A 62,454-nucleotide genomic window follows, 5' to 3' on the forward strand; every position below is an offset into this window, starting at 1 on the left:
CAAGCCCTCCAACAAAATCGGACAAAAAAAACACTATCTTTGCCCAAAATTTTGAATTTTCTCAGGAATTCTCGCCTATTTCTGAGATTTTTTTTTTGTGGGTTTTGGTTCTCCGATCCCGTATAGGCTTTGGTAGCAGATGAAGATCGATGATAGTGATCGGAGTTCGTCACATGACATTGTGGTAAGCTATCAGGTCTAATTGTCGATTGTTTTGTATGATTGTTTGTTATTGGTATTTGGGATGTTGGGGTTTTGGGATTAATTTGTTTGGTTTTTGTGTGGATGCAGCTTGGCAACGAACAGGTTAATTACATCGTGAGTTTTCCGACTGATTTATTCAATCTTATCGGTTCTGATTTTGTCCCTCCATAGCATCTGTAGCACTATCTGCCTTGCTCTCATCACAGCTTCGCTTACAGTTCCTCAGGTAAAGTTTCCACCTTTTTTCTTCAGGAAAATAATAAAGATTCCAAATTTATTGAATTATTTAGTGATTTTCTGTTGAGTTTTTTCTTAAATTTTTTTGAATTGGAATAGGGGGAATGGTGGATGTGAAAGTTTCTTTTACATCAGTTCAAAGGGAAGAGCTTGAAAGACAATGGACTCTTCCTCTATTCCTCCACAATCGCTTTTACCAATTTCCAAGAACACATTAAATTCCCTCAAAATATAAGCTGAGGTATGGAAAAGCTTCGAATTCCTTGGTTTCCTCCAATTAGTATGCAGAACTCTCAAAAAAATAAAGAAGTGAGGGTTGAATGTCTACCCTCATAGATACACAGAAAGATATGGAAAAGCTTAGGATGGTGAAGTGAGGGTTCAATGACTTATTACTCATTTTGGTCTATTTAAATAAAGTTCGCCGATTGCTTTGATTTGTGTTGTGTACATATACTTCTTGGGTATATTTCTGTTTTATGGACTTATTTGCTTCTATATCTGTTGCTGACAGAATAGATAGGGTGCCAAAAAGAAAGGTGGCATTAGGAATAATGGTTTTTTTGAGAGAATTAGTACTGGTTTGGTACTAAAGTGTTTTTATAAAAAGTGGGTATCGAAAAAAGCTAAGCTCAAAAGGTGTTTGGTAAACACTTAAAAACAGCTTATTTTAACAGTTTTTTGTGAAAAAAAAGCTGAAAACGTGAAGCAGCAAAAATGAGCTTATTCTCACAACACAGCAAAAGTAGTTTTTTTTCAAAGCACAACAATACCAAACTAGCCCTACAAGTTTGATCTCTTCATTTGGGTTGTGCATATTTCGTTTGATCTCTTACTTTGGGTTGTGCAGATTTCATTTGAATTAATTTGGGTTGTGAGGGAAGTGAATAATTATTTGAATTAATTAATTTCTCTTGGGTTGTGCATATTTCCTTTGAATTAATTTGGGTTGTGTTTGAGCATTGTAAATGCATGAACGTGGGTAAAGAGTATGAGGATAAAAAGAAGAGAAAATGTTGCGATCATCCACCTTAATCGATTTGTTGAGGTATTTTTTGTACCTTTTTTCTATTTAAAATTATATGTTTTTCATCTTTTAGGAGTATGTCATCGAGGATTTGTCACGAATTTCAGAGAATTTCATTTCATCCAAACAATGGGCGTTGAAATGTTAGTGCCTCTTGATTCAAAATTTTCTTTATTTGAATATTATGTGTTTAGAAGTGCAAATTTGTATAATTGAATCTTCGCTCCAATTTTATATTTCATTTTTTGTGACTTTATGCAGAACTTGGAATCAGCTTTTCACATAACATGGATGATGAATATAAGAAGCTCGTACACAAAATTACTCCACCAAGGTATATACAAATTAAAATCATAACTTGCGTCAATATAGAATAAATTATTTTTTAGCACATAACTTTGACATAATAATTTTTCTCATAATTTATAAAATATTGTACAGATTTATGCTACATGGCAATCAACAACTAATATTACTTCCAAGAAGGCAAGACCAACATATGGCATGTCACTGTGAACACGGAAAATTCCCGAAACGAAAGAGACAAGAACAAACGTGCACAAACAAATATTTGTATTTGATAGTTTTGGGTTACAATCTCTCTCTATTTTGATCCTCTGATTCAATCTCCGTAAGGTGTTGATTGGTGGATGTTTCGTTGATCCAAGGGCCGTCGAGGCTTGATCTTGGATGAACTGTTGGAAGTTTCTTCAAAGGGCCGTGGGCTTGATCTTTGAAGGTGGATTTGAGCGGATCTTCAAGGAGCCGTTGGGGCTTGATCTTGAGGATGAATGTTTCTTCAAGGGCCGTTTGAGGCTTGATCTTGAATAACGGTGATGAGCGGATCTTCAAGTGCGTTTGGGCTTGATCTTGAAGAACAGTGATGAACGGATCTTCAAGGGCTTTTGGGCTTGATCTTAAAGAACGGTTGGATGTGTGGATTTGTCGACGTTTGTTGATCCAAAGGGCCGTTGGGGCTTGATCTTGGATGAACGGATGATGAACGATGGTGCTTTCTTCAAGGGCCGTCGGGGCTTGATCTTGGAAGAACGATGAACGAAGAACGAAGAACACTTTCTTGATTCTTCGGGAACCTGGATGCTTGAGAGCCTTGGAGTTTCAGAGCTTCAGAGCTTCAGGGCTTCAAGGTGTAATGTCAATTGGTCCCCCAAATGAATGGAATGGGCTTGTATTTATAGAATTTTCCAAGGCCTAATTTTGAATATAATATTCCAGATGAAATAAGTCGTTTCTGCCAGGTGTTGACACATGTCCTATTTGATGACTTTTCCAACTCATTTCAATTTTCGTTGAGTCACACGCTACGTGTAAAATTTATGTAATACATGAGCGTTGACACTTTGATTTACCGGTCAACATTTATTTACCGAAATTTCGATGTCTACAGTCACAACAATATATTTTTCACAAACAGATGGTAAAATTGTACACATCACATTAGGAAAGTTTCAATCTTTTTTGCTTCCATTGTAACACATTTCTAATTAACATTTCGTACTAAATTTTGATTAAACTTTATTTAAATGTTTGATTTCAGAATTTCACAAGTTGAATTACCACCTCAATAATAAGAAAAAATACATTTGATCTTCGGTTATAAGGTGACTTCACCTCTCTCACTCTCCCTCTCCACTCTCTCCCAAAACTCAATTTTGAACTTTTTATGCATTTTTTTTAATCATTGGCTGTCTTTATTATCTTTTGCAGTTGTATTCACAACTGTCCAAGAGAGTACAACAAAAAGTCAATTTTTCCTTGGAAGCATCTCAAGCTAGGAACAAGTCTGGTATCCAATTACATTCATGGCATATATAACACTTGAAAAAGCTAATGATGTTTTTCAACATTGTTTAGCATGTAGCAAGCTTTGTTTGACTAATATACTCTCAATACTGCATTTGTAATTTTGCCATTGGTCCAACTTTTTGAATAAACAATTTCTCTTCTTTGCACTTTGAAAATATAGATTTTTAATTTTTCTTTTGGCATCTAAATTTGTTAAGTTTATGATAAAGTTTAGCAAAATATCTCATATGATTTTCAATTCCGCAGCATCGCGCAGGTGCAAATTTCTAGTGAAACTAACTAAACCACAACAAAATAGGAAAAAAAGAAGTAAGAATTGACACCAAATAATAGTACAAATTAAAGACTACTAGGGTGCGTTTGTTTGCACTCGCTAGCATTCACTAGACTGGATTGGATTAAGTGGGACTGCAGTGCCGTGTTTGTTCCACGCCGGGACAAGCTTTAATTAGACTCGCCCTGACTAACCAAGACTAACGGCTTCTCTAGAGGGTCTTCACGAGACCCCCTGAAATTGGCCGGATTGCTAAGACCAACTCCTTGCTTCGCCCCCCTCCTCTTCCTACTTGTTCCTTGCAAAATTCGAAACCCAGATCGCATTTACCAACTTTGCTCTGCTTCGCCCCTCATATACCATTTTCAAACCTAAATCCCTCAAAATTCGAAAACAAAAAAGGAAAAAAAAATTATACACTCTTTCCATTCTCAAAACCAGATCCAAACCCAAAATTCGATACACAAAAAAAAAAAAAACAAAACAAAACAAAATCGCTGTGCGTATGAAACGCACAGCAGTTGTCCATTCACACATGCACAAGAGCCGTTCTAATTACACATGCACTCCAGACTGCCTAATCGCAGACCATCGTCGTTGACGCCGGAGAAGCAGAACGACGAGTACCCATATGACTCAAACTCTGATATGGGTTTGATTTGCCAATTGCGTCTTAGAAAAATTAGAAAAAGAAACAAGGGAGATGAACGGAGAAAAATAGGAAGAAAAAGGTGGAGATGAAAGGGTAGAGGGACAAAGAAAAAGAGGGATTAGGACAGAGAAACAGAGGGAGTGGGGAGGAAAAAGAAGGGAGAGGATGGAGCAAAGAAATAGGAAATAGGAAAGCACTACAGGCGGAGCTTTCTAGAGAGGAAAAATATAGTCAAAAGTAGGAATAAAATAATAATAAATCTGAATTAATAATATAAAATAATAATTATTAATGAATTAAATAATATAATATTAGAATTTGTTATTGTTTTTAGTTCTTAGTCTGATACTACACCAAACGCTTCACTAAGTTAGTCTAATTTAGTCTAGTCTAAGTCAGTCCAGCTTAGTCCCCAAAGCTAATCCAGTCCGAGATAGTCTGACGCAACAAACGCACCCCTATTTAATAGGTGGACTAAACGTGTGGTCCTAGGACCCTATGCCTACGGTGTAGAAATATAACTAAGAATTGACACCAAATAATAATACAAAGGAGATTATATTCATACTCAAAATTACTTGTCTTACACCTTTTTAATTTTTTAATATTTTTTTATCAAATGTTAGTGATGTGTAGAAAATATTAAAAAATTAAAAAGATATAAGAAAAGTAATTTGAGATGTGTGAATATAATCTCACTGATACAAATTAAGTAGGTGGGCCTGAACCTGATTTTGGAAGTGTGAATATCCTTTCAACTGTTTGTGCTCCAGAAGCAAGCAATTCCAGTTTCATCATCTCTGCTAAATCCGAGGCCACACAAAAGCCAAGTCGGCCACTTCAACTTTCAACGGCGTCCACACTTTTGCCACCGATGCCACAAAATTTGTTAGAGCAGCCGCCTTTAGGGTGCGTTTGGTACGTGGGACGGGACGGGACGGAATGGGACGAGGCGTTCCGTCCCGCGTTTGGTGCGCCAAAAATGGGTGGAACGGGCTGTTCCACAGGACAGGTTTTGGGTGTTTTTGCGTTCCACCTCCCCCCCTGGAACGGGTTTGTTCCACGTCTGTGGAACACAATGTTTTACCATTTTAAGACAAATATACCCCATGTCTTTTTCAAACATTACACCTTCGTTCCGTCCCGTTCCGTCCCGTCCCGTTTCGTCCCGTTCCGTCCCGTCCCGTCCCGTCCCGTCTGCGTACCAAACGCACCCTTAAGTACGGCACGTTGGCACTACAATCTTACAAAAACTTCCATGCAGTTATGAAATGTGGAAGATAAATTCATATACCAGAGAATTAGGTTAGGGAAGAATTCTAAGCCTGTATTTCAAATTGTATATTTTGAGTTTGATTTCTGCATTTGATGAATCGCACGATGGTGGCCAGAGTAAGGTTGAAATGTCTCTGTAAATCTTCATAGTCTTCGAAATGATGGACTACCGAAACGAAACCACTAGTTGGTCTTTTGTTTTTTTGTTTTTTTAAGTCATATAGGAAAGAAAAGCCAAACTTTGCATGAGTTTATTTTATTTTATTTTTATTTATAAACGATATTTTACATTAACTTACACAAACTAGAGAGGAAGGAAAAGTGTTTGAACTTGGGACATAATGGGTTGAACATAAAGACTTTAACAACCAAAGCAGTTCACCACGATTTATAAAGAAAACTCGACTTTCTTCCTCAATATGTTTCGTTTAGTTAAATTTTTCGTAAAATTATTATTACAAAGTTTAAAAGAGAAAGAAAAAAATAAGTGTAATGTGACGAGAGCAACCAAAATGAGTATATAACGTGCATAGACGTGTTTTAGACTTTTAATGCAATAGGTAAATTTTTCTCTCGATATTATAATAATTATATTAATTGTCAATTGTCACGAACTAAGAGGAAAACATGTAACGATTTCATCTAATTACAATACTCATCACCATTCAAGTGAATCGGCTATGATACATCTCATTTACTGGTAACAAGAATATTGTTACATTGTAGGCAAGTGACAATTTGATTTGTTTATTAGAAATCAATCTTCTAATTAAGATTTTAATGGTAACCGGACATAGTAGACTATATTGATTTCCTTATTAAACACATACACTAGATCGACAAAATTGATAATCCAAGTACTAACTGGTGAACAAGTTGAGCCGATCCAGTCTATTTGTGCAAAACATTCGGGTTGGTCGATTTCAGTTTGGTTAATAATGCTTCCACCCAACTCAATTCATTTATTGAACGAGTAATCGGGTCTTTACCCGAAAATAAAATTTTAAATTTTACAACCCAACCCAAACCATTTCGGTTGGTTGGTTGGGTTTGTCGGTAAAACCACTAAAATGCCCACGCATACAAAATTCGACATTAATCGAAAGCATGCCAAACAAAACCTTGCTTAACTCGGCATGTCCGTTTGACTCCCTAAATATAACATATGAAGCTTTTGGGTTTTTCTAACAAAAAAAAAAAAAAACACCTTGCCACTTACTGTGTCTTCCGGACACAATCGTGGTTAGTATGTGCCTGTGGCGCCAATGGTGGTTTATAGATATGGCTAATATCTATAGATATACCATTGGAAACCACACGTTCTTGTGGGTTTGGTAAACTCACCAGGATGACGCCTTAGTAACCAACTAAGTGCCATTCTAGGATCTCACATGATGAAGTACCATGTGGATGAGTCTGTAGCGTCTTTCGTCTTGTACCATCGGATAACACGTTGTTATCTACAACAACGTAGGGCGTGGAGCAAACCTCATGACATGTAACACGAGATGAGTTTGGTAACTCTCTTACAGTGGGAACTTTGTAAACCAAAGAACGAGGTTTTCATTCTTGCATGTCTACAAAACTCTGCAAAGTAATCATTGTATCATGACATGGTTATTCGATGTTGTACTCCGACTTAAGCCACTACAGTGGCAGAAGATTTTAGAAGATCTTCGTAGCATCAAGGGGATTCTTTCTAAGGTCCAATTGATACTATTCGACGGTTATACTAAGGAGTACTGTATTACCACTCACCTATTCGCTCGAAGAGTACTAAGCTTAGTTAGACGTTCAGGATTTCTGTCCACTGCCTTATATTTAAAGCAGTGTTCATCTTCACTGTTGATCGCTCATGGTGGCGATTGTCGTGAACTTGAACTATCGTCTGTTCCAGTATCTCTTAATCGTCGAAGGTACCCTAGTATAATTCCCATGTTCCATTGTCGCGTGATCTACGGTGGTGGTCATCGGGCTGATGAATGCGTTCGATTTTATCTTTCTATATTTTCTTTGTATCGGCTTGTTATCCTTGCAAAGAAGATATCAAAGAATACTTTTGAACCGTTCATCACTCCGATTAAGGATATGGATCGTGTGCTTAGGTTCGTTTGTGACCTTAAACAGTCTCTTCCTTACCTAGTTGCACGATACATCCAAAAAAAAAAAAAAGTTCTTGTTTGATCTACCGCTGTTAAAACACCACAATATTCGTCCTTTTGAGGTTAATCCTCTCAATGGTGAATCGATCATTCGATATCCTTTTCTTATTTTTGGACGGAATGGAAGAAAAGTAATGAAACCCGCGATAGTTACTGAATAACCTTCTTTTACTTTCTCAATAATAAAGCCATTTACCTTTGTATTCGTTCGCCAAATCTTGTTCATTTTCATCCAAGCTCGGTTTTGTTTGAATCTTCGCGGAAGAAGAAGAAGCGGTTCACCAGCCACTACATCTGTGAATCCCACTAAATCATTAAACCTGGCAGTTGTTCGCTCTTTGATCAGTGATTCACCGACCACTACATCAATGAAGAATCTCTCCAAAATCTGCTTTTTGATCGGTGATTCACGGGCCACTACATTCAGAGATCCCACCTTATTCTCAAACCTGGCGGCTCGGTTGATTGGCACTCCAGTAGGCTAATCTTGCATACAAATTCTAGGGGTCCCAGGTTCTGCATCCACCAAGAATATTTCTTCCCATAAGCGGAAAACTTCAGATTGTAAGGCATTTCCACTACATAAGAAAAAACTTGAATTAGATCTTGGAAATGCTTGACTCAAATAGATGCTCATCATAAGCTTTTTATTAAGATTCACTTGTAGTTCCGCTTTTTCTTTTGCAATAACAGAAAGACTTGTGGAAATCTGGTTGGTCCAACCAAGAAAGGCACGGGAGTCTTTGGGCATCTCACAGTAATGCAACCATCAAATCTTATTAAGATGTTGACCCGTTTTTCTTTTCTTTGTTGATTCCTCTCAATGAAATTTGCCATGTTGCACTAAGTTACTTATGGAATCTCAAATCTCTCTGGACGCCAAGAATTTTTTATGTGTCTAGGTCGATTAGAGGTTCGGCTTGCTTCTCCCCTACCCTTTAGTGTTTTGGGCCCCTGAAAAAATAAAGAAACCTGAAAAGAAAAAAAAGAAAAAGAAAGAGAAATTGGGCCATGTTTTCTGGGAGAGGCCGCCTAGTCGCCTGCTCAATGACGGGCTTCCCAGTTTCTTGGGCTCTACTTGCTCGTCTACACTCCGACCCAGCAAGTAATAATTGAAAAATGATGTTTCCAGCCTGCATTAAGATTTAAAACTTGTCGCCACAAAAAGGCAATCAATCAGAATCAAGAAAGAAAAAAAGGAAATAGTGAATCAAGATCTAGATGGATCCCTATCTTTATCTCTACCCACGGAGATACCGGATAGAAATCTATCTATGAATCGATCTAGACTATCCTCTATCCGGATAGATATGCCCCTATGAGCGACTGCGCCGATCTTTATATGTTTTGGCCACGTCCGTTTCCGCTCCGAAGATGAAGGTTTAGATCTTTCAATCTTATGTTGTGAGGGATGTGACCTATGTTAGGTCCATAAGATACCACAGCTTTTAGTGTTCTATGATTCACCTCTGACTAATGAATAGGTAGTTCAATCCTTTTGATTCTTCTCTTCATAGTAAACTGATGGGGGGATGCGGAGCAATAGGTCGAATTTCTATATAAAGAAGAGTTGTAAACTATAGGACTTCTTGTTCGAGTAGGAAGATTTTGGTTTTTCTTATTCCTTATGTTCGATAAGAATAGGGATTTGAAATGATACAAATTTCTCTTCATTCTGTTGTGCTCAGCGAAGGAACTGCCTAAGCATACTTTTATCATAGTATAAATACATATTTTTATCAAAGAAAATCAAAGCTCGATGGCGGATTGAGTGCGATTTGGGCCAAGTTGCCAACTCGACCCATCGGGCTTGTAGATTTGGGGGTGAAGATACAAATATTGTCCATACCATGCGCATCATTTGGCTTGATCGAATCTCGGCCGTCCTGGTTTTCACATGAAAACGAGCGGCCGTGATGAAGTTTGAAGAAGAGAAGATAAGCAGTAGTCTAGTCCGCACCGAGTCCATCGAATAAATCAAATAAACCGTGCAGCGGCGCAGTCCAACTGTTGGACAAAATTCCCCAAAACAAAGCACCGCCATGGGCAGGAGAGGAGGAGGAGGAGGAGGAGCTCAAAGGGCGCCAAACATCTCATTCGCGTCTACCAATAACATATCACTGAGAGAAGAACTGACCGGGAAAAAGCAGACCAAGGGCGGCTTCTCCATCAATGCCAAGGCCGCGCTGAAGCTCGAGCACTTGCAGAGACTTGCTGTGTGGACTGGCGCGGAGACTTCTGTTCCTTCTTTGGGTGCATTCTTTGGGTGCACCTTGGCCGCTGCCCAAGAGGCCATCGGTGTGCCCCCTAAACCTTCTCTCTTCCCTTGCCAGAGGTATGCAAAAAATCTTTAGATTTTTTATTGAAAAACCCCAAAAGAAAAAGAGGGTTTATTGTATTTGAATTTGGTGTGGTTATAGGTGGATTTACTTGCCTTTTTAGTTTAATTTTGTGGGTTTTGCATGTTGTAGGATTGGTTGTCAAAAAATGGTGGAAGATTTGAATTTCTGTTAGGAAGTGATCATGAACTGCTCACTGTTAAGGTGGGATTGTAAACTATTGGTTTCATATGATCATTGTAATATTTTTGTGATTGAAAGTTTGTTGTCCCTGATACAAAATTAGCTCTTTGAATGTGGCATGACTTAGAGCTGTTGAGAAAAAGAAACAAGAAAACAGGCTACTCGCTTTAGTCCCATCCAAGTCATTTGGATTGGATTGCAATAGAAATTTATAAAACCAACGAGATAGATTCTTTCTACCAAAATGAACCAAACTAATCCAGCTATAACAGGCATTATTGACTTGCGTATCTTTATAAGGAGTCTTGAGTTTCATGGGATTGCGTATCTTCTGTAGGATTTCATAATATAACCTCATATTTAGCTTAACCATTCCCGCATTCCACAAAGATAATTGATTGTAATCATGATGCTTACTGAAGTTACATTCCACCTTGATTAAGCTTAGTACACCTTAAAGATGGAAATCTTATTGGTTTGGATAGGTTTGAAACTGTTTGGCATGGCTAAACGTGTTGAAGTTCTGGTTGCGTAGCTAAACGTGTTGGAGTTCTGAAATTCTTAATTGTTACATAGTTATATGGGAACAACATGCATCTAGGATTCACCATCGAAAGTCAAATATATAAACTAAGAAACATCTAATGGAATGTTAGGCTCGAAAGGTGGAGAGAGAATAGGATTCTGACTCGACTAACCTGAAAGTCAGATATATAAACTAAGAAACATCCAACGAAGCATTCTCATCTCCGCTACACCCATTTTATGTACGTGTTGATACATCACCACCCAACATTCCGTGCCATAATGCTATTGGTTAACCCATGAATAGATAAAATCCTAACAAAGTTCTCACAAACCGTAATTGTAGGGCTTTCTTTTCTGCTTAACTTGTTTTGCACTGTATACCGTATTGACATGAAACATGAATCTGACTGAGGCATGTATCGTTTTTTGCTTTACTGAGTACCTGATTTGGATTTTATGTCACCTTGAATTTATGTTTTCAAACAAACTGAAGTGCTTTTGAGATAAGCATAGAGCTTAAGTCCCATGACTTCGACTCTGAAATGTGTCAGCCATTACGTTACATGAAAAAAATTATTGGAATCAATTTGTCTTTGGATGCGTGTAATGTGTGTTGTAGCCTTGTAGGTTTTATAATTTTGGACAACATACATTTTGAAATGAATGATACTATAAAGTATATTAAAAGGCACGACCCGTAATCAATGTTTCACTATTTTGCAGATGTGAAACAGTTCTTCAGCCTGGCTTCAACTGCACTGTTCGAATTGAGAAAAATAGAGCAAAGGTACGACGACGAAGTAAGAAGATTACTAATTTCTCTCGAAACAATGTAGTGTATACATGCCACTTCTGTTCACACCGGAATGTGAAGAGAGGGACTCCAAATGGACATATGAAAATGATATGCCCCCCTAAGGCCAAAACAACTTCGAATCTAAAACTTAAGTCCATCTCCAAGAAGTTTATCAACTCAAAGGAGATCACAGCAGGTGATGAGGTTAGTAAAGCGGAGGAGATAGCTCCTTCCGCAGGCAGAGAGATTCCTGCAGTCAACACTCTTGCAGGCGAAGGTGAGGTTAGTAAGGCGAATGAAATAGCTCCTTCAGCAGGCACAGAGATTCCTGGCGTGGATACTCCTGCAACTCCAGCGGTGAAGACTGGAATTGCTTTGTTGTTGGGAGGGAAGAAGAGAAGGAGAAACAATTCGGCGACCAAGAAACCAGCTGAACGTGAGAGCAGTCCCACCTCAATAGCTGAAAACACAACTAGCACGTCAAACAAAAGGAGGAGAAAATCATGGACCAGTTTGAAGGAGATTGCTATACGCAGTGATCACAATAACATCCGAAAAATCAGTTTGATTTGACAATCCCTTTCGATGGCCCAGGAGTGCATAACAATTTTGTAGTTCGGTAGATCAAATTTCGAATGATATGAAATAGCATGTTGATTCCATGTTGATTCTTTGATTGAAGGAGAAGGGAGTTTGCCTGAAATGAAGCCTGCTGCACGATAAGAACCCACTGAATAATTCTACCAAGTTGTTCCGAGTCAACTAGGAGGAGACATAAAGCAAAGCAGGACGAAGAAAGCAGGTCGAAGATAGAAATTTAGGAGTCGTTTGATAATTATTTGTTTTTTATTTATTTTAGTTTTCAAAGTGAAAACGATTTGAAATAGTTTTTTATTTGCTTTTTGTGTAACCCTTATTTATTTATTTATTTATCTCGTCTGCCATTTTTCCTCTGCTCTTCTTCATTTCTTCCTTATGTTGGATATTTTTCCATTCACAAGCACAAAAATGTGAAAAAATAAAATTTAAAAACAAAATGGTTATCAAACAGAAAAACAACTGACTCATCGTATTACGGTATTAGTGTTAAATCATGTTAGTAATCTAACTATTGTTTATTAATTTTTTTACTCAAATTTTTGTTAACAAGTGGACGCTAGTAATAATGTGGTTTAAATTCACTATTGGCGAGACTCAAATTTAAAAACTTCTCGTTTACAAATGAAAATGAATATTGCTAAATTGTAGTACTAACAAAAGATATAGAAAATATTGTGCTAATGAATTGTACATCCAAGACGATAAGGGTATAATTGTGAGAGATTTTAAGCTTGATTCTTGCTAAATACGAATTTGAACTACATTATCGTTTGTTAAAAAAAAAATAGACGATAAGGGTACAATCGGTACAACCCTCAAGCAAGGAGAGCACTTTCTTCCTCTCGGTCTCAATCCCAACTAGACCTGTAAACACATTGGGTTTATTTGGTTTGAGTCGGGTTGAACCTAATCCGTTAAATTAACGGGTCATCCAGACCCAACCCGCTAAACTAACGGATCATTCAAATCCAACCCGTAAAGTTAACGGGTGATCTGTTTCACCGTTAACAATTTTTTTTTTTTTTTTTTTGCAAACCACCAACCGTCTCAGCTTTTCTTTCTTCACCAACAGCAGCAGCATCCACTAAATCATTTTTGCTCCCCTGCTCCTGCAAATTTCCTGTGTCTCTATTGCCTCCTCGAAAACCTCATATTCGGCGTCATCCTTGAGTCCATTAGACCCCTCTACAACCCTCTCCTCAACAACCTCAACTTCCACACTCCTGTAATGCCAGGTGTGATCCCAACGAACCCCCACGTATATTCTCCAATACACACGTAGTCGCTACAGTGGCAAATCCGATATTCCGTCAAAGTACGGGTCCGTTTTCGCATCCCAAACGGCGTCCGTATAAATACCGCAACGACCCAGGTCATCGTCCTTGGAGCTCCCTGTTCTGAGACACAGCAGAGAGAGCGAGCGAAGAGCCCTTGACAAGCAGGTTACCAAAACGCACCGTTTCGCCTGGAAGAAATGGGGAATAGGAGGTTCGCGCAGGTCTCGACGAGCGATGACGAAGACGACGACGTCTCGCCGCGGAATCACCAGCAGACGGCGCGGGAGACGTCGTCGCGGAAGAGGAAGCAGGTGAAGATTCGAGAAGGGGACGACGAAGAGTCGGAGGAGGAAGAGAAGCAGAAGAGTAAGAAGAGGAGGGGAGGGAAGGAGAAAGAGGCCGAAACAGCATCGGGCAGCGAAGACGAGGAGGAGGAGCCACACATTGAGGACTTGAAGCCGATTGGCGAGGTGGTTAAGCTTTCCGGGAAGGGAAGGGGGCGGAGGCAGCACTACAAGGCGTTTGAGTACGACGGGACCCGATTTGACCTGGTCAGTTTTCGTTTTCTGGTCGGGTTTTGTGATTTTGTGTTTGTTGGTTGGGTTTTAGGGTTCTGATTTTTCTGGCATTGTTTGATTAATTTGTTCGTATTGCAGAATTATTAGAATTGTGAAATTTGGGTACTTTGTTGTTTTTGTGTATCTTGAAATTTTTTGGTTTTGATTGTTGGGTTTGTAAGGTTTGGTGAATTGGGTTTTCGTTTCGTTCTTGTGGAATTTTGTTGGTTTTGATTCATTGCTGCACAGTAGGAAAAATTTACACTTTATTTGTTTAGAAATTGTTGCTGTTTAAGCTGGCATTGTGGTGTCATTTACTTTTGGAACTTCTCTGTCTCTTTATACGTCAATTCAAGAAATGATAGAATTGCGATTTGCATTTTCGTCTAGGACAGTTACTGATCCCGTGAAACTTACTGTCAAATTTTCCAAAGAGGGAATGATTGAGTTTTGTATGCAGACAAACACGTTGTTGTTGTCTTCTTGTGACTAGGGAGGCAATTGAATGTTCTAGAAATTTTGTCTATTACTTTAAGCACAGCTCCTATTTTTCCCTGTTTTTTTTTGGACATTTTATATGTTTCCCCTCCCGGATAAATTTCTACATGCGATTTGTAGTGTAAAAGTAACTTTGCATGTTGGATTCTGAACCAGAAAATGTTACGATGTTGAAGCAAATAGGTCCTCAGCTGATTGCTATGGAAACATGGGATGAGTGCAGCTCTGGATACATGAAAGCTTTCAGATTTGAGTGTTTTTTTTATAGACTTTCTGTGTTTTGAGTTTCCAGCAGCCTTACTCTTCTTGTCCCTTGACAAGAAGATACTGTAAAAATTCAAATTACTTGTCTATGTAAAGATTTTTGATTGAATATCTCTTCCTTCTGTTTCTTGCTGTTGGTATAATGTATGCTTTTGTACATGCAGAAATAATTCTCATAAAGTGTTTCATGTTAATGTAATATTTCTATATAGTTTTATGCTCAGGATGTTTGACAAATGTTGTTGTCACTTGAACTTCTGTGTACCTGATGGTTTTGTGTACTGTCTTTTTTCCCCCCTTATGGCGTTCTAAGATTCATACCGCTGACCCCACTTAGTGGGGTAAGGCTTTGTTGTTGTTGTTGTTGTTGTTGATATCGTGTGACAGGTGCTTGTGTGTATATAATTTTCAAATGGTTTAGATTTGAAAAGTTCATTTATTTGATTCATATACCCTAGGTTTTGAATACCTCTAGATTTTTCATATGAGGTATCAGTCGTTTATTTCATTTAATGTTTCACACTGATCATGTAGTCACTCTGTAGGAGGATCCTGTTCTTCTAACTCCTGAGGATACAAGACAAAAGCCTTATGTGGCAATTATCAAGGTACTTGCTTTATGAAATCATATTATCACTTTTGTCTATGGATATTATTTTTTATTCTTTTAAACATTTTGCCTTTCACATTGTTCAATGTATTTGCGTTTCATTACTTGAGGCCCAAGTTTCTAAAATTTATAGTAGATCAGCAGTGAAATTCAGGTTATGATTAGTTGTTCAGATTGTGAAACATGGCTACTTTTTAGTAAGGTGGTGAAAATTTGATATCTTTTTGGTTGAAAACAACTAACTATAGGGGTTTTTATATGATGAAGGTTTCCATGATCGGGTCACCTACTTTTCTTCTAGTAGATGTTGATTTAAGATCACGTTGAGAAAACAACTAAACTATCAGCAGGTATGCATTTTGTGGCCAAAGGACATGTATAGATATAACAAAGATATAGGGGTTATATATACATCGAGAAATTCTCAAATACAGGCTAACTGTGTGGTGATAAGCATGTTGATTGCTTCATGTATTGTTATTCACTTTTACCCTGTGATTCACTTTATCCTCACCTTTGACCATTTAAATATAGGTAGTTTTAACGAAACACTCCCGGTACTGTTCATTTTTAACGAAAAACTACAATTTTACCTGGTACTATTCAGTACTCCTTTATTTGTCCTTTTTCATTAAAACTAAAGTTTTTTTGGACTTTTCGTTAGTTTTCCTTTAAATATATATACCTTTTGCTCAAATATTTTGCCTTGAAATTCTTGGCATGGTGGTCTGTGTTCTATTAAGCTTTTTGGTGGGCTTCTTGTTATTGTGAAGTTATGGGCAGCAGATTTGCTTTCTATTTTTTTCTTTGTAAGCAGTTATTCTCCTTCATCTCCTTCATATTCACAATGACTTTATCTTTAATTTTATGATTGCTGGAACTGGGGATTAATTAGGATATAAGTAGGACCGGAGGTGGGAGCATGATGGTATTAGGACAGTGGTTTTATCGTCCTGAAGAGGCAGAGAAAAAAGCTGGGGGGAACTGGCAATCAACTGATACAAGGGAGTTGTTTTATAGTTTCCATCGTGATGAGGTTCCTGCAGAATCTGTAATGCATAAATGTTTGGTTCATTTTGTTCCGTTAAACAAACAGCTGCCAAGTCGTAAACAGCATCCTGGCTTCATTGTGCAAAAGGTGTATGACACCCAAGGGAAAAAACTCTGGAAGCTGACAGATAGAGACTATGAAGAGGATAAGCAACATGAGATTTACTTGTTAGTTAAGAAAACTATTAAACTATTGGGAGAACTTCCTGATATAGAGATTGCAGATAACACTGGTTATCAGGGTGATCATTTGAAGACTAAAAGTGGTCAGATTAAAAAGAATATGTCACCCCTTGACGTTTCTAGGGTGGAAGAAGCAACTGCTAGGCCTGGCCCAAATCAAAAAGCTGAAACACCTGGAAGCTGCACAACAAGTAACACAGAATATCATTCCATTTTAGCCAAGTCCATGGCACTAACCGGAGACACACTACGTGACAGATGGATGGAGAAACTTCTTCAAAATATTCGGCACCATGTATGCAACTCTGCTGACACCACGAACGGTGTTGAAAAGAGAAAATCTGGTTCTGATGATATTGATCATGAAAGTGACCATAAGTCCCCAGAAGTTGGGAATGGATCTCAGGATAATCTCAAGGTATGCAATTCACCCTCAGTTTGGCAGCTCTATATTTATCCTTTGGTTTGTTTGACGAAGGGGGTGCACTGGAAATCAGGAGTGGAGTATCTGGAGATGCTATAACTCACTTGTTAACTTTACCGTATTATTCAGAGTGGCAAAACGTCTTTTCTCTGGCCAGAGGATGCTGTTCATGCAGTTACTTCTCTAGAGAAGGCTTCGCATGAATCTCTCTCCTTTGATTTCCAAAAGTATAACCAGAAGTTGCGGCAACTAGGATTCAATCTCCAGGTCAGAAGGTTCTGTGTGTTTGTATGCTCATGGTCATGCATATGCGTGCAGATAACATATTTTTGAAAAGACCTTCCAACTGTGTTATAAAGAACAATGCATTTTTCCATTAAAAAAAATAACACTATATTTTTGGTTTGTTTGAGGCCCGACCTTCTTTTCTTCTTCAAATGTCTTTTTTCACTCCTTTTTTTTGTTCTTATATTTATTCTCCTCCTGGCAGAAAAATTCGTTCCTAGCCCGTCGTCTGCTAAATCAAGAATTGGAACCTTTAACAATAGTGAACATGTCACCCGATGAGTTAAAGGTATGGTCTTTATCATGGCTTGATTTATAGGTGGTTCATTTTTGTGATGATTCTCAAGGAAGATTAAGTATTCGATTTTGATCAGATTCAGTTTCCTGTAGCTGCTTTTGGTCTCACTGGACATATTTGTAACATCTTTGCTGACAAATTCTTCCTTTTTAGCCTAACTTACCGTTTGCTAATTTAGGAGGGATGGAAGTATGTATGCCAGCAGCACGAGTGGACACAAGTCTCTTATATCTTTGGATGTTGTCATTTTTTTTTCCTTCCTTTCTTTTCATTTCCATGTAAGGTTTTTATCAGAGAAAAGTTTGTTAAGGCTGTTCAACTGGTGGGGAGCATTTATTGAGGAAAGTGAACGATCATGGATATGTTTGATATTTGGGTGTTTGGGTTGAAATAGGTTATTCATAGAGAATCTGTTGGTACTTTTAGCTTTAGATCCGACTAGTCTTCAAAGCAGATAGCCATAGAAAAATTGGTGGTACTATTAGCTTTTAGGTTCTGCATGTTGATTTGTTTGCTTTTAAAATCAAGGAACTTCAATTCCTTTTGTGGAAGCAAAAACATGCTTAGTGAAGAATTTGTCCATAACATCTAAAGAGGTCTAATTTTTTCATGAGTGCTCCAATTTTTTCATTAAAGATGACAATTTCCTGGGACGATTTGGTCATTTGAAACAAACTTCTACTTGTTCAAGACAGATAAATTTAATGAAAGGTGACCTATTATGGAATAGCACAGAAATTCATGTAAACTATTTCATTTCTGTTGAATTAAGGTGTTTTCGAGTTGGTTTGTTCTTTTATTTTGCATATTTTCGATAAAGTTCATAAGATCTAAAGAGTAACTTTGTGGATGTTTCTATGTGGAATGAATACATTAATTTCAGGTGAAAGATGTAGAGTCAAGATTGCTTCAGCAATTCTCTAGGTATTTATGCCTTAGCTGGGAGTCTGGGACTAGGCTTACTTGTTCACTTTTTCTCTCATTTTGTATGAAGGTCTCAGTTGAGAATAGAATAAAATGCGTCTGTAGTTCCTCTGCCCTGGGTTGAGTATGGCCTCTTGACATGATACGTTTTGAGTATCCATGTATGATCAGACAAGATGTATTTGCAATGGCCAACTCTTGGTGTATGCAAAAGGGATAATACTATAGTTGCTCTTGCTTTCATGGTTTTTATTTCAGGAGGGTTTAACGGCTGAGGAGAGAGCAAAGAAGGAGCCTGATGATTGGGAGCGTATGCAGGTGATTTTATTTGTACCTGTAGTCGGTTTTGAGTACCTTGCACTCTGCAGTATATATGTTCTGTGCTCGTTGTTGATTTCTTGCCTGTGAGTCAGATGACTGATGCTCGTTGCTCAAGATGCTCGGAGTTTAAAGTGGGAGTTAGGGACATTATTCAAGCAGGAAATAGTGCTCGCTATCAGGTTTGTGCATATAGAGATTAATATATGATATGGTCACCAACCAGAGTCTGAAGGCAAGTGGCGATTGCTTTTGCCTCTACATTTTTCTTTTTAAACTGGGATTATACACTGTTGGGAGCATACAAAATAACGGGTAATGTTTGAGGACTAAGTCTGGTGTGCAATAGTCCAGGTCCGACGAAAATACCAAAAAGAAAAGATGTCTCTGGTATCATACCAACGGCAGAGTAGGGGTTAAGTTGAGTAATCTGAAAGGCTTACCTACCGTCTAGACTCTATAGGCAAGCATCAACTATGGGCTGGTGGGCATTGATTTGGCAACTCAAAACTACTTTTCCCATTAAATTATAACATTGGATATCTCGTGTGTATCAAAGCCTATGATCAGCTTAATTACACATTGTGATCACTACATCAGTTGTTCTATCTGGTTTCTTATGTTGCCTTGTACCGCCCCTAATTTTGCCAAGGCGTTCGGCTTTGCTGGCAACGTTCAAAGGTTGAATTGCATACTTTTCAGTCCCTAAACTTTTGATATTAGCTGTATTCTGACTAAAAGTAGGTGATGATGATGGATGAAAGACGTTTGTACATTATCTCTATCTACCAATTTTTTTTCTGGTTCTGGCAAAGTATCATTGAGTTCTCTTTCCAGTATTTGATTTTTTTTTCACTAAAAGATGATATCGCCATGGATGTCTGTAGCCTCGTTTGCTTTTCAGTCCCTAAGCTTAATGCATGAACGTTGTTTCAAGGGTAAATTAGATTGTAACAGCTATATCATTTGTTTCCTTCTTGCAAATGGAATTTACTTTCTCATTCATTTTTCAGCTGGAGTGTATTTCCTGTGGTCATTCATGGTATGCCGCCCGGGATGTGGTTTCAATGCTCACAATTGACTCACCCAGTTCTAACAAGAACGTGGGGACGGCTCCTTTGGCCACTGCCAAGTTCGAAGACGTTGAGAAGAAGCTGGTGAGCCCTCGTGAGTCTGACAAGGCAACCAAGGACACTGTAAGAAAAACAACTGAAGCATATATGCCGGTCTTGGAAGCGCAAAGATCATTTATTAAGTCTAAAAAGGAAGAAAATTCTGAATCTGCAAAGAAACCTGAGTAGAAATGCGGCGTTTGTCATAGTTTTTGGATCTGGAAAGTTTAGGTTAGGTTGATGGATTATCTACGGAATGCAGCCTTGGTAGTTTTGTACAGTCGTATACATGTGCATATGTTAATCCATGGTTTCTTTCCCAGACTTGAGAGAATAGAATTAACCAAGTTAAAGCGGTTTCCTTGTGTAGGAGTAGGATATTCTGAGGCCTCGGAACAGGGTTTAGGATAAGATAAGTTCGACGTGATCATGAGCCCTTTTTTGTATCTGCTGCTGATGCTCCAAAGATGGAAAACACTGACCGACCGGACAAGTAAAGGAGATGGATGCATTATACCTGTTTTTTGTTCCACCATTCTATTGAATGAGTTTTGTGGGTTTAGCAAGTTCCATTGTGTCGTTGCAGTCTTTATTTCGCTGTGTATGCTTCTGTGTGGGTGGCATTTGCATCAAATGGTAAACAGAGTTAATATTGTACTTGGTTTAGTATGCAGTGACTGAGAAGTAAAAAGTGAGGGAAATAATAATTAGAATGTGAAGGATTTTAAGTTGGTGTGTGGTGTGTGGTGTGTGGTGTGTGGTGGGTGGTGGTGGTGGAGCTCTAATTAAATATGTAAATGCATATTTGGATAATTGGTAGGTGATCGATTAATTGATAAAAGTAAGGCAGCTAATTCGCCTACTTGTTGGAGCAGAGTCTTTGTTGAAATTGTTTTCAAGTGTAGTGTAGTAACTATATTGTCATCAAGTGTGTAATTAATAAAGGGGTGTGATATCGACACACCTCATTTTACTTCTCACACACCTTTTTAATTTTCGACCGTCGAATCGGATGAATTGAAGAAGATCAACGGACAGAAATTATCAAAGGGTGTGAGAAGTAAAATACGATGTGTGGATAGCACACCGCTTAATAAAAGGCAGCTAATTCGACTCCTTGTTCCTAGGGGTGGGTTCAAAAAACCGAAAACCGAAAAAAACCGAACCGAAACCCGAACCGAGACCGAAAAAAACCGAACCGAAAAAAAAACCGAACCGAAAGTGTAAAACTGGACCGAACCGAATGTGGTTCAGTTCGGTTCAGTTTCTGGGGTTCGAAAACCGGACCGAACCGGACCGAACCGATTAATATGAAAAACGACGTCGTTCAGCTTCAGTTCACTCTCTCTGTCTTCACTTCAGTCGACTGAAACCCTAAACATATCTTCCCTTCCCTTTCCCTTATCGACGCCTCCCTCTCCTCTGTACTCTCACTGTGGACCATCTCCTCCCAGCTCCGCCGCTCTTCCGCTCTTCCGCTTCGTCTTCTTCCTTCCCAGTGACCTGCGACCTGTCTCACACATCTCTCGCCGACGCGACGCCGTCTCACTCTCGGTATCTCACCCCCCCTGACCCGTGACTTGTGACCCGCGCACGACCCACGGCTTCCTCTCGCCGTTTCGAGTCTCGACCAACAAATTCCCTCCTTTGCAAGGTTAGTTTGTGATAAATTTTGGATTAATTTGTGATAAATTTTGGTTCTGCACTGTGATGCTTGCTTTTTCTGCACTCTCGCCATGTCTGCACTGTGATGCTTGCTTGTTCTGCACTCTCGCTGTGGTCTAACACTCTCGCCGTGTATGCTAACTGCTATGTGATGCTTGCTTGTTCTGCACTGAAATTAGGGTTGTTAGGTTCTGTTAGGTTATCTCGATGTAGGAACTTGTGGGTTGTTTGTTAGTTTCCGGAACAATATCCTTGCCAGCATCTGCAATTATCTGTTCTGTCATTATACAAATCTGGGTACGTCATTGGAAAAAGTAACCACAGGAAACCCACAATTCCTGCTACAGATGCCACGGCTATTAACCCTGGGAAAATAACGAATATAAAGATGAGATCCCAGAATTTAACTAACACAAAGCATTAGAACATTAGAGGCCTTTTAAGTGATACATTTTCACTCCGTACTGAAGACGTTCTGGTTATTCACAAGAAGGAAAATATTTGGCTTAAATTTGTTGGGTTTCTTTCCCATCTCCTTGTGTGTTATTCTTGTTTCTTACAATTTGTTGGGTTTCTTCCCCATCTCCTTTTCCACATCATTTTCCACGGTGCTAGGTAAAAGATCAAACAATGGACACATCATCCTTATTAGCTGTCTAAGGGTCCCCACTGATCCCCTATGTACACCCAGCCGAGCCAAGTCAATCCATATTCCATATATGTCCATCTGTTAATTGTTATGTTCAGCATGCCTGTGTGCGGAAAGCCAAATCACATAATTAAAGTGGATTTATAGCTAAACTAAGTATATATGCATTCTTTGAATAAAGAGCTTGCTTTTGAGTTTTGAAACCACCGCTCTAATATTAGTAAAGTCTTACAACATACATTGAAAAATATGTTTTGTTTTTGTTAAATAATTATAAGAAAGCACCTTTAATTGATTGCTAGATTACTAATGATAATAACTACATTTGTGCATATAGTTTGTGTTTTGTATCTTACCTTTGCTTATTAATTAGATGAAGTCAAGTGCATCAAAGGCCTCGAGCTCAAGCTCAAACTCAATGAGATCATCAAATAGCTCCCGTGAAAAAATAAACTCATCTACGTCTACTCCATCGCAAGTAAGTTGTCATCTCTATACTTTCTCTATGGTTCTTAAGTCTGTAGTTTATTTAATACTTAATTGTAATGATTCTTTCTTTTATTTTTGAAGGGCATTGTTGGTGAATCAACTCTACCTCAACTCCCCATGGTGGCATTTGGTTTTATTAGACTATTTTAACTAGATGCTATGTTGCACGCTTGCTTTACGTCATGTTCTTATTTTTATTTTTATTTGTATGTAGAAATGGCAAGGGGAAGCTCAAAGAAAGGTGCTATGTTGCCTCCTAGGCCGCCTATGCGTTGAGCTTGAGCTTGAAGACTTGGAAGATTTTATTTGTGCAAGACATGAAGTGATGAAACCTTGAAGGTTTATTTGACTTGTGTGATGTTTAAATTTGGACTTTTTGAAGACTTAAACTTTGATGTTTAATTTGGACTTTTTGAAGACTTAAACTTGATTGATGATTGATTCTATTTCTAGTTGGACTTTAAGTTTTATGAGACTTTTAGTTTTATGAGACTTTATACGTAGAGATGGAAACATGTCATATTTTCTATTTCTATATTATGTTGTGCTTGTTTTGCATTTTTTGGAGGGGAAAAAAAAAAAAAAAAAAAACCGAAAAAAACCGAAACCGAACCGAAAACACCGAACCGAAAAAAAAACCGAAAAAAAATTGGGCCGAACCGAACCGAAATTTCGGTTTGGTTTCGGTTTTGGCAAAAAACCGAACCGAATTAAACCGAACCGAATTAAACCGAACCCAGCCCTACTTGTTCCCCCAGCAGGGCCCCTCCCTCTCCAGTGATATTTTATTCAAAAAATTTAAAGTCCCGTAAAGCTATCATGCCTCAAGACTTTTGGCTAGGCAGAGCTATTCATGATACACCTCGCCTCCACCTTCACCTTTTAAAGCATTGCGATCACCAATAATCCTTTGAAGCACCTCCACCTTAAGTTGAAACATAACAATAATAAGTACTATAATGTTAGTTTCAACATATATTACAAGGATACATGAGATTATTCTCTTGATTTAACACTTTTTCCGTTTCAAGAACACAAATATCAAGAGCTTTCTTAAATTGTTATTATTGTTTCTCTCTAAATGCATCATGATGCTTACACGATAATCCAATAATATTAACCAAAATACTAGTCGTTGCGAAGAAAGTGGCAACATCATCATTTCCCTTTGCTAGGGCTACAAGAGCTAGTTAAAGTTGGTGTGCCAAACAATGAACATAAAATATTTAAGGATATTTGTTCAAAATATTTGTTTTAAGAGCATTTAGCTCTTCATATTACTAGCTTCATCATAGTCTGGTCCTCATACTCAAATTTGTTATAGCAAACAATATCTCAATAGTCTCTGCAAGTTTGCTAGTAGTTGTATAGGAGACATGTTGAAGACCCAAAAACCTTTCAATTACTTTTCCTCTTTTGTTCACATAAAACAGAATCTTTTTGTTGTGTTAAAATTCAACCACTCAAATAAATCAAATCAATGGGTGATAAAAACATTGATTGTCCTTCCCTATAACTTTTCGTGGTGCTTTGTGGGTTTAAGGTTGACAAGGACCCTTTTGTAGATAGTGTCTACAAATTGTTTTACAATAATTAAGCTTATAATTACTCATTTAAGGTCTAAGTCCAACGTCTGCAGGAAGATTAGCAAAAATTTCATCAAACTTAGTGACATCACTTTATTGTGAACTAGCGGTAATATCCGAAGGAGGATTTGGACTAATTGAAATATTTGAAGGAGGATTTGGACTACCTGAAATATTCGAACGAGGATTTGGACTAACCGTATCATTTGAATGATGATTTAAGCATTGTTTCTTATAATATCGTTCTTTTATGATGACATGCCTAATTGTTTGTCTAGAATCAATTTCAACTTTTGTGTGTGTAATGGGGGACGAGTGATCTTCTTGTTTTGTTATATTTTTTTAGAACTAGCAAAACGTTGCCGTTTTACTATTCCTTTTTTCCAAAGTTCAAAATGATGTCGTTTTGACTTGGTTTTTTTTTTTTTTCAATAAAAGGCTCCTCCGGTCGTCGAAAATCTCCATGAAGAGTGGAGGAGGAGATTTCTAACGACCGGAGAGACGAACACCCTCCTTGCACTACTGTCGCTAGTGGAAAACAATAATATCTACACACGCAGGTGCATGTTTGATCCCTTGATCTCCCTTTCCCTAATAACTCACAATTTGCATAATCCAAAGTTTTTTTCAAATTTACAGTTTATACTACTTTCTAATTAGTAGGTAATTAGCAATAAAAAATAAGAACAAAAGTTGGATTAAAATAGAAAAAATGGGATTTAGTTGAGTTGAGTCGAAGATTCCGTGGGTTTGATGTGACCGACCGACCGCTTGAGATCTTTTAGCTCCCGCCTAAACCCAATCATATGCACACACATTTACCATTTTCTCCTTTGCCTTTGGGGTCCTTGCTTTTCCCATTCCCCAACAGTACCAATTACCAAATGTATGAGACTACCCATTTTATCATTGACTCACTTGTGTTTTTTTCCTCAAAGGACCACTTGACCAAAAAAGGAACACTCAAGAAACATCAAGTTAAACTTTACAAATTATAGCATATGACGTTTTACTATTGTGAAGAAAAGTAATTATGTCTATACATTTTAATGTGAGTTCAATTTTCGATGATTTTTTTACTTTTGACAATTAATTAATGGGTAAATTACATAGTAGCCCCTCAGGTTTGAGGTCTATTGCAATCTTATACAACATCTTTAAAACATTTCACTTTCATACCTCAAGTACTATTTTATTTCAATTTCATACAACCGTTAGATTTTCCATCCAATGGTCTGTTAAATGCTGACATGGCTGCCACATTTGTATTGATGTGGCTGCCACATGACAAAAATAATAATTTTTTATACATTAACAATATTATAATATTAACCCTATTAAAAAAAAAAAAACAAGAAAAACCCGAACCCAATCCCCTTCATTTCCCCCACCTATCTGTAACTCCCCCAGAAGAAGAACAAACCAAACCCCTCCCCCCCTCCCGCCGAAGACCCACTTGCCTTTCCCCCCTCGCGACGACCCACTTGCAGTGAAACCACCCCCCCCCCCCCCGCGCGACGACCCATCTGCCGTGACCCACCCCCCCCCGGTGCAACGACCCACCTACCGTGACCCCCCCCCCCACGATGACCCACCTGCTGTGAACACCCCCCCCCCCCCCGCGACGACCCATCTAGGCACCTCTGCCCTTCCCGTCAATGATAAGCTCGCGACCCCCCCGGGCGACGGTTGCAGGTATTTGGGTTGTGGGTTGTGGGTTGTGGTTTTGCAGGTAGTGGGTTGCGGGTTGTGGTTTTGCAGGTAATGGGTTGCAAGGGTTTCTAAGAAAACTAGTGAAAAAAAAAAGCAGATAAGTGATTAAAGGTGGGGGGTTTGAGGTGGGAGAGGTGGATGGGGATATGGGTTTTGGGGGAAAGAGACGCATGGAGGCAGAGGGTGGCGGGGGAAGAGGTGGGGAGATGGGTGGAATTCGAAGTTCAAACCCTAGAGAAGGAGAGGGAATGAAGGAATTGAAAAAAGGGTGTCAGGGAGTGCGTTGGGGTTGGTGTGGAGGAAGAAGAAGAGTGGGAGAGATGGGTAAGGGGGTGGGGACAGACGGACAGGAAGGAAGAGATGGGTAAGGGGGTGGGGGTGAGATGTGGGGTTGTGGGGAAGGGGATATGGGTTCGGGTTTTCTGGTTTTTTTTTTTTTTTAAATTTTTTTAAAAAATTTTTTTAGGGTTAATATTATAATATTGTTAATGTATAAAAATTTATTTTTTTTGCCATGTGGCAGCCACATCAGCACAAATTTGGCAGCCACGTCAGCATTTAACAGTCCATTGGATGGAAAATCTAATGGAGGTGTTGTTTTGAAATAAAATAGTACGTGAGGTATGAAAGTGAAATGTTTTAAAGATGTTGTATGAGATTGTAATAGACCTCAAACCTGATGAGTTTCTATGTAATTTACTCTTAATTAATTGACCCACTAACGTATTGCTTTACTAAAAAAAACTATACAATTTATAGTTAATAACTATACAAAACCAACGTCCTATGTTTAAGTACCATTGGATCAATGTTAAAATTTAATTAACTTATTAATTATACAAACCCACATTTGTTTACAACACAGATGAACAATTGATTTGAAGATTCATAATGTAATATTAATTGTCAATTCCCTTACTATAACATAAACAGATTGATTATATCATGTATCGTTGTTTGAACTATTTGAATGAAGTAGGTTTCATTATTAATCTTTTTGAGTGTTGACTTTGTGCTTATCCCCTTTTTTCACTAAGTTTTCTCTTTTTTTTTAACAAACAACAATATCTACACTAAGAGGATGAAAGAGTGGGTTAAGCCTTATGATAGGTTTGTCATAATAATGTGATTCAACTTCGCCTTTGACGAGAATCGAATCTAAGACTTCTCACTTACAAGTGAAGAGGAATACCACTAGACTATAATACTAAGTGGCTCTCATCCATTTGAAATCATTTAAGCAAAAAAAAATCCAATCCAAAAGTGATTCAATTGAGGAGATGGCATTTAAACATATTAGAGGGCTTCTTGTCAACTAAGTACCAGTTTGGTAAAACTAAAATTTAGAAAAGATAAAAAAAAACTACAAAAAAAAAAAAAACCTTAAGGTTATTTTAGTGCTTTGGTAAATACACTGAAAATAGTTTTTTTACATAATTGAAGAAAAGAAGGTAAAAACTGAAGCAGAAAAATGTAATTTTGAAAAATCGGTTTTTTTTTTATTTATTTTTTTAATACAGGGGTGAATAGTATCAATTAATGAATTTTTTTTAAAAAGGAAAATTAATGAAAAAAGCTTGAAAACTTTGAATTTTAATCAAAATGACAAAAATGTATTGTAAGTGAATAGTACCAAAAGTGATTTTTTAGAGTAAAAATATAATTTTTCTTTAAAATGAACAATACCAAAAGTATTTCGTTAAAACTCTTTTTTATAAATATCCATCCTACCCTCCCATTCTCTCTTTACCTTACCTAAATTTTGAAAGTTTGAGGAATTTAGAGTAATTATAATTAATTTATACTAGGGCAAGATCTGCATATCACTAAATTAATTTAGTGATTAGATAATCAATTATAGGGAACCGTCAGATTAATTGTAGGATTCCGGTCCTTCGTATTTGCAATATAATTTGTGGCAGTGCGACCTTAAAGCACACCAACGTTATTCAAATCAACGCAATCAAAATTCCAAAAATACCCCTCCTACCACTAATGGTCCAGAAGAATGGCTTTATAGTCTTTCTACACATGGGTGCTCTCTCCAAGGCCGCCACATGTACAAATAAATTATTAACCCAGAAAAGAAAATTAAAAACAATAAAGAAATTAAAAAGAAACAGAAATTAAAAAAAAAAAAAAAAAACAGCATATGATGAGTTGCAATGAACAGAAGCGCGTCAGCTCTTTGTCTTCAATGCAACAAAACTCTTTGTGTATGACTTGAGAGACTCAAAGATTTTCAATGTGAAGTACTCTCTTTCCTCCCCCTCTCCCTCTCTCTCTCTCGGCATGCTTTCTCTTCCTTATTACATTGTCTCACCTCATCATCTCTCCTTTTCTCTGTCGCTAGACCTCACTTTTTGCGTCTCTCATGCTTTACTGCTCTTGCCCTTGTTGTGACATTTCGGGCTTGATTCCGCCGTAATACGATATTGTTCGCTTTGAGCCTCGACCACGTCCTCACGGTTTTATTTTTAAGAACTCACACAAGAACTACTTAGTGTTGTGATTGGCTCATATAATTATGAGTTGGCAACAATTTCATCTCAACCATGTGGAGTGCTAGCTACTTTCGGCTAAAGAAAGGGACAAAGGAAAAGGGAGACATCTACTTTTGGCTAAAGAAAGGGACAAAGAAAAAGGGAGACATCATCATGTCTAGCCCTTGATTTGTGGCCTTTTCAAAGGTGGTTTTCTTTTGTTGTTATAAGTGAAAAGGGCTTGCCGAGTGAGAAGGTAAGCATCAGAAAAACATCCAAGGTGGAGAGAGCATTCGGCTATCCCATGGAAAAGGTTGAACATGGGTTGAGAGAAAATCAAGAGAGCTAGAGTGAAAAGTATTCTAGTGAAAGAACTCTTGGGGTAGAGTGAGGCTCTTGGGAAAATTCTATGAGTGGGTGTGCAAGGGATTTGGGATTGGATTATGTTGATTTAACTCATGTGTACTTGTACTGTTATTCTCATAGTGAAGAGCAACATCTCTCCGGGGACGTAGGCAGGTTTTTGTTCAATTCGGTGTCTTTATTTCGTGTATTTTATTCTGTTCAACTGAGTGTGATTTAGTGAGGTTGTAATCTGAATCTCGTTTCCGCACTAATGAACGGGCCAAGGCACAACACTTAGTTGGTCACCCATCCTGGGATTGCTCTTGCTGCGAACTCGCTTAACTTCAAAATTCATAAGGAATCCGAAGCCAGTGAGCGAGCTCCCAAAATGCATCGTGCTAGGTAAAGATGGGAATAGACATAAGGCTTATAGGATCCACTCCCCTGGCACGATGTGGGATGTCACAATTCATCCCCCTTAAGGGCCCGAAGTTCTCGTCGACACACATCCGGCCAGGGATTGACTCTGATACCAAATTGTTACATCTCGGCCCGGGCCCCCACTACATCCCTAGCTCGACTCCGCCGTAGCACGATATATTGTCTGCTTTGGGCCCCGACCACGCCCTCATAGTTTTGTTTCTAGGAACTCACATGAGAACTTCCTAGTGGGTCACCCATCCTGGGATTGCTCTTGCTGTGAACTCGCTTAACTTCAGAGTTTCTAAGGAATCCGAAGCCAGTGAGCTCCCAAAAAACCTTGTACTAGGTAGAGATGAGAATATACATATAAGGCTTACATGATCCACTCCTCTGGACAATGTGGGATGTCACACTTGTTGATTAGTTTCTTCTTTTCCTTTTTATCCTAAGTGATATATATATATTTATTTATTATTATTACTACTTTTAGTACACTTTTGGGAGTTTGGTGTTTTTTTGCTGTTGAGGATTTGAGGAAACTTTGAGTGGAAGAGATTGAAGAACATGATTGCATTTGCTAGTAGTTTGGTGGGTTTTCCTTTGGCTTCACTTATCTAAGAGTAGTTCCAGCGTGGGAGCCCTCTCCCCAGACATTTCACTATTCAATCCACCCAGCGAACAATAATTACCTTTTGCATCTCCAGTGTGGAAGCCCTTCCCCTGACAATAGACAATAAAATATTAGTATTTTTTTTATTTATAAAATAATACAAAATAATTTTATTTGTAATTTTGGATAAGATTTTTAATCGTTCTCGTTGCACCACGTATCATAATCCGAAAAAGACAATTATTGGTGATGGATTTCCGACAATAAGAAAATATGAAATTGTGGTATAAGGTAGATGATAATGAGAAGGTATTTATAGAAAAGTAAAAACAATTTTTTTTAAAAAAATTTCAGATACTGTTTCGGATTTTTTACAATTTTTTACAATTTTTTATTGAACTAATTAATCTCTGCCGTTTGATTTAAAAAAAATTGAATTCCAACACTCCAGATTGTGCCACGTGTCACAACGGTAACTTTTCTTAATTTTAAAACTATTTTTTCTTTTATTTATTTATTTATAAAGCAGAATAATATCAACCGTTGATCTCAGATCCAACGGTTGATATTAAATAAGTTTATTTTTATTTTTATTACCATTGCAAATCGGACGGTCCAATTTAAAGAGCCGTTGAGATCGAACGGACTGTAGGAAGCCACGTGGCTTCCCAACGGTAACATCGGCAGATTGCGACGCGAGCCTGGCTTCTGAAAAGGTGTTGGCTGACACGCCCCCACGTGCGGGTGAGGTGCACGCGCCTGACAGAAAAAAATATAAAATTGGGCTGACGCCAGGATGACGTCAATCCTGGTGTCACATCCACTCGGGCTCGCGGATTGGCAATTCCTCATAGGCTTGTTGCTCGGGCCTGGCCTGTCCCTCGGGCTCCCACACGCCGGAGCACTTCACTCGGGCTCTACGACCCTGTTCACCAGCCTTTCCCCCGAGCACCAGCCAACGCTGGAACTGCTCTAAGAGATCTACTGGTGGGGTAAGCTAGGGGTGGGTTCAAAAAACCGAAAACCGAAAAAAACCGACAACCGAACCGAACCGAGGCCGAAAAAAACCGAACCGAAAAAAAACCGAACCGAAACTGTCAAACCGAACCGAACCGAATCTGACCGGTTCGGTTTCGGTTTTTGAGGTTCGAAAACTGAACCGAACCGAACTGAACCGATATATATATATTTAATTTTTTTTTTCAATATTATAAATAGTTTAGGCATACAATCATAACAAAACAGAACTTGTTGCCAAGTTGGTTTAAGCGAAATTTTTCACACTGGTGGCAATGGGTTCGAACCCTCATGCCTTTAGGATTTATGAGATTGTTTTTTAATTTTGTTGAGAAATCAACAAAATCCTTTAACCCTAACTTTTTTATTTTTCATTCCCCTCTTCTCTCTCTTGTTCCCTGCCTCCAGACTCCCTCTATGAACCCTAACCCAGTAACCCTCTCGCGCCGCCTGAGCTTCCTGTCTCTCTCGCTCGGTCTTCAATCGCTCTGTCTCTCTCAATCTCTCAGGCAACCCGCGACAGCGCGACCCTTCTCACTCTCAATCTCTCACACCTCGCCCTCTCCATCAGTCTCTCATCTCGCCGTTTCGAGTCTCGATAGCAAAAGGTTAGCCTCCTCTCTCTCTCTCTCGGTCTTCAACTTCAATCACTCTCTGTCTCTCTCAAACTCTCTGTCTCTCTCGGTCTTGAATCTCAGGCGACCCACGACGGGGCGACCCATCTCACTCTCAATCTCTCACACCTCGCCCTCGCCGTCAGTCCTTCATCTCGCCGTGAGCTTCTTCTTGCCGTTTCGAGTCTCGACTGCAAAAGGTTAGTCTCGCCGTGAGCTTCTTCTTGTTCGTTCGCAGACGGAAGCTCTCTACTCCAAACTCTACGAAAAGTACACAAAAATCAAGGTGTTCTGTGTTCTTTCCCACTTCTTTACAATTTTTTTTGCTCATTCATTTTTTTTTGCTTAATCAGTTAATTGTATGTTAAATTTGCTCAGGGGAGAAATTTGAGGTTAGGGAAATAGAAAGTAATTGTCTTTTTTTGTACTTCTGAATTTTTTTTGCTCATTCATTTTTAATTGCATGCTAAATTTGAGTTGGGAACTTTTGCTTACTTGTTACCCAGTTGGATTTTTTTGAGCTACTTTTGCAGTTTCTTTCTTCGTCTTAATTTGGGAACAATTTGATCATGTTTGACTTATCATTTTGTTTTTGGGGTAATCTGTCAAGCTGGTAATATATGTGGAAGCTCGGCTATTGGAGGAAATCAGCAGCTTTATGGTTTGGCAAGGTGTAGTGACGATAGATAGCCTACTTTTATGTATAATTTGAAAGAGGATGGAGATAAGTATATTTCTCTGGGAATCAGAGCTTCCATGATATGTGATTACCTGTTATCTTTGAATTTCTCTGCCGACTCTTGTATTTCCTTAAGTGAAACTATGGCCCTGCAAATTTGACATGTTGTTGAAGGTTGTAAATCATATGTTGTTCTTTTAGTGGTAAAAATCTTGTTAAACATGTATTTTCATTTAGGTTATGGACTCTTGGACTTGCTAAGTCATGATGGAAAAGACCAAAGATTCATTGGTAACGTGTTCTGAAAAGTAGCATAGGCATTGCAATTCTCTGAGTAGCGTTTTATTATGGATAACGTTTTTGGTGCTGAAGGAAGATTTCCATCAAACCTAGCATCAATAGAGCATATTGTTTCTTGACTACATTATGTATGAGTATTAGAGTTTAAATTGTAAACGGATCTGGACAATATATGAAGTTGGTATTGATTTCTCAGAGAACAAATAGAATTGAACATCCAGGCTTGTTCTTGTTGACATGATTTATATAAGATATACTTATATCACTTTAGAGAAAACTGGTTATATGCATCTGTATTGTCTCAAATTAACTGGGTGGTGTTCAATTTTAGATTATCCTTTGAATACTAGACGTCCAGATAATGGCTTTGTGGTCCTTCAAATAAATTACTGATAGTGTTCATGCAGTTGATGGTGAAACAGGTATGGTAATTAAACGACTTCATGTTTAGGAATGATAGGCTTGTACTTTGTATTTTAAAGATGTGTGCATTTTTCATATAAATTTTGTTTATTGTGTTAGAATGCTTATGTTATAATTGTGTTGGAGATGTTAAAATTTTAGATTTCAATTTTGTTTTCATTTTTCCCAAAAAAAAAAAAAAAAAAAAAAAAAAAAAAAAAAAAAAAACCGAAAAAAACCGAAACCGAACCGAAAAAAACCGAACCGAAAAAAAACCGAAAAAAAATGGACCGAACCGAACCGAACCGAAATTTCGGTTCGGTTTCGGTTTTGGCAAAAAACCGAACCGTTTTGAACCGAACCCAGCCCTAGGGTAAGCTCATTTTCTGCAACTATTACTTTTTTTGTTGGCTTCAAAAGTTCAAATGCATGTGAAATTACAAGCAAGTTCTTTTCTTTAATTTTTAATTTTTTAGAGAATATGTAGCTTTTAGCTGTACTGCTTTTCTCATTTGGGTGCTTTTGTAGTCAATAGAATTTCTTGTGTGCGTTTGGTTTATGGGTTTTCATTTTTGGAGAGATCAAGTTCTGGTTTTTTGAGGTTTATGTGATCTCAGAGTTTGGAATCTTTGATGGGTTTTGTGCCTTTTCAAAGAATGGTTTTTGCAAGGTGAGAATTATTCAACTATTATTTTTTCAAGAATTTTAGGAATTTTGCAAATTAGGATATCTAATTTCTACAGATAGAAAAATGCATTGCCATCAGTATTTTTTGTGTAATTCAATTGCTCTTTAAAATCTAATTTCTTCTGTTCTTATCAATATTTGCAGAAAGCATATTCCTTTCCAATTGTCTGTTGCAAAACATGAAAAATAGATGAAAAATCTGATTTATTTGGCATATGAGATGTAATAACTGCCATTGGTGTCAATTTTTGTTGCAGCTGAATGCTTTTCTTTGGTGTATTTATTTTTATTCAATGTACTGCCTATTTTCTTTGGTGTATACTCCGTCTGTGTAAGTTTATCTTACATTGTTGATCCCAAGCCCAGATAAAGGAGGAGGGGGAGGGGGAGGGCATTTGGTAGTCGACAGCCGACACTCCATTCTTATGTCGAATCTTTATGATAATGAATTATATACGAAATTGCGCTAACGCTAGGTCGTCACCCGTAAGTGGCATGCTGAGCCGACCCCACTTAGTGGGATAAAGCTTTGTTGTTGTTGTTGTTGTTTGTATTTTCCTGCCTATTTTGGGAAAAGAATTTTGTTGTAGAAATTGCATGTCATTTTTAGCAGTATCAGTATTGTTAGGATTAAATTCAATCCTGCAGGTCTTGATTTTTGTTCTTGTTATTGTTTCCATAGTTGTTGCAGAGTTTTCTATCTGTTAATGGGACTAGAGATGAACTTCGATAGAAGTTGCACGGCGGATTTGAGTCCTAACACTGTGCTTCTGACTCATGGTCATCGTTCCCATGTTGAAAACAGGAGCACAAAAGGGAAATTAAAACGTAAAGATGATTTATTGAGCATAAAGGAGGATTTTGTGGAAATTAGCTTTCATCGCTATCGCAGTGCTTCTTGTAAAAGTGTTCCATCTAGGCCTGTTGTTAACGTAGACCTTAAGCGTGGTTCGATATATCAAAGCTCCAAAGAGGTACAATATATTAAGAAAATGGGCACTGTCGAAGGAAGGAGAAAGGTTCAAATGCCGCGTAGTTCTGATGAGGAAAGCTCACATAATAGGTCTTCAGTAGTATCTTTGAAATCGGACTTGAATGCACCATCTGTTGGACGGCCTCATGTTGAACCATGTTCGTCAGATAGCTTAATTGATATTTGTATGGATCCAGATAACAGGGAAAATCACTCTGCTGAAGCTTTAAGAGACTTCTCAGTGGATCTAAAACTAAGAAGTGATGCTGTTGCCAGTATTAGGACAGATGATACATCATCCATTTCTGTTAATGATAAATAGTTTGGAAAAACTAAATGTAGTTAGTTTTGTTATTAGTTGTGGTTAGTTAGGATTGTACAAGTTTAGTTAAGGAAGCTAAGGGTATAAATGTAAAGAGCCAAAAGGCTATATAAATGTACATCCATGTAATTGTTTATTCAGTCAATGAAATACAATCTTACAGAAGAAGATTTGTTTTTCTTTATGGTATCAGAGCCTTTTTGCTTCACAGCATCGTATCCATCTTCCGCATCGATCGATCTTCTCTTGATCGATTCTTGGTGTTTCAACTCTGATTCTTCACTCTTTCTTCTCTGATTTCTCTTCTGTTCGTCGATTGATTCTTGTTCGAGATCATTGCTTCTCCGTCAGATTCGTCCCCAATTGGATCTTCTCTGACTCCAAACCCTAATTTCTCTTCTAATCCTCCTTCTCTGAATTCGTACACTTCTCTGACGATTCACAACATTGGTAGTATGGTGCCGATTAAACTGAAAAGCTCCAACTATCTTCCATGGCGAGCGTTGTTTGCTCCTATTTTCCAGCGTTATAAACTTCTCGGTGTGATTGAAGGCACTGAGATCTGTCCACCGCCTCTCTTGGCTGATCGCTCACTGAATCCAGCTTTTGAAGAATGGTATGAAAAAGATCAAAATCTGCTGATCTGGTTGAATTCCACACTTTCTGAAGAGATTATTCCGTTCACGGTTGGCGTTTCGTCCTCTCGCGAGCTTTGGGTGAAGCTTGAACAGCGTTTTGGTGGTGTTTCGGAGGCTAATATTCATCAATTGCGCTCACGCCTTCAATCGGTACAGAAAGGCTCCAATTCTATCTCGGGATATCTCCAGCAAATCAAGGAAATTGCAGATTCATTACATGCTGCAGGTGCTTCCGTCTCTGATCGTGATCTAATTGCTGCTACTTTACATGGTTTGCCTGATGAGTTTGAGTCCTTCATTGATTCTATAATGCTTCGTTTGTCTTCAACGTCTCTGGATGAACTTCACGGTCTCTTACTTACCAAGGAGCTTTCTATGGCTCGAAGGAAGACAGTCGCTTCAGCATCTGTGGTTGAACCATTTCAGGCCTTTTCTGTGCAGTCTCAGCCTCCTCTGCTTCCTACTCCCTCGGCATTTGCTGCTCAGTCTTTACCACTTCACTCTGCCTCTCGGTACAACTCCAATCGTGGCAAGCCTCCCAGGAGTCAATTCATTTCCAATCGAGGAAATCGCAATTCTCGTGGTAATTTCAATCCTAATCGTGGTAATCGGATTTATCAAGGCTCGCGCAATCATCCCGGTTCTTCTACCTTCAAAGTCCAATGTCAAATTTGTGGATCTACCAGTCATGAGGCCCTTGACTGCTTTGATCGCATGAACCCCGAGATCTGTGGTCGTATTCCTCCAGCTAAACTTGCTGCCATGTGTGTACATCATTCTGCTAAACCATCTCAGCCTTGGTTAATTGATTCTGGAGCTACATCTCACATCACCAATGATATTGCTAACATCTCTTCTCCTACTCCCTACACTGGAGAGGACAAAGTGTATATTGGAAATGGTAAAGGTTTATCCATTCATAATGTTGGTTCCTCTTCTCTGTATACTCCTCATCATTCGTTTAAGCTGCAGAATGTTCTTCATGTTCCTTCCATGGCACATAATCTTTTATCTGCTTATCAATTTCTTAAGGATAATGATTGTGAATTAACTCTTGACCCTTATGGATCCACTGTCAAGGATCGTACTTCGGGGAGGATGCTTTTGCGGGGACCGGTTAGAGATGGTTTCTATCCACTGCAAAGTTCGAGTACCTCTTTTCCTTCATTACACTCTGCCTTTCTCAGTGTTAAAGCTCCTGTCAAAGTGTGGCATCAACGCTTAGGTCATCCATCTTCTTCAATATTTCGCAGGGTCATCTCTACTAATAAGCTTGCAGTGCATGGTAAATCTTCAGTTGACTTCTTCTGTTCAGACTGTGCTCTAGCTAAGAACCACAAGCTTCCTTTTGGAGTGGCTTCTTCAACTTCAACTCGCAGCCTTCAACTGTTGCACTGTGATTTGTGGGGACCTGCTTCTGTTAAATCTAGTAGTGGTTTCCAGTACAACTTACTTCTGGTTGATGATTTTAGTAAATATAGCTGGTTTTTCCCTTTGAAAGCAAAGTCTGATGTATTTTCTACATTTGTTATCTTCAAAAACTATGTAGAAAATTTACTTGGAAATAAAATACAAACTTTGCGTTCAGATTCAGGGGGTGAGTTCACTGGTAACTCTTTTGCTTCCTTTCTTCGCACACATGGTATTCTTCATCAATTTAGCTATCCGCATACTCCCGAACAAAATGGATGTGCCGAGAGGAAGCACCGCCACCTTGTTGAAACAGCTTGTACTTTACTTGTTGCTTCTCATGTACCTCATGTGTTTTGGGTAGAAGCCTTCTCGACTGCCATATACCTTATCAATCGCCTGCCCATCTCTGGTCTTACAATCTCTCCTTGGGAAATTTTATTTACTCAGCCGCCGGATTATTCCAAACTCAGAGTATTTGGCTGTCAATGCTTCCCATGGCTCAAACCTTATGTGCATAGTAAACTGGATGCTAAGAGCAAGAGCTGTATATTTTTGGGCTACAGTCTTCAACACAAAGGCTATCGCTGTTTTGATCCTATTGACAACCGAGTCTACATCTCTAGACATGTACTTTTTCATGAAGACGCATATCCTTTTCAGTCCCTGCCTCTTCATTACTCTCGGTCAGCCACTGCTTCTCCAGTTTCTTCTTCTTCCATGGACCTTTACTTTAGCAAGTTTACTCAACCTGCTAATCCAGGTGCTGCTACTTCATCTTCCTCTAGCCCGAGGTCTCTTTCTTCACCGGGTGCTTCTCCTCTTGCCTCTATGCCTGCCAGTCCTGCTGTATCACCAACTGCAAGTCCTGATGTATCACCACCTGTGCCACGCCCTCTTCCCATTTCTGTTAATGATCATCCTATGATTACTAGATCTAAGGCAGGAATTTACAAACCTAAGGCTTATGCAGCAACTAAACATCCACTCCCAGTTCCTCTTGATTTTGTTCCAAGCACCTATTTACAAGCGTCTAAGTATGCTCACTGGAGGGCTGCTATGCAGGATGAATATAATGCATTACTATCTACAGGGACTTGGTCTCTAGTTCCTTCTCATTCCACTCCAAATGTCGTCGGCTGCAAGTGGGTGTTTCGTGTCAAGACAAAAGCTGATGGTACTGTTGATCGATACAAAGCCCGGCTAGTGGCCAAGGGCTTTCATCAGCAAGAGGGAATTGATTTCCAAGAAACCTTTAGTCCGGTTGCTAAACCGGTTACCATTCGAATTCTGCTTACTCTTGCTGTTCAACACAATTGGTTCTTAAATCAATTAGATATTAGCAACGCATTTCTTCATGGTGACTTAAAAGAGGTTGTTTACATGCAACAACCCCCTGGTTTCATTGATCCTCTCCTTCCAGATCATGTATGCAAGCTCAGAAAATCGTTGTATGGACTCAAACAAGCGCCTCGCGCTTGGTTTGATAAACTGTTTCAAGCATTACATGCTCTTGGTTTCACCCAATCCTCCTCTGATGCATCTTTATTTGTATTGCATGGTCCTCAGTTGGTTATAGTTCTTGTGTATGTGGATGACATTCTTGTCACTGGGCCTAACTCCACTCTCTGTCATCAGTTTATTCAGCAGCTAAGTGACAGATTTCCAGTGAAGGATCTTGGTCCTTTAAACTATTTTTTGGGGTTGGAAGTTCAGAGGTCTTCCCACGGGATCTTTCTTCATCAAACAAAATATTTACTTGATCTTCTACAGCGGACAAATATGGAGGGTGCAAAGCCTTGCTGCACACCTCTTGGCTCTCAAAAACTGGATCACAGTGGGTCACTTCTCTCCAATCCGACTGAATATCGGTCTCTTGTTGGAGGTCTTCAATACCTCACCTGGACTAGACCGGACATTGCTTTTGCTGTTAATCAGTTATGTCAATTCATGCATACTCCGCGTGATCAACATTTTCAGGCCGCTAAAAGAGTCCTCCGTTTTCTCAAAGGTTCTTTTTCCCAAGGACTGTGGTTTACCAAAGGTTCTGTTGCTCTCTCTGCCTACTCAGATGCTGATTGGGCTGGCTGCACATTTGATCGGCGGTCGACTACTGGTTATTGTGTTTTTCTTGGCTCTAATCTCATCAGCTGGAGTGCAAAGAAACAAAGCACTGTTGCTCGTTCTTCTACAGAAGCCGAATATCGGTCTCTGGCTCACACAGCTGCAGAACTCACTTGGGTCTGCAAAATTCTTCGTGACCTTCACTGTTCTATTCCTACACTGCCTACTCTGTGGTGTGATAACATCTCCGCCATTTCCTTAGCTTCAAATCCTGTATTCCATGCTCGCACTAAGCATGTCGAGATTGACTACCACTACATTAGAGAACTGGTTTTAGCTCATCTGCTTAAAGTGCAGTTTGTGTGCAGTGCTTATCAATTGGCTGATCTACACACCAAGTCCTTGTCCAAAACCAGATTCCGCTACTTGTGTTCCAAGCTTCCTCTTGGCATCACTTCTGATTCCTCCTCTCGCTTGAGGGGGTGTATTAGGACAGATGATACATCATCCATTTCTGTTAATGATAAATAGTTTGGAAAAACTAAATGTAGTTAGTTTTGTTATTAGTTGTGGTTAGTTAGGATTGTACAAGTTTAGTTAAGGAAGCTAAAGGTATAAATGTAAAGAGCCAAAAGGCTATATAAATGTACATCCATGTAATTGTTTATTCAGTCAATGAAATACAATCTTACAGAAGAAGATTTGTTTTTCTTTAGCCAGACCTCTAAACAATGGTAATGCACTTCTGGAAAGAGACCAAGTTCACACATTGCACAAGTCTTTCTCTGCTAAGGTGGAAATGCTCATTTTTCCTTCCCTACCAGATAGTGCACGTTTGTCCAGGGTCAACTCAAAGACCCGGTTCAGCCTTATTAGAAAGATGTTTGATCCGTTCATGAAGTCCAAGTCTTTGAGAACTCCGAGTTATGAAGTGGAACCTGGTGGAGCCAAAACTACTGTGCTGGCAAACATGACGGGAAACAGGTCATATCAAAAGTCGGTGTTGGCAGTCTTTTCAAATACTGCAGAGAGTCCAAATTGTGAACCCCAGTTTACGAACTGAGATAACCACCAATCTTCTGTTGCATGTTCACCAGTTCACCTACATGGCCATCTCAAGTTACAAAATAAACACGGAATGCCATTTTTTGAGTTCTCGTTGGAGTGCTTAAAAGATGTCTTTGTGGCTAGGACATGGAAAGCAGATAATGCGATTAATTGGGTGTATACCTTTCACTCCATAGGAAGTAGAAAGAAGAGCAATGCTAGTGGTTGGGGATTATATGATAGTGACAGAGATTCTTCAATGGTGGGACAGATGCAAGTTTCCTGTTATCTATGTTCGGAACTCAAAGATGGAGTTTTCGAAAATTCCATGGTGACGGAGTTTGTATTGTATGATATTGCTCATGCAAGGCAAACATGTGCTACCCAATAAAACTCGAAGTGTACCCCTGATGATGTTAAACCTCCCAAAGGTTCCAATCCAGGCACAGTGGGGGCAACTTTAAAGTCGGATGAGTCTTGTCCTACCAAGGTCAAATTTCAATAAAAACATGCTTCCGAAAACAGTGATAATGATTCTTGAGCCTGGCCATCTGCAGATTTACATCCAAACCTTGAAATTGCAGCCATTGTTATGCAAGTTCCGCTAGAAAAGAGAGAGAACTTAGTGATAACGTACATCGAAACCTACTGTCTGTGGGTGAACAGAAGAAAGAGGTTGCCCCTGATAGCCGACGTCCAGGAAACTTAATGGTGGTAGTACCAGCTGAAACCATGGCATGCCGAGTGCTGGAAGCAGGGGTCATTCATCATTACTAGATCGATGGAGGTTGGGTGGAGGCTGCGACTATGGTATCTGGGACATATCCTATCCTCTTACTGTCTTAAGCAATCCCCACACTCAAAATGCTGATAATCAACTATTGGTGGAGAATCAGAAGCCTATGGAACTTTTTGTTCAGGTAAACATCTTTGATGTTGGAGAAAATTTTCGTGATCATAGCTTGAATTGGATAAATGAAGTTCTGTTGTTAAATTCTAAACTAAGAAGAATTCTAAAGACAACGGGTTCGATTTTGCTCGTTCCCCATTGAAGGATCGTAGTTGACTTGCTGCTAATTTCGTTCTTCATCTTTTTTGTTCATGCTTGGTAACAGATGTAGGCAATCTCATGAGCTGTTGCTCGATTTTGATTTGTTTGTAGGGATCAAGGGAGAAAGCACCGGCATTAACTATGACGATGGTTAAAGAGGGACACTATGCAGTTGATTTTCATGCTCAGTTATCTACACTACAAGCATTTTCTACATGTGTTGCCATTCTGCACGGTACAGGCCGCGGGGCAGGAGAGGAACACACAGTTGTGACAACGCAAATCATTGAAAGTCCTGATTGAGGAAGAAGTGAAGTACCTAATTGAAGCAGTTACCGTAGGGGAGAAAAAGGAAGTAGCTACGAGGGTGAAAAAAGTCCAACCATCTTATGTACTCAACCCACCATTCTCTCCAATTGCTCGGGTGTAGATTTCAAGCAGCATCTACAGTTTGCTACAGAGAATCCCACAACGGATTTAGAGATGATCTCTAGTCTAGCCAGTAACCAAAACCAAGTGGAAGGGCATTGGCAACAGATGGCAAAGGCAATGATACAGTGATAGTGAGGGTCATTTGTTATCAAAAAGTTGTGGCGCGGCTCGATGGCCAGCTCAGTCAGGCGAAAATGGCTTCCTGAAATCATTACAGACTCTGAAGCCACCAAGGCTTGCCATGGCCGGAGGGTTAGCACCACAGAGGGGTCCCAATCGTCTTTAAATCATCTCTAATGTATCATTCAATTCGTTCTTGAACGACATTTAAAATCAAAATGGCAACAGCATACGAAACTGTTCATATGGAAACCTGTAGGGAAGGAATAAGTAGAGCATATGAGAATTGGGAGATAGCAATTAACATAGCAGTCCTTTCTGTTTTGCAAATAATATGGATGGTGGAGCCATTACAAACTTTGTTAGCAAATAATTTTCCATAAATTCATGACTAATTCAATGGATTATTGCTTTGCTAATCTTTAATGTTTTTTGCAAACATCTTTATTTCACTGTTAAAGTTTATCTGATGAATATTATCTTCTATCAGGTGGCGTGTTGTTTTCCTAGGTACTTTTATTTATAATTTCGAAAGAGATTTAAGTTTGAATCGTTGAAATGCTGACGTCAAAATTAGTTTGGACCAAGTGCTGCAAGTGCAAACTCACCAGTTGTGCAAAAGAGAATTGCAACCTTTTTTTCCCGTAAATTTTGTATAATTCTCGAATGAAAATAAGGTTACATTGCAACAACAACAATAACAAAACATTTTCTCATTAAGTGGGGTTAGTGTGAATACTAGAACATCCATGCGTTCGGTTTTGTGCTAAGTCTTCCGTTTAGCTTCAAGTACTCCAAGTACTCCAAGTCATTTCTTAGATTTTCTTTCCAAGTCTTCCTAGGTCTTTCTCTATCCATTTGGCTTGAGCCTATCTAATTATCGCATATTCTAACCCTAGTGTCTGTAGGTTTCGTTTCACATGTTCAAACCACCTTAACTGATTTTCTCTCATCTTATCTTCATTTTCGGCTACTCCTACTCTACCATGGATATCCTCGTTCCTAATCCTAACTTTTCTTGTGTACACAAACAAAACGTTCTATCTCAACTACACTCATTTTGTGTAGGTGTTAATGCTTGAGCAACCAATATTGCCGTACTATAAAATTTTCTCTTGAGTTTTAGTGATATACGACGGTCACCCAACACACATGATGCATTCTTCCACTTCATCCATCCAACTTATATTATATGGTTAGAGGTCTAATTTTATTTTCCAGTAATAAACAAAATGTATATATATGGATCCACACTTGCACATATTGATCCACATTTGCACACATCGGATGCACATTTGCACCTACGGTCCCCCGCTAACTGTACATCCTTTTCTTTTCAACAATTTTCACAAACAAATTTTGAATTCAATTCATTCTACTACCAAAGCTGAAGAATTCTTGTCTCTCTCAAATGGTCACGAGTGCAGACCATGTAGTTCAGATGATGCTGGTGAACCTGGTGACAAGATTGCTGATGGCGACACCCGATCATTTTCCCATTTTGTTGGTATTGGATTCTAAAGAACATCAGCTTGTGGACTCTCCAAACTCCAAAGAGAAAAATCTCTTGAAAAATTCATATCGCTCCTTGAGACATATAGATAACCAATCTCAGAGTCAATCCCCTGACAACGATGATAAGAAAATCGGGTCATGCTATCGTCATATCAAGCATACAACTCAATGGAAATTTGGTTTAAAATGGCTGGGTAGGACAAGAGATGAAAACGACTCATGGATGATAAAAAGAACTATTCTTCCAGCCTACGAATGAGCAGAAACGGAATAAGGCATACCTGTAGAGGCCTTGCAGACCTTCATTCTTTCCTATTCCTGAAGGCCATGAATCACACCATTATACTGGCTCATAGACCCCGGAATCTGCATTACACATGCTTTATAAGAAGCACTGACAACATAAATAAATTTTGGTATATAATATTTACAAAGCGTAAAAGTTCAGGTAACACGCGACCAGTTGAAACTCTACAGACACCAAAATGTCAAAACAAATGTTATCCCGAGTCACACTTTACTTCAATAGGCTCAAGTGCATAATATCTTACACTTGCAATGCTCTTAGAAAGATATTTCGGGAAGCTGGTATTGAGTCTATGGACAAAGTACTAGAACAAAAATGTTATGCATCTTGTTGCTTTAGCATTTGGAGAGTTGTTGAGGAGGTTATGGGCTCCTAATGCAAGGCCAGTGGCTCCAACAATTTTCAAGTTAAAACTTGCTAATTTTGCTCCCCAATTCAGTGGCTATAATCAGCATGATTCCCAGGTCAGTTCTTTTTATGTTTATTCTCTCTTTTTTTCTTGGTGGGAATGTTTAATTATGTTGTGCGGGAAATAGGTTTATTAATTGTAAGTTGTTGAAGTGCCTCTTGTAGGAACTTCTTGCTTTTTTGTTGGATGGTCTCCATGAAGATCTAAATCGTGTAAAATTCAAGCCATATATTGAAGCTAAGGATGTCGAGGGTTGTCGAGATGATGAAGTAGCAGAAGGATATTGGCAAAATCACCTTGCTCGGTGATGAGTCAAAATTATATTATATATTTCACCCTATGCTTAGTATAATTTGATAATTATTTTGGTAGAATTTTGATACTTTGCTTTATATTTTCAACATAGGACATTCAACTTCCTCTGGAGCAAAACATGACCAAAGGGACGAATTCTGGAGTGATTCAAATTGGAGGATGTTCATGTGTTCCTTAGCTTATTCGTGTCAAAATCTGAGCAATTTCTACCAAACGGTTATTTTCTGGAGATTAAATGAAGGAGCGGTGCGCGTTGTTGGAAAGTAACGTTTCTGGGCTCAAACTACGTTTTTGGAGTCCAAGATGACTTCGGATGGGTTCATAGCCTTCTGGAGAAGTGTTCAGAATAGTCAAAGCTTTAGATCCAGCTATTTTGGGCTAGTTTTGGAGCTGATTTGGGTCCAAAACGTGGTTGTGCAGATTTTTGGACGAATTTACCAAGTTAATTTAGGATTATGTTTCCTATTTTTTTTAATTTATTTAGTTTCCTAGTCTTATTCTAGACCTTTTATTAGGAGGATTTTATTTAGAGTAGTTTAAAATAAGCCTTTTGGCAGACCTAGGGTTTTTTCGGAGAGAGAGAATGCATACAATTTTTAGAGAAACTTTTGGGGCAAAGCTTAGAGATTTGAAGACTTTTACTTTCAAGGTGTTTTCACTCTTTTTCTATTTCAATAAAGACTTTATGATTTTTATTATGAATATGTGCAACTAATTTTCTTTTGCTAGGGTGAGGCCATGATCCTTAGCAATAATATGTAGTTTCTTCTTAATTTTCTTATGAATTCATGTATGCAAGTTTTGAATTGTTAATCACCGATTCAAACTATCTATCTGTCTTAGTGATTCGTGACCATTAGGATATTTAGAAAAGTAATTTGATGCAATTTTGGCGGAGGGTTGTCCCTGAAATTGACTAAGACTTCTTGTGATTAATATGTGTAATCTCTTAGGATGGACTACACGTTTTAAGGGTTATACGGTTTTTCAAAGGGTTTTCATAAAACTTAATGAGTCTTGCATGTTCACATTCGATCTGGACACCACAGACGGGTTGCATGTTAGATATTCGTTCTATGTTGGAGGTTCTAAGTAGGATATACTTTAGGAAAACCTAACCTTCAAAATATGCATGTATGGTTCATAAGTAATTACAAAAGCTACATAGAATTGTTAGGGTGACGGCGGAACCCTAGTATCTTCTCACTTTAAATTCTAAAAATTGTTTCTTTCTCCTTCTTTAAAATTGCAGTTTTTAAGTAAGCTTTTTAATTAAATTCGTTTTTATTAATTTAGGTCATTAAATCACCCTTTTCCAAAATTTTGTTCTAAATAATTAGTTGAGAATCGGTTTGGTGTTAATCTATTTAAATTAATCCTTGTGGAGAACGACCTTGCTTGAGTCAACTATACTACGACAATCTTGTTTCCCTTGCAAGTATTTTAGGTGTTTTTAACCCTTTTGCGCGGATGGTAAAAATCCCATCACTCAGAATGACTCAATCATTGTTGATGTGTGCCAAGTAAGCATTCTGATTTAAATGCATTTGTAGTTTGGTGATTTAAGTTTTACCTATACCTTCTTAAAGTAAGTTTGTTGGGATTAACTTCATTCAATTATTTTCCCTATATTGCAATATATGTTTGCTTTCCAACTGTAGGATCAGTACCGGTCAAAATTGGTTTGCCTCATTTGCAACAAGGCGTCTGTTATCCTTGACCCATTTATGTACCTTTCACTACCGTTACCGTCAACATCAATGCGGACTATGACTTTGACGGTCCTAAGCACAGATGGGACTGCAATGCCATCTACAATGACAGTGCCCCAGGGTGGGAGGTTGATGGATCTTACTAATGCCTTAAGCACCACATGTTGCTTAAGAGATGATGAAACTCTGTTGGTAGCTGAGGTCCCCCTTTAAGTTTTTCGACGTGCCGAATCCAACTCCGTTATTCGTTTTCTGAAATTCGATCGTTTTAATAGAGTTTTATTAAGTAGCCTTTATATGTGGTTAGGTGCATCGGTGGGAAGTGACACCATCTTCGCTAGTTCGAGCGGCTCTTGGGCAACAAAATATTTGTGAGTGGATCCCTTCTAAACTTACATATTAGCCTAGCATGCATTTCACATTTCATGATTTGAGTATTTTTTATATTATGCTTTACGAACTTCTATATTTGTGGTTTACGAAATAATTATGATTTATTGAATTTACGTTTTACTAAAGGTTATGAAATATTGTGTTTTCGCTTATGAAATTCCATGGATTTATGATTATGATTTATTTGGAATTACGGATATGATTTACCATCGATTTATGAGATGAGGATTTGAGCTTTTGAGCTCCGGATTTGGATATGAGATTTTTGAGGTATGTTCTCGGTGCTTATCTAGCAGGTTATCATACAACACATCCACACAACACAGGTATGTAGACGTCTATGGCCATAGGACATAGTTGAGGATATCTATGTATATATTTCTTCTTCGACGTAACCCAGAGTCGTACAACTTCACTTTCGGGTGATGGGGCCTACCATGTTTCTTCACTCGCGTAACCTAGTGTCGTACAGCTTCACCTTCGGGCGATGGATAGGTACTGCCTTCGAGCGAATGAGGAGTGAGATATTTATGCCATACCCCCACTCCATTGGTGAAACCAATATCAGTGTGTGATGTTATATATTTTCTTGTTTGACGTAATCCAGAGTCGTACAGCTTCACCTTCAGGTGATGGGGCCTACCATGTTTCTTTACTGGCATAACCTTGTGTTGTACAGCTTCACCTTCGGGTGTTGGACAGGTACTGCCTTCGGGCGACTATGATACCCCTAGAGAGTACAGTATTGATGAGATTATGGATTTGCCTGCGGGCGACGATAACACCATTGTTGAGCATTGTTTACACGTACATGTTTTACGAATGTTTTCATGGCATGTAGAGTTTTCAGAAACTTACTGTATGTAGTATTATATATGTTTTCAAAATAGGGGGTTAGTATGTTCAGAAATAAAATGGTTTTCCTCTTATTAGTATTAATATAAATTATGGTCCACACACATTTTCTGTTTTGCGCCCCCTCAGGAGTTAGAATCGAGGCACACGATCCCGACGTTAGGGCAATTCTGCTCAGGCATCCTTGAGTCTCCTCTGTGTAGGATCCATCCTCGGTTCATACCTTTCTATCATAACTCTTTTGCTTTATTCTTGATTAGTTGTATGCTTTGAATATGATTATGCACTATCTCTTTCTAATTACATATTTTATAGGTATGCATGTTTTAAATGGCTTCGTCACCCTCGAGTGTCGGCTAGCAACTGTCTATCCTAATATTCAGGAATATCGGGGTTAGGGTGTGTCAGAGAGGTAGACATTTAAAATGAAAACTAAAAGAATGTTCCAAACACATACTTTCAATCCTAGTGCATTTGCGTAATTTATGTCCTTCCGGTAATCTCCTAGAAAGTAATCAACCAGCTTCGGAGTATGCACCAAGCATTGCATGACACTGTTCATAAAACAAGTATTCCCAAGATTCTCTAGTCCAGTAACTTTGCAAATAGTTAGTTGGAGTTAAATAAGGATTCAAATAGTCAGTGCTTCCATTCATCTTAATAGAGCCACCATAAGTAGAAGTAGAACCATCCAAACTTGATTCTTTATCAGCCAGTTCATCGCTCCTCCAATCTGTACCTTTCTTATAATCTGAAAATCCATGGAGTCGCAATTCAAGGAGAATCTGAAAAGACAATATGAAAAGAAAGGCATGATAAATAAACTGTAGAACTTAATCTGCATGAATGCCATATATAATTATATATAGCAACATTGAGCATTGAAAATTAAGTTTATTAAATATTTGCACTATAAAATTTGGATCCTTGAGAAGAATGCATCATGTAATCTTTTTTCAAAAAAAAAAAAAAAAAAAAAAAAAAACCAAGACTTGATGTAATCTGCTCCACATTTACAACGAATCAATGCAGACGAATGGCATCATTATCACCCATTCCCTCTCCTCACCAAAAATGGGCCATGGCAGCCACAACAGTGCTTTTTAAAAGAACTTTCAAATTTAAAACATAGAAATAGCTTGGGGGAAAATGGAAAGAAAGAGAATTTCTTAAACCTTGGGGGCCCGTTTGTTTGGCTTCACTAAACTTTCTTGGACTAGACTGGCCTGTAATCCGGTGTTTGTTTCACGTGGAGACTACGTTTAATGAGACTCGCCTAGACTGAGTCTGACTAACGGCTTCGTTACAGGGTCTTAGCAAGACCCCCCCTCGAAATTGGACGGACTGTTAAGACCACTATACTCCACTTCACTCCTACCCGCTTCACTCTACTCCTGCAAAATCCGAAACAAAAACGCAACAAAATTTCCTAAGGTTCCCTTTTCAAAACCAAATCCAACTCCCAAAATTTGACCCCAGATAACCCAGAAAAAAAAAATTGCAGTGGGATGAGCTTGAACATTTCACCCAAAAAACCCAAACTAGATCCAACCCTTATCTTCTACCTTCGAGCCAATCACACATGCACCTCGCCTCCTTCAATCTTTTTCTTGCTATGTGTTTTGATTTTAAGATTTGCAACCGATTTTGTGAGAGGAAGTGAAGAGGCAGGAGGCGGAAAGGAATGAAGAAGCATAGAGGATTTGCTTTGGAAATGTCGTTACGTTCTTCAAAAAATAAAGGTTGTTCTTCTAAAATAAAAGTAAAGGCAGCAAATGAAACATTAATTAGGTTTTTAAATGTTAAATAACTACAAAAAATATTTTAATATTTGTTGTTTTGTTGTTTTTAAACGCAAAAGTAAATAAATAATAATAATAAATAATTAGTATGTAATTTAGTCCAAACTACACCAAACACTTCACTATTCTTATCTAGTTTAGTCCAGGGCACGTCATTCCAGCTTAGTCCCTGAAGTTAGTCCAGTCCGAGATAGTCCGATGCAATAAACGCACTTTGGACGTATAGACGTTCATCATGGTGCAAATACGAGTATCCAAAATTAAATGAGGCTAATGAGAAACTAACCCTTGTTTCCAAACCAAAAAAGACCAATCAGATTCTCACCCAAAAAATACAAGAAAGGGAGAAAGAAATCTATATATCGATAAATGTTGCATACATTTAATCACTCACCTCTTTGTTCAGCTGTTCAGAAGTATAGCTTGGCAAATCAACTCTGTCATTCATGAAAAATTGGGTTGTCTGCCCAGAGAAGTCCCAAATAAGCAACTGTCCAATCAATTCTTGAATGAGTGAACATCAACATTCATTTTACTCTCCGGCCGAGTTAAGCCGACGAGTTGGCATGCCCCGCATTCGACCGAAGAACGTAAGGGGGTGTAGTCAAATTAGGATTTGATAAGATTTGAATAGACTTTAAAATCTGGGTGTAGTCAATTAAAATTTTAAAAAGGATTTTAAAGGACTTTGAAATCAGGATATAGTCAAGTTAGGATTTAGCAGGATTTTAAATAATACATTCAAATCCATAGATAGTCAATTACGCTTTTAAAAAGTCCATCTAAATCTAGGTGTAGTGATAATACCAAAGATTTATTAGGATTTGAAGGAATGGGGGATTTTGATGGAATGGAAGGTAGGTAATATAAATACTAAATGCTATCAACAATCCAACCCTCCCCCTTTTGATTTCTTTCACGCCAGACAACAGAAGAGGAAGAGCCATGCTCGCATACTAAAGACAGAGAATGAGGGTGAAAGGGCATCTACATCAACCTGAATCCACACCTGCGAGTATGTTTTTCTTTCCCATTTCTCATCTACTTGGATTATTCTTTGCATTCTATTTGTTTGCCGAGAAAGTTTAGGAACCCATATAGAATATTGAAATTTCAACAATAACAAGAAACCAATTGAAATTTAGAGCTAATAAGGCAGAATTTTCAATACCATGATCTAATTTAGTATCAAGGTCTGTTAGCTTTCACTTCTTAATTTTATTTTATTATTCTTAATTTTGTTTGCTCTTTGAAAATTGAATGTATGTGTAGAAAATGTAGTGCAGATATAAAGGAACGATATATAACAGCGAATTGAGAATTTGTGGAAGACTCACTTTCTTCACTGATACTCACGGTATATGTAGATTACAAAGGATAAGAGTCCTATACAAACAAGCATGAAAGTGGAAGAAGATGGGGAACAAATGGAAGTGAATGAAGAGGAGGAAGAAATGAAAGTGGAGCAAATGGTGGAAGAACAAATTGAAGAAGAAGAAGAAGAAATTAATGAAGAAGAAATTGAGGAAGAAGAACTTTATGAAACCTGTTTGTACCATATTTAGGGCTTCTGTATTTAGATCGTACAAATACTTAGTGGACTTAAATGTAATTATGTAATAAAGGAAGGGGCAAATATGTAATAAGTGAGGAGCCCTTATTCTATAAAAGAACTTTTCACCCTCACAATTAGGGGAGGCCATTTCTGAAGCCTTCTCACCCCTCTCACATTACAGAGGTTCTCTCCCTCACATCTCAGATAAATACAATAATCAGTGTGGACGTAGCCCAAACCTTGGGGTGAACTACGATACATCTTGTGTTATTTACATTTCTTGCAGATTCATGGTCGGATTTACATTGTCCCAAAGCCTCCGGTTTTGTGCATCAACAAAACCATTAAGTATTTATTGATGGCAATTCAAGTTGTAGTCCACAAGCTAAAAGAGTTTATAATCACAAGTGGACAACCTTTTGAACGTCTTGTAAATCACGACCAATTACAATAGAAGGTTACAATTATATACTTGTATTAGCTTTAAGATAGGGGTGGGCACTTGAACCTGAAAACTGAAACCGTAAAACGAACCAAATCGAACCTCACCGAACGGTTTGGTTTTGCGGTTTCAAAATGGTTTCGGTTTGAAACCAAACCAAACCAAAGAAAAACGGTTTGGTTTCGATTTCGGTTTTGGCCCTCTAAAACCAAACCGAAACCGAAACCGCATAACTTTATTAAATGTTAAATTCTAATTGGTTATTTCATTGAGTCCATACTATTAAATGTTAAATTCTAATTGGTTATTTCATTGAGTCCATACATTTAGTATGAACTCAATGTATGGACTTAACCACATCATAACATGGCTACATAACCCTTTATTTTCTTTCTTCTAGTATGTACTCTGTACTCTTTCTCAACTTTATTCATCTCTCTCGGTCTCCACTCTCCACTCTCCAGATGCTCTATCTCTCTCGATCTCCCCTCCGGCCTCCTCTCCTCTTCATTCCAGGCTTTCCAGCTCCTAGCTTTAGAATTTTAGAGTGCTAACATGGTAAGAACTATGATTTATAACTTGTTTTAGTTAAATTTACTTGTAGATTTGAGATTAATTTTAGGGTTAGGTTTAGGGTTGGGTTTTGAATCAAAAGGGGATTTGGTTTTTCGTTGGTTAGTCTTCGATTTTTCTTCATTCATGAACATCAGAATGTCAATTGAAAGCATATATGATATTTTCATATTGGTGACATGGGAATAATGGGTAGATAGGTTTCTGCCGAGTATAATTTCAATAAATTTTTACACAAAAAATTTAATGTGCAATTGTGCATTCATAATTTAGTATACATATATTTTGTATGTGTGTTTGTGTAGCAGATGCCTTACATTGCTTTTGCTGTTTTTGGAAGGCATTGTATGCAATCGATTGCTCAATTTATCAACTTTGTAGTGGGTGTTTCTAGATGAAAATTTCTTAATAAGTTGTGTTGTCTTTGTCCTACTTAATTGGAAGCTTCTTTTGTCAAACATATTTCCTCTTTTAAAATCGATAGCCTCCAATCAATTCCTACAATGCAACCTGACAAAAATATTTTCTACCACTGTACCTAATGGCTAATGCAATAACTAGCATGTCATCTGGCCTTTGTGGTGTTCCTTGTAGATGTGAATTCTATTGTCATCAACTAGGTAACCATTGTGGATGCGAATTTTCTCCTCCTCGATCTTGGACGATTTTGCACCTACAAAACAACTAGCACCTTAGGTTAAGGCCAAAAGCCTCACGCGCCCACGATGAATGGGGAGGGCTTTGGCCGAAGAACCTCCGATGCCAAAGTTAGAATTTTAGAGAGAAATAATGTTTAGAGTATTTGGGATTTTTTGTAAGAGAATTGGAATGACTTTTTGGTGAGAATAGGTGCCTATTTATAGGATTAAGCTTACCCATTTTTCCCCTTGGTGTGGCCGGCCTTGATGGTTTTTGTGGTTATGATTTTGGCTTAATTAGCCAATTTATTGGCTAATTAAGTATGAAAGAAGTAAATGGGAGGTTATAAAATTATTTACTTGTATAAATGGGGAAAAGTAAGAAAGACTAAGAAGAATGTGAGGTGATCGGCCACTACCTATTTTTAGGGTGAATGAGATATATTTTGTGATTAATTGGGTAATTTAATTGATGTTTAATGGATTAATTGGGTAATTAATCCATTAATTAACTAATTAACATTATTTTGTAGGTTACCTTGCAAAAGGGGATTTGATGAGATGGACTTTGAATTGGTTACCTCTTTTGGAGCATTTTTTATTTTGTTGAAAGATGATTCTCCGCTACTCGCGTGTAGGAATCCCAATGTGCCTCAAGGGTATTCTTGTCCTTTTTTATCCAAAGATCCACGTGTCGCCTTGTGATTATTTTTGGCTCCACAAATGCCCCCACACCTGTTAGGCTGCTCGTAAGAAAGGGCAGCAGGTGTAAAGATCTTCTTGCTTCAGGAAACGTAGGATTGCTTCCTATTTTGATGTTGATTCTCTCTTTAATTGGAAATTAGGTCATTCTAGGAAAGGGAAATAAATTTCTCTCAAAGCCTATTTAAGTCCACCTTAAGTGGGTTATTAAATCAACTTTGGAGAGTAATTTATTCTACCCCACAAGAGAGAGAAAGTTAGAGGATATTTGTTCCCCCTCTTCTAGCAATCTTCTACATCTTGCCCGTGCAAAGGACCGTCTTTCGTTGATTTCTTCGTCTTCTCCGTGCCGCACCAATGTAAGAAAAATTTAATTTTTCTTTCCTTCTTCTTGGATAGTGCTATTGCGGGGCAGCTGTCGGGGTGGTGCGGCATGTCGGCAGGCAGGGGCCAGGAGTTTGCTCGGCATGGGCCGAGGAGATGTCGTGGCAGGGACCACTGCTTGGGCAGCTTGGCTTGGCTTGAACCAAGAGCAGCTTGTGCGGCTGGGGTCGCGGATTGTGGCGCTAGGGCGCAATGTTAGGCGAGCCGCATGGCTCATGTTCTTTGGGCTCTTGGACCTGACTCGGGCCAGGCTGGCGATTGAGAGAAATGAGGAGATTGTGGGTCTCACGGGCTGCTGGAATGTTGGGTATGCAGGCATCCTGCTTGCTGGCCCGAGAGGAAAAAATAAGGGATAAGCCAGTATAGGTTGAGCTTCCATGCTGAGTATCGTGAATGACATTGTTGAAGGTGGAAAGAAGAGATCTTCCCCGCCTTAGATTCAAGATCTTAAGCATGTCGTTTCTGAGCTTCGTTTTGCTGCAAAAGATGAAGAGTTGATTGTTGCTTATAACCAAGTGATCCACTTCAAGAGAATCGTCGATAGGCTTGAACCCCAAGTGTTGGAACTTCAAGGCGTACTGAAGATCAATAAAAGTCTGAAGAAGGAAGTGGATGAGCTGCAGAGCATCCACGTTGGTCTGCTCGAGGAAGATGAGCAACTGAACGGTGAAAAGGCTGGGCTTGGGGTTTCGAGACCTTCTCTATTTCTCCGGAAGACTTGCTTGATTTTACTTTTGAGGCTTCTATTGGTGAAGTAGTTGGAGAAGTTAGTGCCCAGGCTGGGGCAGCTGGGGGTGAAACGATGATACCGCTGTTAAGAGCGTCGCGGTTGCTGAAGGTGTGGCGGCCGAGTAGTTGTGGGATGTCCAAACTGCTATAGTCTTCTAGGTAGCCTTTAGGATTTTATTTGTTTTTCCTTGTAGCTCTTGTTTTGCTTGAACTCCTTCGACATTTGCTAGTTGTTTATAAACATGTTTTCCTTCACTTTTCTTCATCTTCGCTTCTTTTGTTCATGCCCTAACCTTTAGACTTGATAGACCAGTGGCAGGCATGCTACTTTTTTATAAGCAGAAAAGCCCGCGTAGCTTATGCAGCCGTAGGTGTTGGTGTAGAACTTTGCAAAGTTGTTAGCCATAGGGTTGGCAGCCGGATGCCTTAATTACAGAAGCAGACAAGTCCGCGTAACCACTAGGTTGTTAACCTTGGCTTTCTCCAATTCCGTAGGTTGCGTAGCAAGTATCACAACACTTTAGGACTTGATGTAGGTTGTTCCGCGCTTGGCAGAGGTGAAGCTTATCGACTACGTAGCATGTGGACAATGGATAAAACTTCATATATGCGTGCTAGCTTGTTTAACCTTTCACAAGAATGTGCGATTGTATAAGTCTAGTGCGATTTTACTACTCGAAGGGCAAGCCGTAGACAGTCTTCTAGAATCCGTAGGCTACCTTAGTGCACTCGGTAGCAGCTTTAGGGTTCCAGGGCAGCCGTCTGTAGGGCGTACTGCATAATGTGCCCCCTCCGTCTCTGGGGTCCGGTTCCCCACGGATTAGGCCAAGAGACCAAAAATCCTTCAGTTAGCTAAGCCTTGAAAAAGACCATTGTAGTTACTTTTAGGAATCCTGCGCGCAAGCCATCGTGCATCTAGTTATACTAGGGCAGCCAGGCTCATCCACATCTGGATATTCGGAGTGTAAAGTTTATCCTCCCGTCTTGGAGAGATGACCCATATGGGTGTCGGGGAATTGGTTTACCCTCTCACACTGGAGATCAATTAGTTTACCCTCTCGTACTGGAGAGCATGGTTGGTCCCTCGGAGGGCGCAATTCCTGTGATAAGTTATTAAGTAGGGCGCAATCTTCTTTTGAAGTGCAGGAGTGATCAGTTGTTGTAAGCATGCAACCGAGCCAAGTTGTGATTACTTCTAAATTCCTCATTAAAAAAACGAGTGAAACGAACGAGAACTTAGCTGTAAGGTAGGAACTGCATAACAACTAGATAGTTCTTAGCTTGTGAGGTGGTGCCCGTCGAGCTTCTTGAGTCTTCGGGTTTTGTTGTAGCTGGGGATGAGTTGCTGCTGGTAGGCTACTACTCAAGTGATGGTCTGCTCACGCTTCTCCTCTGCCAAATCTAAACTGGTGGTCATCTCCTTACCGTTCGGTTGTTCATCTTTTGGTGGTGCGATATGCCCATAGACATCCGAAGAGTTCTTTTAGCCATTTTCCCTTCTTGTTGGTGAGGGATTTCTTGAGGCAGTCGAGGACCATCTTGTTGAATACTTCGGCCTGCCCATTACCTTGAGGATATCTCGGCATGGACATGTGCTGTTAGATGCCATATTCTTAATGCACTTTTGTACTAACTCCTTAGCATCTTGGTGCATGGTAGGCCAATAGTAGCCTGCATTAAGAGCCTTCTATGCTAAGGATTGGCCTCCAGAGTGGTTTCCACATACACCTTCGTGGATTTGATCTTAGCACTTTCAAGTCATCGGGAGGCGCTAGGCAGCGGATATGTGATCCGGTGTGGGATCTTTGGATGAGAATGCTATGACACTTAGGCTGTTGGCTCCATCTCTATGCTTGGCTTGTCAAGATATTCCATCGGAATAGAGCGTTTTGAGTTGGTGATCGAGTGCGGAGCCTAGGCCGGCTAGTACGTCTGCATGGGCATTGTCTGCCCAGGGAACTTGAGTGAGAGTTTAAGTCTGAAATGCCTCAAACTGCTTGCTTACTTTCTCTAGGTATTACGTCATCGACATGCAAATGCCAGAAATCTTCATTGAGGGAGCAGGTGCAGCTAAAGTGTGCTCGGCTGCCTTTGGGGAGCCGTTGGGCCACTCTGTTACGTTGTCAAGGCTAGGTACGAACGCGCGGTAGGGAGCCGTGGGGCTGGGGCCATGTTACATGTAGCAGGAAATGCTCAATTTTTGGTATTGGGCCACTCTAGAGCTGAATAATAGAGCAAAGGTTGGCTAGGGCCGTGTGGCGCGTAGCAAGAGGTAGTGCTCAACTGCCGGTACATGTTGCTTTTATGTAGAATCTTTTGGGGTGACGGGGACAAAACTTGCTTTTGAATGTTCCTTCTAGTGTCCGTCTACCCTTGGCGTGTCTTTTGGGCCTAGTTGTTGTGTTCGTCAGGATTCGGTGGAATAGTGCATCATGATGATGACTGCGTGCTTTTAAGGGTAAAACTTAAGCTTTTAGGTTACAACAACTATCGCCAAAGTTAGCTTTTGAATTTCTGATAACATCAATGAGAGCTTTTAAACTGTGGAATACAACTGATAGCATCGAGAAGAGCTTTTAAACTGTGGAATACAGGTAGTCGGGCCCCCAGCTCTTCTCGTATGATGGTAGAGCTTATTTCTGCTTCAGATGAGACTACTCGTCCAGTTAGACTTTGAATCTCCTTCAGAGTAGTGGGGAACTTTATATTCAAGATTGCTTGGATTTTCCTTAAACGCGCATCGGCGAACTTCGTCCCAAAGTGCATGCTTCTCTGCCAGAACGAAAGAGTCTGCTAGAGTTAGATCTTCTTTCATTATCAGTTTTTCGAACAGTGGGTGGTCTGCTGGAAGTCCTTTTTGGAAGGCTGCTCTAGCTATCGAGTCGTTGCATCCGACTATTTTTGCCTTCTCTACTTTGAACCTCCTCACATAGTCGCAAAGCGACTCATTTGGGTTCTTCTTGACGTCGAACAAATGGTCAGACTTCTTTTTGATCGAGCGATAAGATGAATATTCTTTGGTGAAAACCAAAGAAAGTTCGTAAAAATTCCGGATAGATTGTGGCGGCAGGGTGTAAAACCAATCTTGTGCCTCGCCTTGTAGAGTGGTGGCAAATATCTTGCACATGAGTTCATCATTGTTTCGATAAAGGATCATTGCGCTTCGGTAGCGCTTTAAGTGTCTATCCGGGTCTTCATCCCCTTTGAAAGATGTGAAATGTGGCATGCTGAACTTGCGTGGAGGCTCTACCTGCTTGATCTCGTCCGTGAAGGATGACCTGCTTATGTTGGTCATGTTCTATCGTAGTGTCTCGTCGGTGACCTCGTTGCGTTGGAAATCGTGCAATCGTTTAGTCAAGAGTATCTCTACTTCTTCCTGAATTTACCTTTGTTGGGGTAGCGGAACTCTCGGCTGCCCCTAGCCATGACTTGCTGGTCTAGGTTGCTCTTCCATGTGTTTGGCTCGTCTATATCACGGATGCAGTGTATGTGGTGCGTTCCTAGCAGGCGAGCGAGTTCTTCGCAGGCTGCTGGTTAAACTTGAGCTGGATTGAGTAACTGCTTCTCTCCGTCCGTCATGCTGCCTATTCCGATGTGAGGTGGATGATGCTCCTTGCGGGCTTAGCTGCGAATGAACACTTTGCCCGGAAGGTTGCTCATGTTGACTATCGAAGTGTGACCTCAACCATGAATGTATGCTCATCCGTGGGCCTAGTCGAGAGTGCACGCTCCTCCGTGCACTAAGACGAGAGTATACGCTATATCGGGGGCCCAATCGGGAATGTACACTGCCCGAATGCTCGGCTCGTGGCTGCTTGCCGGGACGCTGCTGGAAAAGTTCGTCTACTCTTGTTCTATTTCGGGATACCTAGTCTGGGGCACGTTGGATCCCGATGCGTTGCAAAAGTTGATTCACCAAGGTTGTTTGTTGTGCAAGGGCGCTCGTCAACTCTATGACTTGTGGAGATAAGTGTTGTTCGCCATTTGGATTGGAAGAGCTTGGAAGGAATGCGCCTCCTTGGGCAGTGGAAGGGTGGTAGACTCCGGGCGAGAGATTTGAGTTGGGAAATGTCAAATCCGCGAAAAAATGTAGTGAGAATGCCCCCGGCTCGATGGTAGGTCCGGATAGTTGAGATAGTCTTGGCCAACTTAGGCTGCTTGGAAATCCACGGTAGCAGACTTGGCCGCGAGAGCAGGCTGGGCTGCGAGAGTGGGCTGCTTGGCGGGAGCAGGCTGGACCATGGGAGTGGCTGCCTGTCGGGAGCAGGCTGGGCCACGAGAGCAGGTTGGGCCATGAGAGTAGGCTGGGCTATGAAAGTAGGCTGCTCGGAGTGTGATGCACATAGGTGCGAGGCTTGGGCTTGGCTTGGCAATGCGTTGAGTTCGCGTTGGGCTTAGAGTGACATGGCTTGGGTCGTGGCCTCGGTGCCGTGAGCCTTGGATAGCACGGCTCGGGCCGTGGTGAAGGCACCATGGACCTCACCACGGGTGGCTACCGAGGTAGCCACCGTGGTGGTTCCCGTAGTGGAAACTCGTGGTGGTGGTGCCGCTCCACTTATTGTCGCAGTTAGCCTCACGGATCTCCGCAATCCCATTTCTTGAATATTAGAATTTTCACTTGTGGAATTTTCTAAATTTCTAGCCATTATATTTTGCTTATACGTTTTATCAAAGAACCTTTACAAGTAAAAAATTCTAATAATAAGAACGTATGAAAAATATTCAAATGGACTAGAAAATAAAGAAAAAACCTTTTTGTGCGAGAGTTTTCTATGAGTATGGATTTCAACTCTCAATGAAAGCACCAATTTGTGGATGCAAATTTTCTCCTCCTCGATCTTGGACGATTTTGCACCTACAAAACAACTAGCACCTTAGGTTAAGGCCAAAAGCCTCACGCGCCCACGATGAATGGGGGGGCTTTGGCCGAAGAACCTCCGATGCCAAAGTTAGAATTTTAGAGAGAAATAGTGTTTAGAGTATTTGAGATTTTTTGTAAGAGAATTGGAATGACTTTTTGGTGAGAATAGGTGCCTATTTATAGGATTAAGCTTACCCATTTTTCCCCTTGGTGTGGCCGGCCTTGATGGTTTTTGTGGTTATGATTTTGGCTTAATTAGCCAATTTATTGGCTAATTAAGTATGAAAGAAGTAAATGGGAGGTTATAAAATTATTTACTTGTATAAATGGGGAAAAGTAAGAAAGACTAAGAAGAATGTGAGGTGACCGGCCACTACCTATTTTTAGGGTGAATGGGATATATTTTGTGATTAATTGGGGAATTTAATTGATGTTTAATTGATTAATTGGGTAATTAATCCATTAATTAACTAATTAACATTATTTTGTAGGTTACCCAATTAATCCATTAATTAACTAATTAACATTATTTTGTAGGTTACCTTGCAAAAGGGAATTTGATGAGATAAACTTTGAATTGGTTACCTCTTTTGGAGCATTTTTGATTTTGTTGAAAAATGATTCTCCGCTACTCGCGTATAGGAATCTCAACGTGCCTCAAGGGTATTCTTGTCCTTTTTTATCCAAAGATCCACGTGTCGCCTTGTGATTATTTTTGGCTCCACAACCATAATAGCTTTTTCAAACAATGAAACCAAACCAAAACCGTTTGAAACCAAACTGAACCGAACCAAATGGTTTGGTTTCATTTCGGTTTTAGCCTTAAAACCGCACCGAACCAAACCGTAAAAACTTGCGGTTTTGGTTTTGATTTCACTCAAAACCGCACCAAACCAAACCGCGCCTAACCCTACTTTAAGATATATCGGTGAAATCAACTATCATATTTTTGTTGAGATGCCTAGAATGATACAAGGTAGCTCTTGCAATCAAATTGTTATTGAATCAAAGATCTTTGTTTCGAGATGCCTACAATGATACAAGGTAGCTCTTGCATTCAAATTTTTAGGAGTTAATGATCTTTATTTTGGTTAGTTAATTTTTTTTTTAAATCACAATTCCAGTGACAAAGATGTATTTCCCTATCAATATATATACGGGTTGTGATTTTTACACATCCTTAACTACTTTTCCCACACCCCTTCCTATTTTTTAATAGTTAATTGGTATCCTATTATTTAATCTTCCATATATATCCTTCCTAATTTTTGATGGTAATTAATGAATGATTAAATAGGGAGGGGTATATATGGAAGATTCAATAGTAGGATACCAATTAAGTACTAAAAAATAGGAAGGGGTGTGGGAAAAGTAGTTACGGGTGTGTGAAAATCACAACCCTATGTATACATGCTCCTTTCTTCATTTTATGTTATAGGAGTCAACTAATAAATCCAAAGAAATCCATACACCAATTACATCTCGACATGTGGCACTCAAAATCCTATCTGAAAAATTATTGAGATTACATATCAACAAGAAATCTGGAGAGTTACTCACTTTAGCGACATGTGTCACTCGAAATCCTATCCGAAAAATTATTGAGATTACATCTCGACAAGAAATTCTATGAAAAACCATATTAATTCAATTAAAATAATAAATTATGTTTGGTCTATGGCTCTTTGGCCTCCTCGGTTGGAGATGGTACGAAATGTGATCTGATATTGTTCATTACAATATAATTTCTTGGAGAGCTACAGGGCTAAAGGGAGCCTTCTAGCCCTCCTTCGGTTGGAGATGACTTAAAGTTTCTCAATGTAATCCTCAAAAGGTTTATCTTTTTTTTTTTTAATTTTTTTATATTTCAACATAAATTACGGAGATGGAGGAACCGATCAATCGACATATATGTATATGTAAAGTTATCACGGAAAAAATGGCCTCCATATGAAAACATTTAGGTTTTACAAGTTTGTTTTCTTTTGGTGTATAAATAATCTTCTGCCGCAGATCTGTTGAGACGATAGTCATACACTCGTGGAAGATGGCGCACGATCGAGACGACTCAATTAAGGACGTCGTTACAAAACTAAATATCATTAAGGTAACATCCTCTCCCTCTCTCTCTCTCTCTCTCTCTCTCATAATACAACACTTTTTATGAAAAGCTTGTGCTATTCTGCTGGTCTTTTCAAAGAACTAACCATCTGGAGATGCTCTTAAGGTTTTAACTTAACATTCAGTTTTTGAGTGTTGTTGATAGAATTAGAGTATACAACCCTCTGGAAGGGGAGATCTAGGATATTTGAACAATCAAGGCTTTATTTTAGTGTCTAGAATTATGTCTTTTGAACTTCTTTTTTTTTTGTGTTAGCTGTATTAATGCAGTTTTGTGGAATTTTTGCAAGGAGGTAGAACAATTTTTTAAACCAAATTTGCAAACTAAACGATGTATCTCCAATATGAAATAAACATGTTATTCAACACTTAACTAATAATTCAATCATTAACAATTACATCATTTGGGTTTAAAAATTTGGTTTCTAGAACATTACCTTTTCTGCAATATATGTAATAAAATTGTTTATCTTTAAAGCCAATGTGTACTTATATGGATGGTGAACACTGGAGTTTTTTTGTTTTGTTGAAATGCTCTCTATTTAGTATAACCTTGAAACACTTGGAAAAATATGTATTCAGGTAAAAACATCAAAACTTAAAAAATACAAAAAAACTACTAAGCCTTATCCCATTAAATAGGTTTGGCCGTATGAATTCTATAACGCTATTGCTTTCGATTTTGTACCAAGTCCTATGTTAGCTCTAAGTGCTCTATATCTTTTCTTATAGTCTGTTTCAAAGTTTTTCAAGGTCTTCCTCTACTCCTTTTGTTTTGAGCCTCTTTCTCATAATCACGTTTTCTAACCGGAACATCTGTAGGCTTTCGGTTCATTTGTCTCATCTATCTTAATCGATTCTCTATCATCTTATCCTCAATTGCGGTCTATCCTGTCAACTCCTCTGAGTAATTGACATCGGGCATATTGTAAACCCATGCTTGTAATTTTGTAGACTCCCAATGTATGTGGGCTGGCTTTGCGCAAAATCCGCAAAAGCGTTAGAAGGGGATTTAGGGCTGGTTTGGTATTGCTGTGCTTTGAAAAAAAGTTGCTGTGAGAATAAGCGGCTGTGATGTGAGAATAAGCGGCTGTGAAATAAATCAGCAGAGTGTTTGGTAAACTTTTTTGTAAAAGTGCTTTTGGAAAAAAAAGCAGTCTAATAGTAGGTCTTTTCATTAAAGAAGCACTGTAGCTCCATGTGCTTTGAAAAAAAGCCAGTTTTCCAAAGCTGCAAATAGCAGCTTCAGCTTTTTCCTTTGATTTCAGCTTATTCTCACAGCAGCTTCCAAAATAAGCCCTTTTTTTTCAGTTTACCAAACACCTAAAACCCTCACAGCTTTTTTTCATGGGTGCTTTTTTTTTAAGCACCTCACTCCCAAACTAGGTCTTAGGCTCGGGATTACAATCTAGGGAAAAAAAACAATATGAGGTAAGAAGAACAGGGTGGAAAATCTGCGGAAAGCCAATGCAGATATCAAGGGAAATTAGTATTATAGGATAACCAATAGAATATGAT

General features: G+C 39.0%; 3 protein-coding genes, 4 long non-coding RNA genes and 1 pseudogene across 8 annotated transcripts in view; all 8 read left to right on the forward strand.

Moving 5' to 3' along the window:
* Positions 1 to 838, forward strand: part of LOC126600316 (uncharacterized) — a 949-nt gene extending 111 nt beyond the window's left edge. Inside the window, exons 1-3 of the long non-coding RNA XR_007615419.1 lie at positions 1 to 184; positions 307 to 430; positions 541 to 838. The exon at positions 1 to 184 is cut by the window's left edge and continues 111 nt beyond it. This is a non-coding gene — a long non-coding RNA (uncharacterized LOC126600316). The remainder of the gene's footprint in view (positions 185 to 306; positions 431 to 540) is intronic.
* Positions 839 to 9,623: 8,785 nt separating this feature from the next.
* Positions 9,624 to 12,455, forward strand: LOC126599803 (uncharacterized). Its single transcript, XM_050266252.1, has 2 exons — positions 9,624 to 9,993; positions 11,432 to 12,455. The coding sequence occupies exons 1-2, from the start codon at positions 9,701 to 9,703 to the stop codon at positions 12,075 to 12,077; spliced, it is 939 nt and encodes a 312-aa protein (XP_050122209.1). The 5' UTR covers positions 9,624 to 9,700; the 3' UTR covers positions 12,078 to 12,455.
* A 722-nt stretch (positions 12,456 to 13,177) lies between these two features.
* Positions 13,178 to 20,632, forward strand: LOC126599802 (uncharacterized). Of its 2 annotated transcripts, XM_050266250.1 has the most exons (8): positions 13,181 to 13,932; positions 15,246 to 15,308; positions 16,206 to 16,961; positions 17,097 to 17,234; positions 17,458 to 17,541; positions 18,733 to 18,792; positions 18,888 to 18,974; positions 19,806 to 20,632. In XM_050266250.1, exons 1-8 carry the CDS (start codon positions 13,579 to 13,581, stop codon positions 20,091 to 20,093), a joined length of 1,830 nt encoding a protein of 609 aa, XP_050122207.1. In that variant the 5' UTR covers positions 13,181 to 13,578; the 3' UTR covers positions 20,094 to 20,632. The 2 variants fall into 2 exon arrangements, with proteins under 2 accessions (XP_050122208.1, XP_050122207.1); XM_050266251.1 differs by lacking the exons at positions 18,733 to 18,792; positions 18,888 to 18,974; positions 19,806 to 20,632 and adding an exon at positions 17,729 to 18,321 and having other exon boundaries at positions 13,178 to 13,932.
* Positions 20,633 to 21,256: 624 nt separating this feature from the next.
* Positions 21,257 to 23,153, forward strand: LOC126599804 (uncharacterized). The gene is made up of 4 exons (XR_007615237.1): positions 21,257 to 21,558; positions 22,592 to 22,696; positions 22,789 to 22,827; positions 22,922 to 23,153. It is a non-coding gene; the product is annotated as an uncharacterized LOC126599804 (long non-coding RNA).
* An 8,398-nt stretch (positions 23,154 to 31,551) lies between these two features.
* LOC126598520 (uncharacterized) lies at positions 31,552 to 32,359 on the forward strand. The gene is made up of 2 exons (XR_007614868.1): positions 31,552 to 31,698; positions 31,737 to 32,359. It is a non-coding gene; the product is annotated as an uncharacterized LOC126598520 (long non-coding RNA).
* A 1,609-nt stretch (positions 32,360 to 33,968) lies between these two features.
* On the forward strand, positions 33,969 to 42,030 carry LOC126598519 (uncharacterized; annotated as a pseudogene).
* Positions 42,031 to 43,765: 1,735 nt separating this feature from the next.
* LOC126598464 (ubiquitin carboxyl-terminal hydrolase 8-like) lies at positions 43,766 to 44,594 on the forward strand. Its single transcript, XM_050264830.1, has 2 exons — positions 43,766 to 43,909; positions 44,019 to 44,594. The coding sequence occupies exons 1-2, from the start codon at positions 43,766 to 43,768 to the stop codon at positions 44,160 to 44,162; spliced, it is 288 nt and encodes a 95-aa protein (XP_050120787.1). The 3' UTR covers positions 44,163 to 44,594.
* Positions 44,595 to 49,815: 5,221 nt separating this feature from the next.
* Positions 49,816 to 50,756, forward strand: LOC126600805 (uncharacterized). Its single transcript, XR_007615594.1, has 2 exons — positions 49,816 to 49,946; positions 50,299 to 50,756. It is a non-coding gene; the product is annotated as an uncharacterized LOC126600805 (long non-coding RNA).
* The last annotated feature ends 11,698 nt before the right edge of the window (positions 50,757 to 62,454 follow it).

This window comes from Malus sylvestris, chromosome 14, assembly GCF_916048215.2.
Source record: "Malus sylvestris chromosome 14, drMalSylv7.2, whole genome shotgun sequence".
Lineage (NCBI taxonomy): Eukaryota > Viridiplantae > Streptophyta > Magnoliopsida > Rosales > Rosaceae > Malus > Malus sylvestris.

What these genes read in the sequence shown, in the direction of transcription:
- LOC126598464 (XM_050264830.1), top strand. Translation starts at nt 43,766, where the DNA reads ATGCATCTTGTTGCTTTAGCATTTGGAGAGTTGTTGAGGAGGTTATGG. An exon ending in ATAATCAGCATGATTCCCAG is followed by an intron (nt 43,910 to 44,018) that starts GTCAGTTCTTTT and finishes TGCCTCTTGTAG; the next exon opens with GAACTTCTTGCTTTTTTGTT.
- LOC126599802 (XM_050266250.1), top strand. Translation starts at nt 13,579, where the DNA reads ATGGGGAATAGGAGGTTCGCGCAGGTCTCGACGAGCGATGACGAAGAC. An exon ending in ACGGGACCCGATTTGACCTG is followed by an intron (nt 13,933 to 15,245) that starts GTCAGTTTTCGT and finishes GTCACTCTGTAG; the next exon opens with GAGGATCCTGTTCTTCTAAC. An exon ending in ATGATTGGGAGCGTATGCAG is followed by an intron (nt 18,793 to 18,887) that starts GTGATTTTATTT and finishes CCTGTGAGTCAG; the next exon opens with ATGACTGATGCTCGTTGCTC.
- LOC126599803 (XM_050266252.1), top strand. Translation starts at nt 9,701, where the DNA reads ATGGGCAGGAGAGGAGGAGGAGGAGGAGGAGCTCAAAGGGCGCCAAAC. An exon ending in TCTCTCTTCCCTTGCCAGAG is followed by an intron (nt 9,994 to 11,431) that starts GTATGCAAAAAA and finishes ACTATTTTGCAG; the next exon opens with ATGTGAAACAGTTCTTCAGC.